The 72,089-nt window shown below is 41.2% G+C and overlaps 1 protein-coding gene and 1 pseudogene across 1 annotated transcript; both read left to right on the forward strand.

The window, feature by feature from the left end:
• Positions 1–5,230: 5,230 nt before the first annotated feature.
• Positions 5,231–28,751, forward strand: SDC4 (syndecan 4). Its single transcript, XM_051976481.1, has 5 exons — positions 5,231–5,382; positions 23,078–23,222; positions 24,954–25,000; positions 25,793–25,985; positions 26,736–28,751. The coding sequence occupies exons 1-5, from the start codon at positions 5,323–5,325 to the stop codon at positions 26,885–26,887; spliced, it is 597 nt and encodes a 198-aa protein (XP_051832441.1). The 5' UTR covers positions 5,231–5,322; the 3' UTR covers positions 26,888–28,751.
• Positions 28,752–48,507: 19,756 nt separating this feature from the next.
• LOC127546552 (matrilin-4-like) lies at positions 48,508–54,784 on the forward strand (annotated as a pseudogene).
• The last annotated feature ends 17,305 nt before the right edge of the window (positions 54,785–72,089 follow it).

Consider the following 72,089-nt stretch of genomic DNA (forward strand, 5'->3'; position numbering starts at 1 on the left):
ACTAGATTTAAAATCAGAAGACTAGACATTGATTTCCAAATCTGCTATTTACTACCTGTGTGAGCTTAGACAAGCTATTTCACTTTTCTGTGTCTAAGTAGCAAATTACCAGACTTGGCTATATGATCAGTTCTAAATCCTGTGATCTTATACTTGGTGGAAGGTTTTTCTATTTATTCCATCTTTTGGGGTCCAGATACTATAAGAATGAATAGCTAAGATAACTAGTTACAGACACTCTCTAGGGGAGAACCAGTTTAATTTGGTTCAGTTCAATAAATACTTACTAAGTCCTACTCTGTTCAGAGTACTGTCTAGTGGAGATAAGACAAAGAATAACATGATCCCTGCCCTCAAGGAGAGTACAGTCTGGAGGGGACGATGATAAGGCATATAAAAAATAACTGTTTAAGGATGTCTGATCTCCCTATTATCACTTTCTGAAGCAATTTCCTCCATGTTTGCCTTAGAGATTCCAAAGTGTTTTGGTGAGGAGATATGAGAGGACGATGCTATAGTAAGTTTAAAATGTTAGTGCTTGAAGAAACTTAAGGATTGTATAGTTTTTAATGAAGTTCTGCTTGGGAGCAATTTAAGCCTATTGGAGTGAATCTCCTGAAGATTTATAGTGTGAGTTAGGGTGTTTAGAGAAACAGGAAAACAGTGACAAATGTTTAACATTGGGAAAGGCTGTGACTGGACACTGTGGCTGTGGTCCACTTCAACTCTGGGCTCATTACTTGGAGGAAGATTTGCATTAGAATAGGTCTAGGAAGGAAGAAGTATGTTTCTCAGCAGTGGGGAATTCCATAGATTGTTACCTCCTCTGAGTCACTTCTACCTCAGTCTCCCTAGTGCTGTCCAAAGCTGGGTACCAGCTAATAATAACCTGAGGCACATATAACTGGAAGAGGCCACCAAGTTCATCTCTTATGTCTCTTTCCTGAAGGAGGAAATTTACCTGCAGCATCCCCAACAGTTGGACATTCAGTCTCTGCTGTAATGCCTTCAGTGATAATAAACTTGTTCTGGAGAGATAACTCATTCCACTTTTATTTAATTGTTTAGGTGTTTCTGGAATCTTGGAAGCTATTCACTGGAGCTCTTTTGACTTCCTCAGATTTTCATAGTGGTTGGAATTTTGAAATGAATCCATGGATACCTGGGTCCTAATTTCAGCTCTATTGCTTAATGGATTGTGTGACTTTAAAACAAGCCATTTGTCCTTTCTAGGTCTCAGTCTCTTCACATCTATGAAAGGGGTGGACACGGTGATCTCTAAGGATTTCTTCTGTATCTGACTTATGGTTCAATAGTCTGCTACCTGGTGTTCCAAATCAGAGCCAGTAAAGGAGAAAGGGGGAGAGAAAGGGTAAGAGTTGAAAGAGGGAAAGGAGCTATAAGGGCTTCTGAGAACAGTAATGAACATTCAGTTTTGTAAGTATTTAAACATCAGGGGAATTCAAAGATTGAAGACCCTGCTCCTGCCCTTGCAAGTTGAGAATCAAGCTGGGAAGACAAAATTAACTCAGAGAGAACAGTTAGAGAACACTGAGTGACTAAGTGCCATTATGAGTGACAGACCCTGTGTCAGAGTTAGGGCTGGAAGGAATCTTCTGGACAGTCTCATCACAACTGCTCAATTTACAAAGGACCAGCAAAGGGAAATGACTGGTCTATGGAGAAGCATTGGACAGGAAATGGGTAATATGGGTTTAATCCTGGTTTCTAGTTTGTTGCTCTTCCCATCTGGGACAGCTGGGTGATGCGATGGATAGAGCATTAGGAAGACTTGTTTTCCTGAGTTCAAAATCAGTCCCAGCCACTTACTAACTGTGTGACCCTGGGCAAATCATCTAACCCTGTTTGCCTCACTTTGCCTCATCTGTAAAATGAGATGGAGAAAGATAATGGCAAACCATTCCAGTACTGTGCCAAACCCCAAATGGAGTAAAAAGAGTTGAATCAATTGAACAATAAGACAAAGCTTTCTCATTACAATATGCTTCTTGCATTTAGGGATCCTCAGTTCTCTCCCAGACTGGGTTTTGTGGAGCAATCAAGGAGGTAATTTAAAGAAAAAGAAGTGACATTAACACACATAAGTGGGCATTTTTTGTGGACCGACAAAAGAGTTACACTAATAGAACATCTATTTGATTCCTTTTGGTATGGTGGAATGGCAGACAAATTACTGAATTGAGAGTCAGGACAACTGAATCCTGCCTTAAAAATAGTTTTTTGATGTTGGCCAGGAAACTTAACCCTTTCAGATATTCAGTTTTCTCAACTGTAAAATGGGGATAATAATAACCACAGCACTGTCCTGAGAAAAGAGCAGACCTTAATATGCTATATAAAAATAAGTTATTTTTATTTTCTAACTGACCAGAAGTCTGTCAATACCCAATAATAAGTTGGGTGGAGCACTGAATCTTTCTTTAGGAATCCTACTATCCATACTCTAGTGATACTCACATGTTAGAGTCTTGCAGAGACTGGGTTGGGACAAATGACACAATGTAATCACTCTTCCCATACCCTCCAATAATTTAAAATATTGTGTGTGTGTCTGTGCAGTTGGTTGTGTGGGTTGTCAATGAGATAAAAAAGAAACAGGATACCAGAAGTAAGGAGAAAGGTAAATAATTTCCCATCTCTGGGCCTCAGTTTCCCATCTTTAAAATGAGGGTCATAATACTTTCACTACAGTCTCACAGGATTATTGTGAGGAAAGAACTTTGTGAACTTTAAAACTCTGGATATGTAAATTTCATAGATTAATATGTTCTCAGAGCTATAAGGATTCTTACAAATTACCTAGTCTAACTTTCCCCATTTTACAGATGAGGCAACATAGTAGCAGGGCTAGAAGTTGATGCCCATATATACACTTCACCATGTTATGAATTATATTAATATAGTTGTAGTGGCCCAATGACCCTACCCCATTTAGTATAGAAACCTTTATCAAGTAGGAATGGGTATCCGTTGAAAAGGCATGGACATCTCCAGGGAATGTATATCAAGTGAAAAGTTGTGGCTATTTTCAGTATTTTAACAAGGCTTGACAAGAAGTACCTTCTGACTGATTGAGAAGAGAGAGGGAATAAACATTTATACAACACCTACTATGTACCAGACACTATATTAAACATACCTTTTGAAGTAGGTGCCATTATCATTCTCATTTTACATTTGAGGTTAAGTGATTCACACAGTTAATGTGTATGAGGGGCTAGCAGTAGTGTCTACAGCAGAAGCCTAGGATTGACTGGATTCCATGAAGAAAAGTAGAATCAAATCTCCATAAGGAGATCAGCAAGAAAGTTATACAATAGCTAAGGGGAACATCTGGAAGACTAGCTAAAAGATTTTATGGACTGTGCTACTTCTTGGCTACATACGAATTTCAAGCATATGAGCATATCTACTTTTCCTTAGACTCTGTATGTACTTGTGGGAGAGTACCACAGACATTTTTTGTGATTTGGTACTCATTATAATAAATATGAAATATATAATACTCAATGGGACTGATTGGATGAAGTATTTCTCAGTACATGACCTGTGGGAGGCAGCCAGCATTGGTTGCGTCCTTTTAGTCTATCCAATGAGAAGGCTCAGGACTTTTGCTTTAAACCCTGGCAAGCTGGAAGGTGGTTAGGTTCCAGGTGCTCATGGTGGGAGTTGGGATGGTTCTCAGGTGTGTCTGGGCCTCTCCCTGCAGGGATTAAATAAATGCTTTCTCTTTGTACCTGATGATGTCTCTGATTAGTTAATTGGGACGGGGATCTTGCACCCAACCTGTCCCACACAATAATGATATACTATAATAAACATTCATTTCTAAAAACTGCTAACTGATATCAACTGATAATCATGAGAGAAAGACAACAGGGGTTCTTACCTTTTTTTTTTTCATCATGGACCTCTTGGACAATCTAGTGAAGCCTATTCCTTTTCCAGAATAGAGTTTCAAAGAATTGATCCTGCTTCAGATTCCTAACAGTTGTGTGAACAGTCTCTTCAACCTCTCCCAGCCTCAGTGTCTTCATCTGTAAACATATTTTATGTAATGATAGCATCTACCTCCAAGGGTTATTGTCAGGAAATGAGATAACATGTGAAGTATTTTGCAAACCTTAGAAGTCAATGTAAATACTAGCTACCATTACTAAATAAAGTACATAGGATTGCCAAGGAGATGATTTATATTGAAACAACTATAAATATTAAACAACAAAACCAAAAACATTCCAGGTTGAGAATTTCTGTGAGACAAAGACCCTGTTGATGATGCAACAGCCTCACAAGTGAATGGAAGTTGGGATAGCCAGTTCTAAAGTTTACAAGTGCTACAAAATAACAATAACAATGATGTATGTGAGAGGCAGACCCGCTAAGTGGAGAATCAGCAGCTCTCAGAGATGGTCCCCAGGGCCTGCATTCAGATTTTACCACAAAAACATACTGATTGCAGGTTGTGACCCCGGCCAAATTGTTTAACTTTTCAGGTGCCTGGGCCTGTCTGTAAGTCTACTTTCATATAAATTACAAAATATTGCCAGACCCGCATTAAGGAGAATTTCCTTCCTGGGAGTTCCCCATATCAGTGAGATCATAATTCTAGCCTAATATTAATATGACATCAATAACAACAACGAAAATCCCCGATAGATTCGAACTTGTTTTGCAACACTTCTATTGACCCTTTATCTCCTCACCTGAGGAGTTGGACTGGTTGACGCCTAAAGTTCCTTCCAAATCTAGATCTATAACCCCATGAAAAATCATCGCTGGGGAGAAAATAGGATGGGGCAGTTCCCCAAGAATTCCAGTATCTTTAGGACTCATCTCTTAGAAAACAGAAGTTGGTATTCGGAGGAAGCCTGCAGGGGTTGCGGAATAAGTGGAGGGGATAGGTGGTGGGGAAAGGTAGTGTGGGCGTGGCCTGGGTGGGGGAAGGGGGATTGGGGACTGGAAGGGGCCACCGAAGTCCCGGGAGTGGAAGTAGACACTTTATGAATTGAATAGGGATTCCGGGAATTCTGCGTAGGTTCGCGAATCCTTCCCGGGGGGAGCGAGCCTCCGCAGCCTGGGGATCTGCCATCCGAGCTCCGGGGCGTAGTGGAGCTGGGGAATTCCGGACGGGGGCGGTGGCTCTAAGCTCTGGCTGGGCGGGGCGGGGCGGGGCTGGTAGCCCCTGCAGCGGCGGCAGCAGCACGCCACCTATAAGAGGAGCGCGCGTAGCCGGCTCAGGACTTCTCCGGATCCGATCTATCCTAATCTTTGCTCACGCCAGCTTGGCTGGCAGACACCATGCCCCCACACGGCTTTTTCGCTCTCCTGCTCCTGGCCGCTAGCGCCGTAGCTGAATCGGTAGGTGATTGGAGATCCAAATGGTTCTGGGTGACCCTTAAAAAGGGGAGTTCGGTAGAAGTGGGGAGAGCTCGGAGCCTGCTTTGTGCCTGGGGTGCATGGCGGGGGGGCGGGGAGGCTTTGCCTCGGATTCCGCGTCTCCCTACCCTAAGGGATGGAGGAAGGCGGCCACTTCTACTAGAGTTAACTCTACTTTCTCCTGAACTTTACTCTGGAATGGCCATGAAGCAGAAGGGGCCCAGAGACGGGGTGTGGGGTTGGGCTTCTCTGCCCTCAATTCACCCTTCCTTAGGGTGACTGACCCAGAATGCCACCAAGCCCGCCTCCACCTCCACCTATATCGGGGTTCCTCCCTTCTCTCCCAAAGTTTTCTTTTTGCCAGAGATGTGACTAACTTGAGACCGACCCCTCCCCCCTCACCCCGTCATTCACTCCCTCCATTGGGCCCCAGCCTGCCTTCACCGGAGTGATTGGGGGTTAGGGAGGAGGGTGCTGCGAGGGGACAGAGTCCGCGTTCATAGGTAGAACTTTAGAGCTGAAATTTTAGATCTTAAAACTCATCTAGTCGCCTCATTTTACATTTAAGGAAACTGAGGCGCGGAGAGGCTAGTGAATGACAGAGTGGACAGAGTCTCTCGTCCGACATTAAACCCATAGATCTTTACAGTGGTTTTTGCGGGTTAGAGTTTGGAATTGGTGATAGGCTCCCTCCTTTTCTTTATTCTTTTGGATTTGGGTTCATCTCTTGTGGCATGCTATGATCCAGATAGAAACCGACTTCCAACTTTTCCCCTGCTTCCTCCCCACGTAAGTGAGGGGAAAGAGGAGGCAGCAAAATTCAGCCCTTTTTGATAGAAAAAAACCCAAGCTTCGAGCCAAGAAGACCTAGGTTTTCAAGTCTTTTCAGCTGAGTGGACCAATTAATTTGAACATTCGTTTATAGGTGTCTGCTGTAAGTAGAGATTTGTTCTTTCTGTGTGAGATACAAAGTTAATATTTAAGGGGTGACAATCTATCTAAGTACTTCCCCCTCACAGCCTCAATTTTCTCAAATGGAAATGGGGGATAATGTGTCCTATACACAAGTTATCTGTCTGAGGTGTTTCCAAGACTGAAGAAATTATGAATGCCAGAGTACTTTGGAATTTTAAAAGTTTACATAAAAATGTGGTGTATTATTGACTTCCCACCTGGCGGAGCCTGAGGTGCGAGTGTGGGAGGAAGAAATTGAACTGCCAGGAATTACTCTCATGAACTATAGTCAAAACTGAGAGAACTGACTATTGGGATGAGGAAGCAATGTTTTCTTTGCTTTTGAGTCTCCCCCCACCCCATCCCAAATATGAAACTTTGTTCTTTACTGTGTCTGTTGTCTGGAATAGAGCTTGTTACCATTTTCTTGCTAACCTTTAGTCCAGGCCAGAAAGCCCTAGCAGCTTAATCATTAAATATTGATTCAACTTAGAACTCTGAGGCCTCTTGAAGGCAGTTTGGGGACAACCTTTGGACCAATGGGCAATAATAACGTTCCATTCAACAAATACTTACCTGCCTACTCTGCAAGGAACTGTATTGAAGATAAGAGTTGAGAAAATGACATTTACGATCCTTGAAGGCAGATACTATGAGCTTGTGAGATTTTTTTATATTTATATATATATATATATAGAGATAGATAGATAGATAAAGATAAAACAAAGCAATGAGGTGCATTCAAGGATCTAGATCAGGGGATTCAAACAAGCTAACAAGTAAACAAGCAAACAAGTAAATAGATTAAAATGTCATTTGGAAATATTTAATAAAAACAATTAAAAATAAAAACATGGACAATATTATAAAACCAATTCACTTGAAGCCCTCATGGATCCTTATGTATTTCAATTCATTGATCAAGATTAGATTCTATAGGGAAGTTGAAGAAAAGGTGAGAATGATTTCTGCTTGGAATCGGGGAAATCTGTTTGGAGGAAGAAATCGTATCTCATCTGAGTCTTGAAAGGATTGAACAGTTTTGTGTTTTGAAAACGGCTCATGAGGCCCATTAGTCCACTTTCTCTGGAGTTATAAGGACCCTGAAAAGGGAAGCAATATGTAATAAAACAGGAGAAAGATAAACTAAGGGAAGCCAATGGAGTTCCCCAGAAGAGGCCTTTTAATCTCTTTGAGATGACTAGGTGGTAAATTTGAGAGAATCCTATACAGATAGGGAATTGGGAAGACCTGAATTCATATCTGGCCTTACATTTACTAATAGTGAATCTAAGCAAGTCACTTAGTCACTGACTGTTTTCTGTTTTCTCAATTGTAAAATAAGGCTAATATACCTACTCACTGGGCAGTTGGTGAGGCTCAAATGATATTATTGGCAAAATGTGTAGCACAATGCCTGTACTTTGTAGGAGCTATTTAGATTCTAGCTTTTATTAGTATTATTATTGAGTTGACATTTGAAGTACTTTGCAACCTTAAATGCTAGTTATTATCATTACTAGTAAAAAAGGGATGTGTGTATAAAAATCTTGGTAGACCCACTGTGTTCATTCTGTGTCTCATTTCTGCAGAAATTTTTTAGGTTTTTTTTTTTTTTTTTTGATGGGGGGAGGGAGATAAAATTCACGAATAAGTTACAGAAAACTGGGAATTAAAACTTTTGCAGTTCACGCTTCCAGCTCTTTAATCAAAAGAGACTAAACCTGGCCTAGAATAGCCCATGCTGCCTAGGGGAGGAGGTAAACCTTGTGGACAGAAAGTACCTCTTTGGATTTGTATCCCCACTCTGGAATGTAGTAGAAGTTTAATAAGTGCTGAATTGCAGATAGAGAAGGTGAAACTTCTATCAAGTACAGGCTATCTTTTGAGGAGAAAAATAAAGAGACATTGAGTCTACTAGGAAGTACACAGGACTTGAAACCAATCAGCAAGCATTTATAAAGAACCTACTGTGCTTCAGGCATAACACAAGAAGAGAGATGGGAAATGGGAGTGCTATGTGTGCCATACAGGACCATAGTTTTGAAGAATAAAGGGTGTAATGTATAAGTCTGGAAAGGTCATTTGGTGCCAGATTGTGAACTCTGAATAGTGAAGTGTAGATGTATTTGGTCCTGAAGGTAATGAGCTATTGGAATTTGCTATTGGTGAGCTGGTGGAATTGGAATTAGATCAGATCTGTAGGAATTTTACTTTGGAAGCTAATTGGAGAGGGGAGACATTTAAGGCAGGGAAACCAATTCAGGAAGTTAGTGTATAGCCCAGGTGAAAAACAATAGGGCCTGAGATAGGAGTAGAAGTTGTGGGTGAAGAGAAAGGGACCAAGAGAGCAGTGTAGTAAAAGGACAAAGAAGATTTGACATTTATTTGACTGGACACATAGGTTGTGAGTGAGAGTGAAGCTGAAGGCAAGGGTTAAGATCTTGGGAAACTGGTAGTGTCCATGATAGAAATCCAGTTCCAAAAGCAGGGCTGGTTTGTAGGGGAAAGATGATCATTTGTGTTTGCTGTGTTTGAATTTGGGGTGGGTCTGCTGAACAGTTTGAATTCCACTTCTGCGGTCTGCTGGCTCTGACCTTAGGCAAAACATTTCTCTGTCCTTTGCCTCAGTTTTCTGTAAAATGAGGGGATTGAATTGGAGGATTTCTGAGCTCTCCACTAATTCCAGATCTTGTGATTGGGTGAACAGGCTTATCTAGAGTCACACGATGAACTAGCAGAAGAGCTGGAAGTAGAAAGAAACCTGGTATCTTACTTAGACGATGCATTCAATACCATGCTTTCAAGGATAGGTAGATTTGAAGAGGAGGAGGAGACAGCACTAGCAAAGGCTTGAAAAGGCCCCTTTCATTGCCTATGCCCCATGTGACTTCCAGAACAAGTCACTTTCCTCTTGCCCTGTTTTTCTTCTGCTAAATGACTAACCTGAACTGGGCAAGAGATTCCTTCTAGAAATAAATTTTATGATCACTAGGGAATTAGCATAATTCAACACCTACTATGTGCAGAGAATACCTATGTATACCACCTTCTATTTATGAGGTTTGGTGCCAAATTTATCGTCCCGAGGACTTGAGTTCACAACCTGGCTCTGTTACCAACTTTTGAAATGGTAAAAATCACTTTGCATTTTTGGGCCTCAAATTTGTTTTTCTAGAGGTTATGTTCTTAGAGACCTCCAAATTTCCTTCCCGATCTAATTCTGATTCTACAATCTCATGTTTATAAGGTATACCTGTGTTGTAAACATTTGTTCTTATTGCCATTTTATAGCTGAGACTGAGACATTCAGAGAAGGGACTTGATTTAGACAGTCACATGATTATTAAATTGGTATAAGCTGAAACTGGAGTTGTTGTCTCTGGACTTGGGGTCTAGGACTTAATTTCACTACGTGGCAGTTTTGTTTCCCAAATACCCTTGAGTAGCTTTATAAATGAATAGCATTTTTTTTTTTTTTTTTTTTTTTTTTTTTTTGTTATCAGGTGCTGTGGATTTAGATGGACACAAATTCCTTCCCCTAATTCTAAACCACTTACAGTTGTGTCCCCTGTGCACACTCCCTAGGCTCTCTTGTTGGGCTAGAAGGCCCTAAAGAGAGATAGAGTGATATCTTTTAGCTTAGACTGGGGGGAGGAATTTTCCCCCTTTTAAGCAGCAATTCCTGGTAGCAGTGACTTAGTTCATTGGAGCACTTTGTTCTGGTTAGAATGGCTTCTGTGGTATTGAAGAAATAATGAGAGTAGGAGCAAGTCTGACCCTCAGTCCTCAGTGGAAGAGTTAGATGTTTGCTTGAGTTATAGGAATTGGGCAGCCGGGTGCAATGTGCCTGACTCCTGATATAGGTCATTGATCTCTGACCTCTGACCTATGGTTCTGGTTCCCTAGTTTTGTTGGCCCCTTGAGCCAAGAAAAAAGGCCAAAATTTTACTTAAAGAAGGAATTGCCTACTTTTTTGGGTCATCTACCTTTTGGGTCTGTAGTCTGAGTTTGGGGTAGAAAAAGTGGAGGAGGAAGGGTTAGATGACGAGAGAAGAAAGGTTATAAGGATAATTCAGGGTTGGTTTTTTGGTTTTGTTTAAGTTTTTCTAACACATTCATACCTATTCTTTTCTTCAGTCTTTTTTTTTTTTTTTCTCTTCAATCCTGGATGCCAGAGATTATATCGATTTTGCAGAGGAGGAAACTGAGGCCCCCCATTGCACAGCAAACTTGTAGCAGAGCTGAGATTTGGAGTTTAGGGCTTATTGATTCCTAATCTGGCAGTCTTGGCTCTGTTGATGGACCATGTCCAATGAGTTCAGTGAAATGATTTGACCAATAGCCCAGAGCTGGCATTAAAACTTGTCTCCTGACTATCCAGTGCTCACAAATCACAGAATGTTAGAGCTGTTCCCTTAGACTCTGGTCCAATATTCATTTTACTGATAAAGAAACTGAATCCCAGAGAAGAAAAGTGATTTGTTGTTTTGGGTCCCACAAATGTAACTTTTCTATTACATTTTAGCCTCTCATTTGAATTCTCCCCAAATTGCATTTTGAGAAAATACATCTTCACTTAAAGTAATTTGGGCAAATCACTTGATCTCTCTCGGCCTCAGTTTCTTTATTCATAAAAATGAGGGAATAGAACTAGGTAAGGCTTTTCTGGCTCTAATTCGATGTGCTTTTCATCCTGCCTCATGTGACAGGCTCCCAGGAGGGGGGCTGAGGAGAAGCAAGGCTCTTAGCTGTTTGTCCTTGCATAGCATGTTTGTGGGTCACCCCTCTGGGCCCAATGCCTGGGCCCATGCTCCAGTGTTGGTTACAATTTCAAACCTGTTCTTCCTGTCCGGTGGGGAGGGCACTCCCTGGGGCCTATTCCTTTGGTGCCCTACTCAGTTTTCCTGCCTCAACCAATTAAAGGCCTCCTTGTCTTCTCTTGGAGTGACTGGCTCAGACAAGCTGGCTGCATGGCCTGGGCCCTGATGACATTGGAGGGAGATGTAGAAGAAGTCATCTAATCCAACCCCTTCATTTTTCAGAATAGGAAACTGAGACCCTGGGGTCTCTGGTTGTCCAGATGAGTCTACTGGTTGGACATAGTATACTGGGAAAGACAGGAGTTGAACCTTTAGAATCTTAATTTAGTATTCTTTCTTTTAATCTTTCTGTGTCTTTTATAAAACAGGAGTAACAATCTCTAGTTATCTATTTTATTCTACAAGGTAGCCAAGGATCCCATCAAAGGAGGTTAAAGTCAGAAAAATAGTTCAACATATTCCAAAATATTCCTATCAGCATTTATTGTCAAAACAAAGTATAATAACTAATAACTGAGGAGAGACTGAAAAAAAATTATTGCCTGTGAATCTAATGGAATATTATAGAGCAATAAGAAATGACTAATATGCAAAATTCAAAGCCACATGGGAAGATTTCTGTGAACTGATAGTGAATAAGTAGAACCAAAAGAGCAATATACACAATGACTGTCACTGGAAATGAAAAGATCATTAGAAAGGAAGCCAGACTCTGAGTAATTGAAAAACCAATAAATGGTCCCTGGGGATAGATTAGGAAATCTTTTTCAGAGAAGCAAAGGACCACTAGAGCAGAATGTTATATCCACTATCCTATGAGGTCACTATCTGTATTTGAGTGGTTTTGCTGGTTTTTAAGAATTCATTTAAGAAGTGGGGAGAGGGGATATCTCCAGAAATGATTGAGGCAAAAACAAGGCAGTAACAAAATAACAATGGATAGGCTCTCATCTAGGTCTCTGTAGGGGATGTGGTGGAGCCACAGCAATTAGGAAGACAGCAGGTGATAGAGCTGGTCATTGTTTACCAAAACATTTGGGCTCTGAGAAGGCTTCTAACCTGGTCAGATAGGCTGCCTCTTGGATCCATAACTGTCTGGGCGAGAAAATAGAAACCAGTGGGGGAAGCCTTCGGGGAAAGTCCCTCTGTGAGAAGCCTGTTTGGGGTTACTGGAATCCAAATGCTTGCTACCTTTCTGCATTATTCAAAAAAGCTGATCTCTTTATAGCTGCACCTGAGAAGGTCGACTAGCTGGAAGGAAGGTGGAATCATAGAATAATGATTAAATTATTAGTGCTTTACTTTTAACTTGCTTAAACCTCTCTACAATCCTGTGGGATAGGAGCTGTTATCTGACTTTAGGCTAGAGACTAGTTAACTTTTAAGTGTCTGAGATTGTATTCAAAATTTTTAACTTCAAGTCTAGCATTGGATTTATTTTGCCTTCTGTCTGTTTCTATTGCTTTTGGCTTTTATTGCTTGTGCCTTCCATATGGAAGAGTAGCTCAATTCTGAGCCAGTATGAGATGTCCCAGCTGTTCTGACCAGGGAGGATGTTGATGTTTCTCACCTTTCTTGTCCCTACATTTGGACAACTCCCATCAATCAATTGGGTATTTATCATCAACTGTCTGTTACCTAGAGGACACTGTTGTTGGCCCTGGAGGGCTGAGAATGTAAATCATGATCCCACTTCTTTGAGAGCTCCTATTCTGGCTTCTGAGGACCAGACACATTTTAGAAACTATCAAAGGAGGAGAGAGTGTGGCAACATCTGAGTTCAAATCCTAATCCCTACTGCCTGTTGTGTTTTTTTGTTTGTTTGTTTGTTGAATTGATGTGATTGTTTAACCCCTGAGATCTCTAAGATCCCCACTTCCTCTAAATTTTTTTGAGATTTGTACTTCTTTAGTGAAATGAAAGATTACTGGACTGAGGGGTGGGGAATAGAAATCAGCTACAGGGTCACTGAGAACCTACTCGGTCTTAAAGGAAAACTGGGAATCAGCTAGATGTTATAATACTGTATGCTTTGGGGGATGGTGTTGGCTTTTAGCTTCATGGAGAGGTGGGGTGGGGTCCTGGAGAGGACCAGTTTTAAATCTAGTAGAGTTCCTTAGATTCTCTATACCTTTATTTCTTAGAGCTATGTATAAGTAGCTCTCTAGGATTGGAGAACTGTTTCACCTTGTCCCTCATGGTGTCACCTCATGGCTATTTTCCTGGAATGTGGCCCTCAAACCCAGCAGATAAACAGAATCTCAAGACCCCCTATCTATTATAACTTGGGGAGGGGGCAGCCTGATCCTAACAAGGTGGATGGATTGTCTGAAGATAGTTTTGTTTTTGGGAGTGGGTGGGAAGGAGAGCAGGGACTAGAACTTAGAGTGACCTCTACCTTATCTGGGGAAGGAAGGAAGCAGGCACTTATTAAGTGGCTACTATGTGCCTGGTGCTTTTCAACTGTTAGCTCTTTTGATTTTCACAACAGCTCTGTGGGTTAGATTGAAGTAGAAGAAATTGAGATTTGAACTCCATTTTTCCTGACAACAGACCTATTTTTTGTGCCACCTAACTGTGCCTTAAATGCTTGAAAGTTTAGGTTTAACTCTTAATCATAAGGTGGTTGGATTTAGATGATGATGATTATTATTTTTTGACATTTGGTATGATAGAGAAGTTGTGGCCTAGTGGTTAGAAAGCCTGGCTCTTCTTAATTAGCATGTGTCCTGGGTCAAGCCACCTCTTCTTTTTAAGTCTTTGTTTTTTGCTTTATAAAAGAAGAGGGTTTGGTCCATGTAAATGATTCCTAAAGTCCCTTCCAAGGTCTCTGCCAGCTCTGACTTGTTGATGTGCCCATGCATGAGCACATGAGCTTGCTGTAGGCTTGGGGGGCCACCAGGTAGAAGTAACAGGGCTCTGCTTTAGTGACTGAGCCAACCAGGCCCTGGCCTATGGGGAGGAGAAGTAAGCTGGTGCCTCTTAACTCAGCTGGATGTCAGACAAACCAGCGATTCAGGATTCAGTCCTCACTGCTCCCGCCTCCCTGGCAACAGAAGTTCCGTTCAGGGCTTTTCCGAGGACTCTGAATGCTAGACTGGGGGGGTGTCAAGGCCCCCCCACTTTGTGAATTTGAAAAGTCAGGCTCCCAGCTGGCAGCCTCACATCAGTGGAGGAGGGAGCTGGAAACCCATCTTGTCCCCATACTGCCAGACAACCCTCCATACCGGGGTAGGATGGGGAGAAGGCTTTGGAAATGACCATTTGGAGAAGAGGACCTTAGCTCTGGGTCCCTGACTCACAGTCAGTCTAACTAATCCTGAGTCATTCAGTCTTCCAAACTGTTCCAGGATTGGTGGGGCCCACACTGACAGGTCTTGGGGCCGGGGAAAGCTGTTTAGTCTTTTCCTTGGAAAGTCGGCTAAATATTGACTTACTTGCCGCCCTTTCTAAAGAAGGGAGTGGGGGACAGGATGAAGCCTGCCCCAGACCTCCCTTCAAACACAGCATCTGGCCTTTAGTCCTTCTGGAGAGTTAATATACTGTGGAAAAGAAACTAGCTGGGAGGCCCAGATACTGGATTCAATTCCAAATTATGAGGCTTACTGTGACTCTGAGCATATTGGTTAACTTGGGTCTCATTTTGCTACAAAATACTAGTTTTATAAGTGTTTAATGCTACTGTGTATCATTTTTTTTTTTTTTTGGTTCATTTATGTCTGACTCTTTTTGACCTCATGGACTATACTTTCCATGGAGTTTTCTTGGCAAAGTTACCAGGGCAGTTTGCCATTTCCTTCTCCAGTGGATTGAGATAAATAGAAGGTGCTCAGAGTCGATGTGTGAAGTTGGATTTGAACTCTGGTCTTCCTAACTCCAGGTGCAGTATTCTATCCACTAAGCCACATGGCTATCTTCAGGTTTACCTGAAAATGATTAATATTATAGAGGGCATAAATAAAACTTATTTAAACAACAACAAAAAAAAATGCTCCCTTAAGGCACAGCACCTGGCCTTTAGTTGTTCTGTAATATATAGTAGAAAAGAAACTGGGAGGCCCAGATACTGGGTACAATTCCAAATTATGAGGTTTACTGTGACCCTAAACATATCAATTAATTTGAGTCTCTTTTGCTGATGAGTTCCTTGGTTCACCTCATAAGTTGGGTCTGAAGGCAATGGAGTCTTCTCTCTTGGAGGAACTTTCTCCATATCTGATAGTTTAGGAAGCAGGGCCTCCATAATCCTTGTAGAAGAAGGAACTCTTTGGATTAGGAACAGGCCAGTATGAATTTCCTTGTATTTGTACCCAGAATCGCCCAGAATGGCAGAACTAGAATGGGCCCTCGAAAACTTGTCTAAACCTCTGGGTTTGGAGATGGGGAAACTGAAGGCCAAAAAAGGAAATGACATTCCAGATCACACAATTAACTTCAGTTCTAAGCCTGGGACTCCAACACATGGCTTCGTACTCGGATCCATTTTCCTTTTTATCCACTGGGACTTTTAGTTTTGTCCTTGTCAATTAATAATTAACTTCGGTTTTAAACCTGGGACTTTAATACATGGCTTCAGGCTCAGATCCATTTTCTTTTTACCCACTGGGACCTTTAATTTTGTCCTTGTAGTCCATTTCTAAATCTGCCCAGTGTTCAAGAAACCCTAAGCCTGGGCTGCAGATGTTGGGGGGGGGAGGCTTTATCTTTTTGAGGGGTCCTGGGGGTGGAGCCTTCAGAAGCAGCTGCTTTTCTACCCTCTGCCCTATCCCTCTGTTGTTGGGGAAAGGGGTGTGGTGGGGCTAGGATCCAGAAATCTCTATTTATTTACCTAAGAACTAAGCTGTTTGCTAATTATCAGATGAGTTTATATTTAAACTAGGCCTAGTTCCTAAGTGTCCCTTCCTGCTTGTTTGCTAGCCCAGAGTTGAAGGAACTTTGTGGGGAGGGAAAAAGAATGGATCTTTGTCTTAAGAGTTTCCATTAGATTTCATTGAATTAGAATCTAGAAATATGGAATCTATGGAGTACAGAGAAGCTCAGGCTATTTTATGTAATAGAGACTGCTGGAGTGAAAGTCGGGCTCTGGCAAGGGGTGTCATTTCCCCTCTGGATCTCAGTTTCATCATCTGTTGAATGGGCTCTTATGGGAAGTGCAGGATAACAGAGAAGTAGAAGTGATGTTCTTCTTCCAAATGTACATATTCCTCCTCGCTCCCTGTGTCTCCTTCAGGCAGCAACCTTAAGTGTGAGTGTGCCAGTCAGCCAGAGACCTTTGTTTAACTTCAGTGGTCTGGGATAGGGGAAGAAGGGCTGTCCCTGTATAGGGTTGGCAGCCCAGCTGTTCCCAGTTCCTTCTGCCCTGAAGCCAAAGGAGCTGGAAGTCAGGTGACCAGGGTAGTGGAAAGGGGTGAGGGGGCGGGGTGGCAAGAATGTGTGTGGAAAGAATGACCCAAGCTGAGAAACAGCTTGTGGCCAATTGCCGGGACCCCGTGTACTGGGACCTTATGAAAAATCTCCCATTCAGAGCCTGGGGGCTGGGGGTGGGGCTGGCTGGTGCCCCATCACCCAGGGAGATCAGGAGGCCTCTTCTGTCCCTAGTCTAGGGAAGCCTGACCTGCTTTGCCCAACTTCTCTGGGCAGACTGACCCTTTCCAGAGGAGGCTTCCCCCAAGGGTACATGGCCACCCTCCTGCCCACCCCCAGGGACTGAAGGGAGAGAGTCTGGGGAATCAGGCCTTCTGGATTGGTTACAGGGGTGATATAATTAAGGACGACAGGCCTGGAAAGAGGCTATTGACTGAGGTTGAGAGAACAGGAGATTTGTGTTCAGAGCCGGGAGAGCTCCTCAGGACACTTATCCGGCAGGGATTTCAGATCTGGTTCTCAGATTAAAAGCCCAAGCTCAATGCATCTCTGTCTGTGAGCCCCTGGAGGATGGGGGTGGGGTGCTGGGGCTCTTTCTCTTCTCTCCTCTCCTCTCCTTTGGCCCGCTTAGCTATGTCAAAAAGAGATCTGAGCACTTTCTAGCTGACCCAGCAGAACTGAGCCCTTCTTAAGCAAGGGGGTCCAAAGTGTAGAACTGGGACCCAAGTGAAGAGCCTTTCTGCCTGGGTTTCCTAGCCAGCAGCTGCCCTCGGCATGGGGCTGTCCCACGGGGTTCTTGTAAAAACTCCTGCCTAGAGCCTGGCAGCCTGGGCCTGGGCTCCCTCCAGAGTGATTGTGTTGAAAGTAACCTGACCTTGGAGCCGAGTGAGCTCCCTGCCTAGCCTGTCATCTGAGCCCCCATGGAGACCTGGTTTAACTCTTTGAGTGTCACTAACTGAATGTTTGACTCTGGACAAGTCATTTCCCTCTTAGGTGTCCTATAAAGTGAGGGAGATGTATCAGACGGTTGCTAAAGTCCCCTTCTGTTCACTGAGTCTGAGAAAAGTGCTTAGCCCTCTGGATCAACCATCCCTTGTGACCTTGGATATGATGATCCCAGGATTTAGAACTAGAAGTACACGTGTGGGCATGCGCATATGTGTAGGGGGAGGAAATATGAGTCTCATTCTTCCTTTCTCACCCTACCTCCTAGAAAAAAAAGGTAGGCTGGGCAAATTCCAGTGGTCACTGGGCTGATTTTCCAGGTCTCAAGCTCCTGCTAACGATTCAGTTTTCCAAACCGCCTCCCTCCTCAACACACAGATTTCCCTCTAATTTTGAACTATCTTGAATTTATCTGGTTCAGTTCTTTTCTACTTAGTTTTTCTTTGAAGAGCTGCAGAATTGTATTTAGGTGCCAAAAGACCCTTTGCCAAGTAGTAACCAGATTAATTTTGAGGTTTCCCCCAGATTATTCCAAGATCTACCAATCTCTCTGACTATTCCCTCACTACTCTAGCTTTTTGATATTTTTTTCTTCCTTTTAAACCTCAGCTCACAAGCTATCTCTTCCATGAAGCCTTCACTGATTTCTCTTCTGTATCTCTTCCCTAAATGGTTCATCTTTTGCCGTGTTTCTGCTTTTATCATGCCTTGTGCCTTGTTTTCTTCTATACACTTGTGCATGTACACACAGGCACTACAATTAAGACTGTAAATAGAGGGTGGAGACCATGTCTTGTTCCATCATGTCCAGCATGGTTCTCTACATATATTAGACATTTATATGCTGGAATTGATAATAGTTCAGTCTCTTTAAATCAGAAGGAGAAGGGAAAAGAAGGTTTTTGGAACATAGTAAAGTTTTCCTAAATAGATGAATAAGTGAATCTGAGATGTATGAGATAAAATGGAATGTGAAATCCAAAAGTAGGGAAAAAGTAGATTGTCACAGGGAACCTGAAGATTCTAGATGAACTAGAACTACAGTATTTTGGACAGAACAGTCCATCTCGGTGGGGAGTCTTGGGTCCTTATTTCCTGGGGAGTTTTTACCCAGAGGTGAAAAAAGAGGGCCGTACCTTTCTTTCTTGGATCTCTGCTTTCACCTAAGATGCTGATAATGACAGCAGTGATTCCCAGAATCCAGAGTGGGGGAATGAACGCTTAGCAGCACCTGCTCTATTAACCAAAAAACATTCTGCCCCTCAGAAGGAATGGAGGAAGCAAAAAAATCTCCAGCTTCTAGTCCCTTTCTCCCATCCCAGGGGCCAAGTCTCAGAAATTTTCCTTGAATGTGCCCTTCTCTTTCTCCTCATCTCACAAACAGTTAACTAGGCCTTGTCTAGAGCCCTCTGGAGAAGGGGCCAAGTTTCCGTTTAAACAGTACTTTAAACAACCTAGACATTCACTGTGTTTGTTCTGTGGGCAAAGGGAGGAGAGTTGGAGTGGAGAGCCTGATGGATGATAGAGAGATATGGAGGCCTTCCCATGGGGGTTCCTTCTAGGAGATCTGTGCTCTTGCCCTCCCGTCCTATTTTTTCTTAGGATCTGAGGATCCTGGGCAGCCTAGACCTGTTGTCTGTAGCTAGAATAATTGGCATCTGACGCCTAGTGGAAGGTTGAGGCAAAGGTGAGAGAACTTCTGAGTCCTCATGATTGACTGAAATTAATGTTAGATCTTTACCTCAACCCTCAGGGTCTTCTCCCCATATTTAAGTAAGCCTGGTACTGATCCATAGGGGTCCTTAAGGGATCATCTTCTTTTCCCTTTCTTCTCCATCCTGTCATAATTTAGGATAGGTTAGTTTAGAACAGTGACTGCTTAGAATAAAATGACCATAGCTCTCTCCCTCATATAAAACAAGGGGGTTGGACAGCCTCTGAATGGGCCTTTTATTGGCATTCCTAGTTTCTAGATAAGAGACAGCATGATCCGATGGAAGGAACCCCTCTGGCTCTGGAGTTGAAGACTTGAATTCAAATTATGCCTCCCATAGTTATTATCTGTGTGATTGCGGAAAATACCTGGAACTTCCATTTCCTAACCAGTACCAAAAAAAAAAAAAAAAAAAGGTTAGACTAATTGATCCGAGCACCCTCCAGGCTTTTTATAGCATTGAGTTTAGGAACTTGAAGAGGCTTAGGATAATACTAGTTCCGTTTCTTCCTTACAAATTTAAGAGACAATAGTATTAATATTCCCCCCGCCCCCTTTTTGTTTTTAAGAATCAGGTGATCTACCTAATGTAGCTGTAATAAATGTTCAAGCTAAGTTTCAATCTTGGGTTTCCTGACTTCTAGTGCAGTCTACCAGACTCAGCAATGTTTTGTTCTTGCAGCCTAATAAAGCCCAAGAGATGTCCCTTTTGAGGAGGATACCTTGCTTGGGTGGCAAGAATAGGAAGGCAGAGAAACTGCAGACTGGCTGGGAAAACTTATGGAGATGAGGATACACACACACACACACACACACACACACACACACACACACACACACTGCTTTATGGGATACAGACCTTTTCCCCCCTTCCTCCCCTGCTCATAAGGGTGCGGTCCCTGGTCTCTAATTGGGCTGGGCTCTGGGAACTGCTGGTATATGCCTCTTCAAACGTAGCCTGCTGGGTATCCTGGGTTCTGAAACAGGGCCACCCTCTGCTGGGTGGGCCCTCTGTAAAAAGGGGCCACTAGGAGAGAGTTGAAGGCCAGCAAGGAGTCTCCAAGGGCTGGAGGCTGGAGACACCATCCTGGCCCCGGCTTAGACCTATCCCTGATGCTGGTAGTACCCAGAGCTGATACACCACCTTCTGAGGGTCCCATAATTGCCTAGCATTCTAGGCAGTACTGTGCTGTCCAGGGGAAAAAAAACACAGACACATTCAAGTTTAATCTGTATTATTAACACTTTCTTAGTGTCAAGTGTGTGTAAATGCTCATACTGACATGTTGCCAATTGGTAGCTTGCTGTAGCCCATCACTGGTTCCATGCCAATCTCTGGCCTCATATAACTTCTAACTTTACTCCTGGGCCTCCATTTTCTTTGTTAAAGAAAGAAATTGGGTGATAACATTTATATAGACCCTGCCAGCTCCCATGTTCAAAGTTGGGGGGGGCTCAATTAAAAAAAAAAACAACACATGCTTTGAGTACCTTGTGTACTCATTCTGTACAAATCTCCTTACCCTCAAAGAGTTTATGGTCTTCTGGGAGAGTTTAAATATGGCCACAGATAAATAGAATGTGAGGTTGAGGGTGCTGAAAACCAGGGAAAGATCATTTCTGAGATAGTAGGATCAGAGAAAGCTGAGAGATTTCTGCCTGTAGATAGGAGGGAACCCTATATTCCAGGTATGGGGAAATAGCCCTTTGAGCATTCTCTTTTAAATTCTGGGATTTTAAGATCGGTAGCTGATTGATCCTGACTCAGATGGGAGAGTGTGGTTGCTTCCTTTCTCCCCACCTTTCCACCTTACTTCCTCTCTTCTCCCTCTCCTTCCCAGTCCCCTTCCCCTCCCCTCCCTTTCCCCAGCTAAGCTTGACCAGGCCTTCTCAGAAGCTATCAGAGGGCCCGAGCAGGCCAGGCTTGCTCCGTAGGAAGGATGGCTGAGCCTTGGGACTCAGAGCCTTGGGTCTGGGTGGTGCTAGGAGCCCGGCTGACTCAGAGGTGGTATGTGTATGAGCACACGAGTGTGGCCCACTCACCCAGTCTGGATTCTCTGGATCTAGCTGTGTCATACCCATGTGTTTAGATAGCCCTTTGTCATTTTCAAATTACTTTCACACTCATTTTCTTGGTAACTGCTGGACAGGTTTTAAAAAAACAGACAGATAAAATAGAGGCAGAAAAGAGGTGGTCGGTTGAATCACATAGTGAGTTCTGCTCTCTCCTCCCCACTTCACTCCCCCACTTCAGGAATTTAGCAGGAGTCCTCAACTGGGGTCAGGTTAAAGAGTAATTTGTACTCTTTCAATTGGGGAAGGAAATTCCATTTTTTGAACTATCATTGACTTTCCTTACTTGTTGATTCATTTTTTTCTCTCTCTCTCTCTCTCACTCACACACACACTCACTCACACACTCACTCACTCACTCACACACTCACTCACTCACTCACACACACACTCACTCACACACACACATACACAATCTGCTGGGAAGCCCCAACTCTGAATTGTAGAACTTTAGAGCAAGGAGGAACCAGAGAGGCAATTTCTTCCTACCCTGTGATTTATCTAAAAAGGAAGCAAGTGCTGTCCCAGAAAGGCCAAGTGTCAGTGGATCAGAGTTTAGAGATAGGAGTACAATCCAGGCCCCCACATTCCTGGGCCAGGACTGTTCCGAGCAGCTCCCCCTGACAGGAAGAGGGGAATAGAAGGGGTTAAGGCTCTTGCTGTGAGATGACTTCACGGTTTGGGAATCAGGAGCTATTGCCGATGGAATTCCTAGCCCCCGCGTACAGCCTGTGGGTTTGGCTGTATTGGCAGGCACCAAGGGCTTCTCTATCACAGAACATGTGGGTTCCTGTGTCCTGGTAGACAGGAAGTGGGGGTCTTCTCTCTCTGTAGCCACCTACGAGAACAGATTCTCTGAGATCTAGAGCCTGGGGCAGCTGGAAATATAGCTGGAACTCCTCTTCTCCCTCCCACTCCCCCTTCCTCCTGTGGTAAGCACCTGACCAACCTCTTCTTCCTGGCAGAAGATGACTTTGGTCAGGCCTTTGCCTGAGGGATACACATTTCCTCATAGCTTTTCTGGAAAAAAATCCAAGTCTCAAGGCCTCACATTCTTAAGAGAGAAGCTTAGGTTTAAAAAAAAAAAAAAAAAAAGTCAGGATTCCATGGCTGGTAAGCAACAGGCTGAGGAGATCCCTCTGTGTCTGTCTCTCCTGCCATCCCATTTGGAGGATATTTATTTTTTCAGAGTAGAAAGCTGAGGATCTGAGAATCTATCAGTTCACAAGTACTTGTTAATTGCTTACAATATGTCAAGTGCCATACTAAGCATAAGGAATATGATTTCTACTCTCAAGAAACTCTCATCTGAATAGAGGACGCATCATACCTGGGTCATGTAACATCGGCCAGAAAATTGGCAGCCAGGGTAGGATGTCTGCATCCCAGGGTCCACCGTGTCCCACCTTTGCTTTTCAACTCTTAGAGAAGTTCTCTTCCCTTCCCTTCCTCTCTCCCCTCTCCCCCACCCCCCCTTAGTTGTGATGGCTCCCAATGTCTAGAAGAGATATGACCAGAATGAGTCCTGCCATCCTGATCTTCCACCTTCTTGCATTTTGACTGACTGCTTTCCCAAGGTTAAGGGTTGTGTCTTCTGCCTTTCCTACGGCAGATTCAGAATGGTTTGAACTTGGCCCTGATCTTCCCTTTCTGAACCCCTGTCCAGGTTATGTTCCTTAAGCCCCCTTTGCCTGCCCAGCCTGTGTCCTATGCTGTAGGGGATTGATTCCTTGTCCCATCAGTCAGCTTACTGATTGGACCGAGGACACTGTTGACTGACAAGCCTTCACTTCTTCTTGGCTAGATCCGTGAGACTGAAGTGATGGACCCCCGAGACCTCTATGATGCCCACTACTTCTCTGGGGCCCTGCCGGATGATGAGGATGTGGGAGGGGCCCTTCTGGAAAAAGAACCAGATGACTTTGAGCTGTCAGGCTCAGGAGATACAGGTAAGACTAATTCTTAGGAAAGAAGAGAGGAACAGGTGGTCCCGAGGGTCCTAAAGGGAATCTGGGCAGGAGAGTTCTAAGATAGGCCCCACAATGAGAGGGAGGGAAGGGTAATTCTGGGAAGCAGTTGGCCATATTCTGAGCCCACAAGTTCATAGGCAAATCTGGCCTTGAGGGTTGTGGGGTGTGGACTTCCCTATTTGACTGTTATCAGAGCACTCCTCAAAGATACTGGGAGGAACCCTCCCTTCCCCCTTTTTTCTCCCCCACCTCATCCCGGATTAACATTTCTCCTTCTGCTGCTGGTCTTTGGCTAGAGGGTCCTCTCTAGTATGAACTCCACTGCCTTCATATGAATGTTAACAAAGGCAACCTCCTCATTCTGAATCCCTTTGTTAGGTTTTATCTGCTGTTGGCTCCTGAAGAAAGTTTATTTTAACCTGGAAATACCTGGACCAAAAGTCAGGAAACTTAGACCCTTAGCTCTTCATTGACTTTGTGGCCTTCAGCTAGTATCTTCCCTTCTGCAGGACTCAGCTTCTCCCTTTTTCCTGAGAAATGAGGGGGTTGAACTCTGGTTCTTTCCACCTCTGACAGACCATGAAATTGCCAATGAGACTTTTGCTCATCAGAGCTTTGGCCTCAACCTGTCCTAAGAGGCCCCTCCCTTTAGCTTGGGGCACCCTGGGGTGGGGAGGAAAGGAGAAGTACCAGCCCTGAAACCAGTAGGGCATGTGCAGACAGAGTTGCCGAGGGGGTGAAGAACTGGATAAAGAACTGGCAGAGGAGGACGAGAGCAAGCTTGGGCTTTGGGGTGAGGTAGGGTAGACTGGGCAAGTGACAGGCATGGTGGCTGATCTTCAGGGAACTGGAACAAGGCCCTGGGTCCACCCAAGAGAGGGTGGAGGAAGGGAGGACTTCAGATATCAATCTCCCAATTTCTTATTTATATTCCGCCCTTCCTCTAGAGCCTTGAAGCTTAAAATGTGTTTAATGTATTTTCATCATATCTATGCTAGCAAGTATAAGCCCCCTTTTATGGAAGGGGAAGAGACTAAATGGCCTCATGGGTTCCTCCCAGTTGTAGAGTCAAGTCTGTTAGACTAAAATAATCCAATCTAAACTCTAAACTTGGAAGAATCCAAGATCTAGAAATTGAAAAGTGATTTGTTTGTAATCATACAGCACATGAAATGGGTGGAAAAACTGGAACATAGTTCAGTCTTCCCTATTTCCAGGGTCCCACAGAAGGGCCCATTTTGGGGCCTTCAGTTATCTATATGATCTTACCACATGCTGTCTTCTGATTCTTTGGGGAGGCCAGACAAACGGACAAGATTGTTCTGGTATGGGATGCCCAGGTCCTAGCTATGTAAGCCTCTCTCTGGGTGGGAACTGACTGCTACTGGGCTAATTTAGCATCATCTAAACCTAGGTTGGACAGCTAGATGGCATAGTAGATAGAGTGCCAAGCCTAGAATCGGGAAAACTCATCTTTATCAGTTCAAATCTGGTCTCAGATGCTTCCTAGCTGTATAACTCTTGGCAAGCCACTTCACCTTGTTTTCCTCAGTTTCCTCACCTGTCAAATAAATTAGGGAAAGAAATGGCAACCCATCTTTGCAAGAAAATCCCAATTGGGGTCATAAAGAGTTGGACATGACTAAAAACAACAAAATAGACTGAGCTCTCCCTCCCTATCCTTGTCTTATCATTCCTTTGTCCTTACAGATGATACAGAGATAACCGAGACATTCTTTAATACAGTTCAGCCCTCGGTGAGTAGCACTAATCTTGATTCTTTCCTCCTCCTCTCTTGGCCTGAAGGTGAAACCTCAAATGTTGGTTGGAGGACAGGGAGTAGCAGAGGCCTCTCATGGAGCCCACAAATGTGTCTATATATGAATATATATGTACATATCTAAAGGCGATTCTTTAGTTCCTGGGCAGGGATATTTGATTTGATTCTAAAGAGTCATGAGCCCAGGTCAGTTCTGCATTTATTAAATACTTACTGGGTGCAGAGGAGTTCCATGTTTAAAAAAACAAGGTTTGAATAAAATATAAGTTCTGATGTCATGGAGCTGCAGGAAGGGGGTTACTAGCAAACAGATGATTCAAATTCAACATTGAATTCTGATCAATTAGAAGTATAAACAAAGCCAGGGAAGAATTGGAAAAACCTTCTTGTTAAGGGAGGGCTTTAGTTTAGCTTTGAAAAAATAGGAACCCAAGGTGGGGTGGGGAAGCTCTGGACATAGGAAGCAAAATCCTGGAGGTGAGAGAACAAATAAGTATGTTCAAGAGATAGTTGATTCAATTCTGCAGGAGAAGAGAGTGCTTTGAGCTGGGTGGGTTGGGTGGAGGGGAATAAGAGGGGAACAACTGAAAAAGCAAAGTGGGCCTTAATTAGCTGTCGTTAATAGTGAGAAGATCTGTCCTGGACAGCTGGAACTGTCATGTCCCCAGCTCCTCTGGTGAGGGGGGGTGTGTGTGTGGGGGTGTGTGTGTACTTTTCACTGAGCTGGGCTTTCTTTCTGAAACCTGTTGGATACTTTGTCCCGTTCTAGGTGTCCCTGGATAACCATATCCCTGTGGAAGTGGAGCCTTCAAACCAGCATCCTGAGGACTCTGAAGAGCTGGAAGGGAACGAGATCATGTCCAAGAAGAGATTTCCCTTTGAGGAAGAAACTTTAAGTAACAAAGTGTCGATGTCTAGCACTGCCCAGGGCAGCATCTTTGAGAAGACAGAAGTCTTGGCAGGTAATTTGGATTAAGTTCTTGAGGGTGAAGGGGTGTGTGTGTGTGTTGTGGGGGGGGGGGGGTGCCCATGGAGGCACAGACTGTAACTGAAGGAAATCCAATTACTGTAACCTTGTAAAGTTTTGTGACTTAATTTTTTTTTAATGTGGTTACATTTTATATTGATCTAAACAATTTCTAGCCAACAGACGGACCTCACTTTCCCCAAAGAAACCATTTCTCTCAAACACAATAATCAACATCATTTAACAGCATGATCTGAATTGATAGTAATTTTTCTTTAAGATTTTCAGTGTTTTCTTAAATTTTCCTTCAAGAAGCTAGTGAAAGTATTACTTCCATACTCTAGATAAGTAGTTCATTTAAGATTCAAAGAAGGCAAGTAACTGCCTCTTGTTTATCCAGGTAGGAAATTGGACAACACCTGGGGAAATAGTTACTTTCATCTTCATTTTATGGATGAGGAAACTGAGACAGGGTTAGGGGTTATAGAGCTAATAAATGTCTAAGGCTGGACTTGAACTAGATCTTCTTGATTCCCAGACCAGGGGCTCCATCCCCACTGTACCGAAGAGCTGCTTGTCTAAAAGAGGTTATGCTGATTTGGGCCAGGTCACCTTTCCACTCCGGCTGTTACCCATAAAAGGAGTGGGTTGGACCATAATGACCTTGAAGGTCCTGTCTGGATCTGATAACTCTGTTTTCTGTCCCTCCAAGCTCTAACAACTTTCTATTCTTTGTCCTCTGCAGCTCTGATTGCTGGTGGTGCTGTAGGGCTCCTGTTTGCCATCTTCCTGGTCCTGTTGCTGATCTACCGAATGAAAAAGAAGGATGAAGGCAGCTATGATCTGGGCAAGAAGCCCATCTACAAGAAAGCCCCGACCCAGGAGTTCTACGCATGAGGCCCCTCCACTGGGCAGCAGAGCATAGACTTAGGGATGGGGAGGGGAGGGTTGCCACCTCTCGGTGGGAGGGGGAGGCACTGACCAGCCATCGTGTCTCTACTTTTTTTCTGCTTATTTCCCCCTCTTCCCACAAAGTGGGTGCTTTTACATTGGGGGTGGGGGGTGGGGTAGGCTATATAAGAGAAAATTCTCCTCTTCCTCATCCCCTTCTATTCATTTACTAGTTCCTCACAGCCCATGAGCCTCAGTTGTTCCATATGAAAAATGGCAGTAATTCTCCAGTCTAAAAGTCAGAGATGGATAAAGAAATCTCTTGAAATCCCTTCTTGCTCTGATCTTAGAATTTTATGATACCTGGTCTAATATTGAGCATTTTAGAGTCTAATTTGAAAGAGGCATTTGGAAGAAGGAGAGGGGAATTAGATAGACCCCCAAACATTTCTTGGGGCAATGTAGGTAAGGCCCTACAGATCTCTCATTTCTGTCCAGGGCAAGCTATACTTTACATAGGGGTGGCCAGAGCCACCCTGCATCTTCACAGCATCACAATTGGTGGAAGAGAGGCAGATGGAACTATTAACACATAGACTTATGACCACCCTATAGCAATGTACTACCCTAGGGTGGCGTCAGGGAGAAAAGATAGTGGGAAACAGCAGCTCTTCTGTAAAAGCCAGAGAAAAGCAATCTGGAACAAGTTGTGCTGGTCTGTTGAGGGCTCCTTTTATAACTTCTTTTGAGGGATAGAATGAGTAGATAAAGAGAACAAACAAACCACAGGTGAATGCTTATATAGATTGTGATTTGTAGAGTTTCCTCTTAAGAAGAAAAAAGTTAACTTAAAAAAAAAAACTTTCCAATTTTTGAAGAGTTCATTCCTGGGAGAGAATGCTTCTGCCCTGGTGCATGGTATGAAATACCAGCTTGGGTGGGCCTTCCCTCCAGCATCTTCCTGACACCTGCTGTGGCCTGTCTATTTATGTGTCTTTTTTTTTTTTTTGTTTCATTTTGTTTTTATTTTAAATGAGGGGAGAGCCTGAGGTGTGATTTTTATGAATTTTTTTTTTTTTTATTATTTATGGACACTCCTTACCTCTCTGATCCCTTTTTTGATACTTTAGACACTGTCCTTGAGCTCAACCCCTTCCAAGGTTATCCTCCCACATCCAGAAAATAGGTTCTTGCCGATTCCAAAATATGTTGGTCTTGTAGGCAATGGTGGGCCTTTGTTTATCTTAGTATGTAATATATTGTTCTTTTTCCTTGGTTTTAGATAGAAAGATATATTTTTCGAGTAAAATGATTTAAAGAATATAAAATAGGCTGGGTGGGAGAATGGGAGTTGGTGAGTGGTTGACCAGCTCTCAGTTCTTTTCTGGCCTCTTCCTCTGGTGCCTTCTCCCAGTTTGGATGGCAGCAGTAGCCATGGTTTTGAGAGTTGGTTGACCCTAGTCCAAGATCCTGGAGTGAAAATACCTTCATGGGACTATTGATGGAGGCACAGTCCTGAACTGTCTCTTTATATGAGTGGAAAAATCCCAGAATTCCCTGGTGAAGAGAGAAGGGCCTTCTGGGAGCTCTTTCCCACCACCACCCTGCTGGCTGGGGTGGGCATCTCTTCCCTACCTGCTCTTGTTCTCTTGGGGCAGCTGCTCCCTGTTCTGACTTGATTTCCCTGCCCCAGGAGTCCAGCTGGCTGGATCTCTGTCCCCTTCCTCCCTTGATATCCCCATCCAACTCCCTGTTGTTGCTCACTGCTTTGACTGAGTAGTGGGAGTGGGCACCTCCCGTCTTTTTTGTAGTTGCCTTTCACTGTGTCTGTTACTGATATTTTGGATAAAAATAAAAAAGCTTTCTCAAACCTTCTGCTTCTATTTCATTGTATTATGGTGGGAGGATAGATAAAAATGATCTCGGTGATCCTGGTGCAGGCTCTACTTTCCCATCTCCATAGTAAGGAAGGGAGAATCCCTTAACATGATCACTAGGAATGGCTGACAGCCCTTTGCCATAAAGGGCATATGTCAGTCCTTCTGTTATCTCCCAGAGGTTTAGCAAACTTGCCAATAGTTGGAAAGCTGGCAAATGATGGAGCCAGAATGTGTGAGAAACATTGCCAAAACAAATGGCACAGCCGCCTACTCCATGGCAGCGCCATCAACATTTCCCTTTTTGATATGGGTGTTCTAACTTAGAAGTTGTTTCTCTGAAAACGGTTCTACTGCCTGGAGCATTTTGAATGCCTTTCTGTGGAAGCTTATCACTCTTTAGGAGCTTAAGGTCTAGTAGGAAGCACACCCAAAGCAGTGGAAAGAATACTATACTTGGAAAAAACTTCTTTCCAGGTACCAATAATGAGCAGGGGAGTGTCAGGGTGGCTCCAATCTCAATCAATCAATAAACATTTATTACGTGCCTACTATGTGCTAAATGCTGAGGATCCAAAAGACCTCTTTTTTTCCTCTAGGTGGTTCTCAAAAGTAGGGTCTAGAGAATCCTGGGGATCTCTGAAACCCTTTTAGAGGGTCTACAAATTCAAAAATAGTTTTTATTTCCAATATGGTAAATGTCTATAAACATAATCCAGATAAACAAAAACTCTTTAGAGAGATCCTCAATTTTTAATAGGATAAAGATACTGAAAACAAGTTTGAGAACCACTGCGAGCTTATGATCTTAATGGGGGATATTCAAACAAATATTTACAAAAGAAGCAAACAAGATAAATAGGAAATAACAAGGCTTTCTGTAAGTGGGACTTAATTGAGACCAGGAAGATCAGGAGTTAGAGCAGAAAAGGGAGGTAGGAAGAGAACCAGGAGAAAGTATTGTCCCAAAGATCTAGAGAGGAGAGAGTACCAGTGAGGAGAGTGATCAATAGTGACAAGCTACAGAGAAATCGATGGGAATTGAGAAAAGGCTACTGGATTTGGTTTTTAAGGGATCATCAAAACCTTTGGAGAGAACAGTTTTTAGGTGGATTGATAAGATTGGGAGTTAAGAGTGAGAGGAGAGGGTTAGCTACAAAAGGCAGAAGAGCAATAGGATAGATGGGAGAAACATATGAATGGTTTATGGGTTTTGGTTTTTGGTTTGTTTTGTTATTTAGGATAGGGGAGACAAGGGCTTGTTTGTAGGCTGTAGGAAGTGAACTAGGAGAGAGACAGACTGAAAATAAGAGAGTGGGGATGACAGGGCAATCTGCTAGAAGAACTGCTATGGAATGTGCAATAAAGAGTGGATGAGATGTATACAAGGGTTGCCCAGTAGCACTGAGAGACCTATTATAATATAAATTTGTGTTAGATCCCATCAGAACAGTTAAGTAGTTTTCTCCGTTTTCATTCAAGGAGTGCAGGAAATAAATGGTGGAAATGATCCAAGGTTGACAATCTCTTCATCATTGGAATATTCAGGATCTGCCCTGAAGTCAGGAGAACCTGAGTTCAAATGTGGCCTCAAGACACTTAACACTTCCTAGCTGAGTGACCCTGGGCAAGTCACTTAACCCCAATTACCTCAGCCAAAAAAAAAAAAATACTTGGGGTCTGTCCTAATAACTTTAGAATTGATTGTATGAAGGAGACACTGGCACAGGACCGCTCAGCATGATATGCTCTATGAGCAAAGCAGAATTGAATTAGATGCACAAAGTTAAGAGTCCACCCTAAATGTTCATAGGGATTATTCATGTCTGACCGGTGGCAGAGCATTCTGAGCTAGAATTGGTCTGATCAACCACAGTCAGACACATTCTAACTGAACTCTAATATAGTGATGGAATTTTGGTCCTCTTTGAAAATGGAAGGACAGCAACCATCATTGAAATGGGGCTATAGCACATAACCTCACAGAGCTTTTTCGAAGAAAGTGCTTTGTACGTCCCAAAATGCTATTAGAAATATAAACCCTCCTTGGAGCAAAACTGAAAATTCAGTAACATCACAGAGCTAATTCAAAATCATCCTATTAAGAGCTTTGCTCCACATCTGTCTCAAAGAAGACTTTTTCTAGGATAATTCCATTTCCCAGAAATACTCTTTCCTTTCTTGTAGTCCCTCCTGTTAGCACTTTGAACCTGAACTTATGTACTTATCAACGTGGCCCTAGTTGTTTTTAAAAAGAGTCTTATCTCTGCATCTAGATTATGAAAGGGAAGGACCTAATTCTTATTCTTTTCAGGTCTTCCTGAACATATAGTAGGTGTTTAATTTTGGAGGTTTTGAATGGGAAGGGAGGTGGCTCCCCAAAGAGGCAACTATATCTTGGGTGAGAAAATACTTATTGATTTTTTTATAGAACTTTATGGTTTGCATAGTGTTTTCTTTCTTTTTTGCATAGTGCTTTCTAATCTAGATTAAATAATTTGATGGTCATGACTGAAGAGACTATTGACTAGCTTGCTATGTGAGCTAGATTAGGTTACTTCCCCTTTTGGGGCCTCAGTTTTCCCTGTTAAGTGAAAAATTTATACTGGGGAGTCTTTAAAAACCCTTCTTGGTTCAAACAATTTGCTGTTACTTTTTAAAAAAAATGTCTTTTGTTAAATATTTCCTAATTGTATGTAAAAAAAGTAACGTTTTTAAATTTTGAGTTCCTGCTTTTACTTGTGTTATTATTTTTTATTTTCAATTAAAGGTCCAGGAACTCCAAGTTTTAAAAAGTGAATGTTAAATATTTCTTACATGTAATATACATGTAATATGCTTTTAGGCCCGGGGGGGGCATATGTAGGTATGCTGTGAAGGTGCCCATTAATTCTTAAAAGTATGGAATTTGGAATTCTTTGTTTTGTGACGAAAATGCAAGGGACCTTGGGGATAAAGGGCACCACTTGCACTTTGGGCTTGGATTCAGAAGACCTGAGTTTGAATTCTCATTCTGAGATCACAAGTTGTACGATCTTAAGCAGATTCCTCCCCTATAGAATGAAGAAAGCCTGAGATTTCCTTCCGTTTTTAATCTAAGCTTGTACAATGCTGAGCCCAAGTCTCCCCAGTCTATTTTCTTCAGTGTTAATGGTGATAATCCTCATATGCTATTCTAACAGCCTTGTTTATGAGGAGAGTGATTTGTTAGAAATGTGAGCTGTGATTGTTAATGTAGCCCAAGTGTCAGAGGAAGACTGAATTTTCTTGGCAGTTGGATCAGATTGTGTCTTAGGGTTTCTCAGTAAGAACAACTCATCTTTTTGGCTTGGGCCCTTATCCAGAATCTTTCTCTGGGGAAAAAAAGTATCACAATCTGTTTTGACTTTTCCTGATGATGATTAGACTATTCCTGTAAATAACAGAGCTTTTACTACTAAGATTTGTATTAGGAAAGCAATGTAGTATAGCCAAGTCATTTCAAAATATATACAGGACTTGGAAGGGGCATGCATCCCTGGGCCTGCTTAGTGGATATGAAGCTCAGAACTCTCAATTAATGCGTTTTTCAACTCCATAACTTTTTCCCTTCCAGAATACTTTAATCTCAGGCTTCCCAAATTCTCATCAGCCATAGAGAATGTCTAAGAGAAGCCTTAATAACCTAAAAATCCCTGGATTTTGGGTCTTTAAGGGAAGACCTTAGCTTACAAAGTCCAAGGTCTCCTGTTGCACAGAAGGCCGTCTCCAGTCTTCCTAATCTATAGGCCCAGATGACTCTAGAGGGGAAAGGGAGGCAGATGACCTTGGGAAGCCTTAAATCCAATTCACTTGTATATCATGAGATCATCTTCCTGATATCATGGTCCTCTTCAAGAATGAAGGACAAACAATAACAACAACTTAGATTGCTACTTCCCAAGTTATCATTGGCCTGTTGCTGCTGCTAAGATGTGGCTCCCAGTTCTCTGCAGTCCATTTCTCCTGGTCAGTGCAGCTAGGTGGCTAGAACACTGACCTTGATTGAAGTCAGAAACACGAGGTCAAATCCAGCCTGAATCACCCTAACTTTAACCTTTATCTGCCTTAGTTTCTTCAATTGTAAAATGGCAATAAAAGTAGCATTCACTTTCCAGAATTGTGAGGATCAAATGTAAAGATGGCACTTAGTATATACACACACATATGCATGGAATGTGTGAATGTGTATGTATATATTTGTATATATACACACATGCATGTATATATTTGTGTGTAGTATATGTGGGTATATATGTATGTGGTATGTATCTGTATATATATTTCTACATACACACATAAAAATACATATAAATACCATACATATATATCCACATTATACTGTGCTCACATACAGATTTTTGCCAACTTTACTATATATACAAATATATACACCCCTCCACATGTATCCCCCATATGTGTGTGTGTGTATATAAATATAATGGAAAAAACCTTGGATTTCAAGTCAGAGGACTTGGGATTCAAATTCTTCCATTTAGTGCTGTATGGCTATGGGCAGATCAATTATCCCCACCCTCTTTTTTTTTTTTTTTTTTTTTTTTTTTTTGCTGAGGCAATTGGGGTTAAGTTACTTGCTCAGGGTCACATAGCTCAATTCACCTTTCTTGAACTTGGCTTTTTCATCTTTAGAATGAGGGGATTGGTCTAGATGACTTTTAAAGTCCTTTTCTGCTCTAATTCTGTGATCTGATAATCTTTTCACACCTAAGGTGATCATCTTCACAAATTTTTCTGGTGACACCATTTTTATCATTTATTATCATTACATTCCTGGGGAATTGAAATAGTCCTCATAACACTCCCCATGAGATTGGTGGTTTGAGTAGTATCTCCCTATAACAGATGGGAAAACTGAGTTCAAAGAGGTCATTATTTTTACCCATGATTATTCAGCTAGGAGTATGGCGCTCTTTCCACTATCCCAGACCAGCAGGAATGATCCCAGGGATTCTTGGGGATCAGTTTTGTCATCTGTAAAATGGTGGGAGAAGGGAAATGTTGCATTAGCTGGTTTGTCCAGCACTAGTCTATGGAAAGCTCCCTGGAAAGAATTCTTTTAATGAGGGTTAGTTCATAGTTATTGTCTGGATTGGGCTGAGTAGTTTCTCTGTCTTCTCAGGAATTTTGACTTGCTCAGGCCCTTCCCCTCAACTTAAAAAAAAAAAATCACTCAAAAACCTGATTATCTTCTATCTGTCTTACTGGTTCAAACAACCAACCTTGATAAAGAAAACTGGGAGAGGTCCATACCACTCAGTATAAGGAAGTTCCCCTGTGTTCTGATAGATTAGATAAGTCTTTGTGATCCCATTTGGGATTTGCTTGGCAAGGATACTGGAATGATTTGCTGTTTTCTTCTCCAGCTCATTTTATAGATAAAGAAACTGAAGCAAACAGGGTTAAGTGACTTGACCAAGGTCACACTGCTAATAAGTGTCTGAGGCCTGATTTTACTTTAGAAAGATGAGTCTTTCTGACTCCAGACCTAGCACTCTGTCAAATTGTGCCTCTTAGCTTCTCTGTGTACTTACATTCGCCTTCTAAATGATAACAGCTAGCATTTTTTTCCTCTTATACTTTTAAAAAGAGTATTTTATTTTTCCAAATACACATATAATTTTCAACATTCATCTTTGCAAAACCTTGTGTTCCAAATCTTTCTCATTCTTTTCCCCTTCCCTTCCTTTCCCCAATGTAGAGTAAACATGTGCAATTCTTCTGAACATTTCCATATTCCTCATACTGCACAACAAAAATCAAATCAAAAGGGGAAAAAAAGCTTGAGAAAGAAAGAAAGAAAAACAAGCAAACAACAAAAAAGGATGAAAATACTATGTGGTGATCCACATTCAGTTTCCACAATTCTCTCTCTGGATGCAGATGGCTCTTTCCAAGTTTATTGGAATTCTCTAGAATCACCTCAATGTTGAGAAGAGCTAAATCCATCACATAATCACATAATTTTGTCGGTGCTGTGTATGATGTTCTCTTAGTTCTGCTCACTTCCCTTAGCATCAGTTTATGTAAGTCTTTCCAAACTTTTCTGAAATCAGCCTGCTCATCATTTCTTATAGAACAATAATATATTCCATAACAATATATATACCATAACTTATTCAGCCATTCCCCAACTGGGCCAATACCCCATGGGCATCCACTTAATTTCCAGTTTTTTGCTACTACAAAAAGGGTTAAATTGATTTTAAAGTTTCCAAGACATTGTAAAGACTATCTCATTTGATGCTAGCAACAGTATGCAAAGGAGGTATCACTCCTATTTTACAGATGAAAAACAGATCCAGAGAAGTTAAATGGCTTGTCCCAAATCACCTAGCTCATAAATAAGTAACTAAGGATTCAAACTTTGCATTATATGGGTAGATAGATGATTTGCATCTTGAGGGAAGGGCCACAAGAGGGCAATACTTCAGCCAAAGAAACAAAGACCTGGTCAAGGGATTTCAGGCACTCTTTTTTTTTTTTGGGGGGGGGGAGGGAAGGTGCAAAGGGGGAGGGAAAGAAAGAGGGGAAGAAGAGGGAGGAAGACTCCTGACTCCTTCAAATCATTTCAGGAGGCTAAAACCTATTCTCTCATCTCATAAGAATAGTCTCGATCAAAGAAGCCTCTAGTTCATCATGGATTATTACAACAGCTAAAACCCCAAGTTTATAATCTGAAGTTCTGGATTTGAATTCTGAATTTATCAATTAGTAACTATTTGGGCAGGTCTCTTTTTTCAGTCCCTCTAGTGCCCATCTGTCAAATGTTCTAGCCCCTCCCAGAACTATTATGATGATCAAAAAGCAAGAAAGTGATTTCTGTCCTTGAGGGACTGACATTTTCTACTCAGATGAAATAATGGATGGAAAAGGGCTCAGTTAGGAGCAATGTGCTGACATTGGAGCTATGAGAGGATGGAGAGAAGATGAGTGTAAGGGAAGTGAGAAGACCTGGCTGAGAGGTGGGAGACTGGGCTTCTTTCCCGGGGTTGTCCCTCAGTTACAGCTAGAACGTACGGTGTTTTTCCTTTTATCGGAAGCTTAGTTTCATTGCCCACAAAATGAGAATCTTGGGCTGGTCGAAGACTATGGGATCTTTCAACTCTATTAAATAATCTTAGGTTCTAAAATTCCTTCCAGTTCTGACAGTGTGTCTGGTATCTAGGAGATTTTGTGGCTTATGCAGCTCTGCCACCTTCTGGCCATACCCTCTAAGGGCATCTCCCAACACTTGTGAGTTAGTCCCTCTGGCCACTAAAGGTGATTTCTTTAGGAGGCAAACTGGGTCATAGATTTAGAACTTAAAAGGACCTTAGAATAGATTCATGATTTAGGCCTAAAAGGTGATATTGTAAGCAAATTAGGAGATCAAGGGATAATTTACCTCTCATATTTTTGGGGAAAGGAGGAATTTATGACCAAACAAGAAATAAAGGACATTATGAAATGCAAAATGGATAATTTTTATTACATTAAATTTAAAAAAAAGTTTTGCACAAAAAAACCAATGTAGACAAGATAAGAAGGGAAACAGAAAACTAGGAAAGAATTTATATAGCTGGTGCATCTGATTAAATCTCATTTCTAGAATATATGGAGAATTGAATCAAATTTATAAGAATGTAGGTCATTGATCCAACCATTCTGGGAGAGCAGTTTGGAACTAGGCTCAAAGGGCTAGCAAATTGTGCATACCCTTTGATCCAGCAGTGTTTCTATTGGGCTTATGTCCCAAAGAGATCTTAAAGGAGGGAAAGGGACCTGTATGTGCAAGAATGTTTGTAGCAGCCCTTTTTGTAGTCACCAGGAACTGGAAACTGGGTGGGTGCTAATCAGTTGGAGAATGGCTGGATAAGTTATAGTATGTGAATGTTATGGAATATTATTGTTCTATAAGAAACGATCAGTAGGATGATTTCAGAGAAGTCTGGAGAGACTTACATGAACTGATGCTATGTGAAATGAGATTATTGTCCATGGCAACAACAAGATTATAACAGCATCAATTCTGATGGACGTGGCTCTTCTCAACAATGGGATGATTCAGGACAGTTCCAATGATCTTGTGATGATCCCAGAGAGAGGACTGTGGGAACTGAGTGTAGATCAGAACATAGCATTTTCGCTTCTTTTAGTATTGTTTGCTTGAATTTTATTTTCTTTTTCATTTTTTCCTTTTTGATCATATTTTTCTTGTGCGGCAAGATAATTGTATAAATATGTATGCCTATAAAAATATAAGTCATTTCCAAATTGATAGATTGTCAAAGGACAGGAACAGACAATTCTCAGATGAAAGAATCAAAGCTATCAGTAGTCATATAAAATATTAAAAATATAAAAAAATCACTATTGTTTAAAGAAATGCAAATTGAAATAATTCTGGGGTACCACTTCACATCTGTCAGATTGGCTAACATGACAAGAAAAGATTGATAAATATTGGAGGGGATGTGGAAAAATTGGGACACTAATGCATTGTTGGTAGAGTTGTGAACTGATTCAACCACTCAGGAGAACAATTTGGAACTATGACCCAAAGGCTATAAAACTGTGCATACCCCTTTTTCCCACAATACCACTACTGGGTCTGTATCACAGAAAGATCATAAAAGAGGAAAAAGGACACATGTGTGCAAAAATGTTTTTAACAGTTCTTTTTGTGATGGCAAGAACTTGGAAATTGAAGGGTTGCCCATCAATAGGGGAATGACTGAATAAGTTATAATATATGAATGTAATTATATTGTTCTATAAGAAAGGATGATGATCAACAGGACGATTTCAGAAAGGCCTGGAGAGATTTACATGAATTGATGCTAAGTAAAATGAGTAGAATCAAGATAATATTGTACACAGCAACAATTCCTGTGTGATGATCAACTGTGATGGACTTGGCTCTTTTCAACAATGAGGTGATTCAGGCCAATTCCAATAGACTTGTGATGGAGAGAGCCATTTGCATCCAGAGAAAAGACTATGAAGACTGAATATAGTATTTTCATCTTTTGTTGTTGTTGTTGTTTGCTTGCTTTTTTTTTTTTTCATTTTTTTCCATTTTTGATTTGATTTTTCTTGTGCAGCATGATAGATGTAAAAATACGCATAGAAGAATTGCATGTCTTTAACATATATTGGATCACTTGCTATCTAGGGGAAGGGAGGGAGAAAATTTAGAACACAAGGATTTTTAAAAAATAACTTTTTATTGATAGAACTCATGCCGGGGTAATTTTTTTTACAACATTACCCCTTGCATTCACTTCTGTTCTGATTTTTCCCCTCCCTCCCTCCACTCCCTCCCCCAGATGGCAAGCAGTCCTTTACATGTTGAATAGGTTACAGTATATCCTGGATACAATATTGTATTGTATTGTATATTGTATATTGTATATACGTGTGCAGAACTGAACAGTTTTCTTATTGCACAGGGAGAATTGAATTCAGAAGGTATAAATAATCTGGGAAGAAAAACAAAAAATGCAAGCAGTTTATATTCATTTCCCAGTGTTCTTTCTTTGGGTGTATCTGCTTCTGTCCATCTTTGATCAATTGAAACTGAATTAGCTCTCTTTATCGAAGAGATCCACTTCCATCAAAATACATCCTCAAACAGTATCATTGTTGAGGTATATAATGATCTCCTGGTTCTGCTCATTTCACTTAGCATCAGTTCATGTAAGTCTCGCCAGTCCTCTCTGTATTCATCCTGCTGGTCATTCCTTACAGAACAATAATATTCCATAACGTTCATATAGCACAATTTACTCAACCATTCTGCAATTGATGGGCATCCATTCATTTTCCAGTTTCTAGCCACTACAAACAGGGCCGCCACAAACATTTTGGCACATACAGGTCCCTTTCCTTTCTTTAGTATCTCTTTAGGGTATAAGCCCAGTAGAAACACTGATGGATCAAAGGGTATGCACAGTTTGATAACTTTTTGAGCATAGCTCCAAATTGCTCTCCAGAATGGCTGGATGTGTTCACAATTCCACCAACAATGTATCAGTGTCCCTGTTTTCCCACATCCCCTCCAACATTCCACATTGTCTTTCCCTATCACTCTAGCCAATCTGACAGGTGGAACACAAGGATTTTCAAGGATGAATGTTGAAAACCATCTTTGCATATATTTTGAAAATAAAAAGCCATTATTAAAAAAGAAATGATGAGCAGACTGATTTCAGAAGATTTCAGATTCCTGAATCCAAAGTCAGGAGAACTGGATTCAAATTCTGACTCCAAAATTTAGCTCCATGGCTGATGTGTAAAACACCCAATCTTTCTAAGCCTCCTTTGTAAAATGGGGTAGTGAAAGACTTACATGAACTACTACTGAATGACTTGAGCAGAACCAGGAGAACATTGTACATAGTAACAGCAAGATTATGTAATAATCAGTCATATTAGGCTTAATTCTTTTTAGCAATTCAGTGATCCAAGACAATTCCAATAGACTTGAGATGGAAAATGTCATATGCATCCAGAGAAAAAACTATGGGGACTGAATGTAGATCAAAACATCCTATTTTCACTTTTAACTTTAGTTGTATTTTTCTTTTTTGTAGTTTATCCTGCTTGTCCTGATTTTTCTTTCCCAACATAACTCAGATGGAAATATATATAAAATTATTGTACATATATAATCTATATCAGATTGCTTGCTATCTTGGGGAGGGAGGAGTTTAAGGGGAGGGAGAAAAAAGATTTGGAATTCAAAATCTTTGAATGAATATTGAAAATTATCTTCATATGTAATTGGAAAAATAAAGTACTATTAAAATAAAAAACATTTGGGAAAAAACAAACAAACAAACAAAATAAACTTAGAGGTCATTCAGCCCAACCCCGCTTATTTTTCAAATGAGGGAGAATTGAGTCCCAGTAGGTAAATGGCTTGCCCAAGGTTATACATGAGGTAAATGGAAGGCCTCGATTTGAACCAGGTATCTCTGTAAAATGTGGGGCTTAGATTTGATGATCTTTAATTTTCCTTTCACCTCTAAATCTATGATCCCATAGCTATATCCTATTACTCCAAATGCTTTCTCCACTACCCCATATCCTGTGTCCAGAATACTCTGCCATCTATTGGCTTTTCCAAATTTCCCAGCAGAGTACTAGACCCTTTCTCCTTCCCTGACACCCCAAAGTTTTTCATGAGCCAAAACAAAACCAAAACACCTCCCCCAGTTTCTGCCAATGTAAATGAGTGCCTAGGAGAGTTGCCTGGGTCAGTGAGAGGTTGAATAGTTTACCCACTGTCACCGGGTCAATAAAAAGAGCTGGACTTAAACTCACATCTTCAGTCCAAGACCAGCTCACTATTTACTCTGCCATGCTATCTCTTATGTTAAAAATACAGTACTTTACAATGCACATTAATCATACCACTGTTTTGATGTGGATTAGTACAAATATTTTACAGATGAGGAAATTGAGAATCAGAAAAAGACAGTCACTTCCTCCAAATCACACAACTAGGTGGTATGAAACACTCTTTTATTGGTTCCAAGGTAAGAGTTCTTTGTCCACAACATATTATTGCTTCCCAGGACTTAGGTCCTGCTTCTCCCAACTTCAAAAAGGTACCTTAATCCATTATAAATTATGCAAACAAAAACATGCTTCCTAGTTGAAAGTACTTTTCTTATATCTCTAATGACCTGCAGCATATACTCCTGCTGAGTATAGACTATAGTAGAGTGTTTTGGAAAGATTCCTGAATCCAAAGTCAGGAGAACTGGATTCAAATTCTGACTCCAAAATTTAGCTCCATGGCTGATGTGTAAAACACCCAATCTTTCTAAGCCTCCTCTGTAAAATGGGGTAGTGATTTTTTTTTTTTCATTCACCACCTCACAAAATTGTGTGCAAAATGCTTTGTAAAGTTAAAATCACTATGGAAATGTTAGTTATTATGATTACAAGTATCAGCATCTCCCTTGCTCCAAGGAATAGTCAATTGGAAGACCTCATTCTAGTCTAAATTTCCCCCTTCCAATTAAAAATGGATTGAGAGGCATTGGAGGTGCTGAAGAAAAAGGCATCGGTCAGGATTCAGGATACCCTTAGTTCTGCTGCTAATTATCTATGCTGCCTTAGGATAACTCACTTCTCTGATTTTTCTGTGTAAAATGAACTTGTCTTTCAGATTCTTTCTGGCTCTGAGTTTATGACTAATTCAGTGTTGAAGGAAAGGATTCGGTTATGACTTTTTCAGCTTGGTGTTGGAACATCTGCTCATTATCCAGAAGGGCCAACCACCTCCTTTCAGACGTAAGTTCAAATTTGAGGGCTATGCTTGTTAAGCTTACAGATCCCTCACTTTGTCACCAGAGGGAGAAGGTAGGAATACAGATTGCTCAACTTGGTCTCAACTTCGATACCCTGGAGGATGCTTAGTATAATAGCAAACACAGGAAAGCTGACTGAGAGCAAAAATACTCCTCTTTTGGGGGGCTATTTAAACATGGGTGGTAGATAGAGACATGGGTAGAGTTGAATCTAGGTGCAGCACTTAGATGCAGGGTGAAGACTGTCCAGTTGTCTAGCATTGATGATGAACGTATCATTTTCTACAGATAGGTATCAGGTAGACAGTCTGTGATTGAAGATGGTTGAAGAAGGACACCTTGGATCCGGGGAAGAAGCATACTGTGAGGGAAGGGCCTGGTCAGTGCTACCTACTCAGGTTTGGCTTCTGTCCCTTTCCTTTATCCCTCATCATGGAAAGAGGCCCTAGAGCTGTTTATTTATAAGACCCTTCATTATCTCCTAGTTCGTTCTTTACCAAAATCCCCTTAATGCTCAGGTCATAGGAGCAGGGCCTAAACTGTGATTTCATTGGCATAGGGAACTAGTAGGCAAGAAAACCCCCTCTATTAAAGCAGATCAGGACTTTCACTAAGAATGACTAGTTTTAACTAGTTGTCTAGAGCAAAGCTTCTTAAGTTGTTTATATGCGGTGCCACAGCTGAATGTGAAGGTCATGAAATTATGATTTATTATCAGCAAATGTTTGATTTTCATAACTATTTTATGTTTACCCAGGAATGCATAAAAATTTCTTGAGTTGAATGTGGTCTAGAGTGGACAAAATTCAAGAACCCTTGGCCTAGAGCCTTGAGAGGTTAAGTGGCTTGCCCAGAACAATGCAGGCGGTACATATCTATCTGGGAAAGGACTTGACTGGCCTCTTGGGTCTTTTCTTTGTGAACTTTGCTTGCTACCTTTCTTTAGAGCTCAGCTGAATATGCTCCAGCTCAGAGACAATGTGAGATACCCCCAAATTTAAAGTCATCCTCACATTGAAATCCTGATTCTGCTCCTCACTGTGGGGTCACTTCCAGCAAATCATGTAACCTCTCTAGGTCTCAATTTTATCTCAGAATCTTTTCTTAATTCTGAATCCTATAATTTTTTTATTTTATTTTATTTTTCAACATTAACTTTTCACAGATTTTGAGTTCCTTTTTTTAAAACCTCTCTTTCTCTCTCCTCTTCAAGAAGGCAATTAATCTGAATATAGGTTATACATGTATAATCATCTTAAACATATTTCTACAGTAGTCATGTTATGAAAAAAAGAATCAGAAAAAGGGGAAAAAGCATGAGAAAGAAAAAAACAAACAAAAAAAATTTTTAAAAGTAGAAATAGCATTCTTTGATCTACATTTGGATTCTATAGTTCTTTCTCTGGATGTGGACAGCATTTTCCACGATGAGTCTTTTGGAAATGTCTTAGATTGTTGTGCTGCTAGGAAGAGCTAAGTCTATTACAATTGATCATTGCACAATGTTGTTGTTAGTATATACAATGTTCTCCTGATTCTGCTCCTTCACTCAGCATCAGTTCCTCTAAGTCTTTCCAGATTTTTCTGAAATCTTACTGCTTACCATGTCTTAGAGCATAATAGTTGAATCCTATGGTCTTCCTTCTTTAAGAAAATATTATTAATCATCCTTCAGGCTTCCAGACTTTATTATTCTTTCCAGACTTAGAGCCCAAAGAGCATGTAAAACTTGGTTCTTTCATTGTCTAATTGTGAGTCTTGTCTTTGCAGCCTGGGAAGCAGTAATTTGAAATCTCTGGTCATGCTCACATGTAGGTGGACTCAATGGACTCTTCCAACTCTTTGAGTTGGATCTTTGAGGATCCCTTCCATCTTTAAAATTTTATGACTCCTTGTTTCTCTAGGTTCCACTCCCTTGTTTTAGATCAAACCTTTTCCTTCACCCACAACTCTGGGCAATAAAGTCAAGCACAATAAAATGAAGTATACCTGTAACAGAATTGTGTTGCAACCAAAATTTTAGCCCACCAAGAAAATTTGGGCAGCTTTGCCTTTTTCCTGGGGTCAGCAGGCTCAGTGAAGCTTTTGCTACCCATTTGAAGATGTCTTAAACCAACAAAAGCTTTCCTAGTCACTCTGCTCCCTTTGGACTTCCCAGGTAATTCCCTTTCTTCCTTAAATTCACACCAGTCTCTGTCATTCAGCTTTGGATGTGCCCTGCCCAAGATCATAGTCTAGACAGAGGATGAGGAAATGCAGCACCTTTCCCCCAACAGTGGAAAGGTGAGAATTTGTCCACTCAGTTTTCTTCTTCTCAATCTACAATCTAGTTGCTCCTCAAAGCTGTTTTTGCATATTACATATTTTTGCATATTGTGCAAATTTGCATATTGAAACCCCTGTAATTGCAGATGGTGCATATAGGCTCCCCCTTCTTCTTTGATAGAATACACTGTAGATGCCAAATGTTGTTGTTTGTCTTTCATTCTCAAAGAGGGCTATGACTTCAGGAAGATGATATTAGGGCTTGCAAGTGAAATGGATTTAAGTGAGGCACTTACATCAAATTATTAGAAATAATTTAGCCAGTGCCAAAGTGGAAAGAGATCAAGATTAGGGAATCAAAAGAAATGAATTTAGATCCTAAATCTGAAATTTACTAACTCTGTTACTTATTTTACCAAGTCACTTCCTTCTGGATTAAAAATCCAGAGTAAATTTCCTATACTTAATCCAGAGAGATTTGTAAATAAGCAACTATATAAATGGGAACATTTCTTTCTTTCTTTCTTTCTTTCTTTCTTTCTTTCTTTCTTTCTTTCTTTCTTTCTTTCTTTCTTTCTTTCTTTCTTTCTTTCTTTTTTCTTTCTTTCTTTTTTTCTCTCTCTCTTTCTCTCTCTCTCTCTCTCTCTCTCTCCCTCCCTCCCTCCCTTTCTTTCTACCTCAATAAAGTTCATATTACCCATGACAACTTTGTCATAAGAAATGTTGATCAAATATTTGATTAGAAAAGGAGTTGGTACCCATTGTGTTTGGAAAGGGAAGAATAACCAATACACGCCTGGAGCACTGCCCAAGTACTCCTGGAATATCTGAAAGACTGAGAGGGAAACCTTAAAGTTAGGTTCTCTTATAAAAGATTTATGGAAGAACAGGGACAAGAATCCCAGAATGAGAAATGGTATATAGATTTCCACTTTTGTGTATCAATTGAAATGTCAATGGATCTACATTAAAACTCTTTCATCTAATATGTCTATTCTTCATGCATTGTAGATGCTAACCAAAATGGAACTCTTTGCTTCCCTAGGATATCCAATCTTCTTTCTCCTCTATACCTGCTTCTTTTCCCGCTTCATTTGTTATTTATTTATTTATTTATTATTTTTTGCTGAGGCAGTTGGGATTAAGTGACTTGCCCAGAGTCACGCATCTAGGAAGTGTTAAGTATCTGAGGTCAAATTTGAACTCAGGTCCTCCTAACTTCAGGGCTGGTGCTCTATCCACTGAATCAAACAGCTGTCCCCCATTTGTTAGTTTTGTGAATAATACATCCTTTAAAGCCCAGATCAAATATCAGTTCTCTCTACCTCATGGGGAAGTACTTTCATTTTTTGTGTTGGTATTTCCATCACTGAGGGCAGGACCTGGAATAGAGTATGATCTTAAAAAACATATATGAGAGAAGATCTTTTTGCAGTGGCAAAGAATGGAAAACTAAGGATAGGTTCACCAATTGGGAAATGGCTGAATAATTTGTGGTATATGAATGTAATGGAATACTGATGGGCTGTAAGAAATGATTAGCAAGTAGATTTCAGAAAAACTTGGAAATTGATTGTATGAACTGATGCTGAATGAAGTGAGCAGAACCAGGAAAACATTGTATACAGTATTAGCAACATATGATGATTAGCTATGAATGAATTAGCTTTTCTCAGCAATATAATGATTAAAGACAATTTAAAAAACTCATGATGGCAAATACTATCTACATGCAGAGAAATAACTGTGAAGTCTGAATACAGATCTAACCATATTTTTTTCACTTTTTGTTTGTTGTGGTTCCCCCTTTCCCTTTTATTCTATTTCTTCTTTCACAAAATGACTAATGTGGAAATATGTTTTATACTATTGCATATGTATAACCTGTATCAGATTGCTTGCTGTCTTGGGTGGGGAAGTGAACAGAGGGAGAAAGAAAAATTTGAAACTCAGAATCTTCCAAAAATGAATGTTGAAAATTGTCTTTATGTGCAATTAGAAAAAATAAAATACTATTAAATAAGAAAAAAAAGAAATATATGGATTTGAATTGAATCAAAGCTTTCCTTGATCTCATAAGTACCTTCCCATGCATAACTTACTTTGTCCTTATTTTGTACTGCTTCATTGCACTCATGTAACCCAGTGAATTAATTTTTGTATTTGTCTTATTACTAGCACTAAAAGGGGGAAGTGCTATCATCAAAAGAGGGCATCTGCTCTGAGACTTGTGCTTATAAAGAATAGGGGCTTAATTGTTGAATGAATTCATGAACTCATTTAATTGAAAGTTGAGAAATTACTTGTCCAGGTCATAGGGAGTTGATTGATGAGCCAAGTACAGCCTGAAGGTGCTAAAGGTAAAATTAGAATGCAAGGGGAGAGAGGGAAGAAGGGGCTTCCCAGCTTTCTAACTACCCTTTCCTACCTCTTTTTACTCTTGTAGGTTTTCTTGGCCACTTGAGTGTATAGAATTCCACACATTCTATTCAGATTGTATCTGCAGTCATTTTTGAACCCAATCTTTTGGATCCAATGGTTCTGGGGGTGATCTGAGACCAGGAGGAGAAGAAAACAGAATTGAAGTCAAGGACCCATAAGAAACATGACCAATGTCTTGAAGTTTCATGCCCACCCTGGAATCCAGAGTTACCAAAGGTGGACACTAATGGGGAGCTGGGGCTTTACCACATTATTAGAGCTGTGGTCTAAATATTTGGGCTGCTGTGTGTTCAATGAAGCTTTCACAGAGTCTCAGTACTGGTTGCTCTGTGGCGTGACCACCCAGGCTTCCCCCAGCTCCCGTGGCTTAGTATCTGGCCAGGTCAGCTCAGAAAAAGCAAGGCCTGCCCAATAAATGCTCTTGAGCACACAAGACAGCTGCCCTCCGCCCTAGCCCTATCCATTGTTATTCTCTAGGTTGGAAGGAGCGATCTACAGGAGAAGGGGGGTGAACAAGGGTGTTGAGTAGTCAGTAAATGGTTGTGGAAAAGTTTAAGTTATCCCTGCTCGCTTTTGCCTCTGTCTTCTCCTTCTCCCTGCAATTCCCAATGGAGAATGGCCCCATTTCAGGACTTTGCCCTTTGGGACCATTCCCAAATTGGGGCAACATTTTCACATCCCTGCCATGTTAGATTGCTAGTAACCAATAACCTCCTATGGTGGTCAAACCTAATGCCCACCTCTAATCCTCCATACATTTTCCTACTTCTTTACTCCTCTATGGGGGCATGGCAAGAGAGATCAAGTGATTGATTGGTTCCCAGGCTGCAGAGACAAGACTCACCACTAGACAATGAAAGAACCAAATCGTACCTGCTCTGAGACCAAAAAGAATAATAATAATAAGAATAAGCTGATTGCTCTTACTTTCTAGAAGTAAGAATAAGAAGACCATAGGAATGTGAGAGGGGGGCTGTTTCAGGGACTGATAACACCTAGGGAACCCACATATGCAAAAATGTTTGTGGCAGCCCTTTGTGTAGTGACAAGAAACTGGAAGCTAAGTGGATGCCTATCAATTGGAGAATGGCTGAATAATTTATGGCATACGAATGTTATGGAATATTATATTTTATAAGAAACGATCAGCAGGATGATTTCAGAGAGGCCTGGAGAAACTGACATGAACTGATACTAAGTAAATGAGAAGAACTAGGAGATCATTATATGTGGCAACAGCAAGATTATGCAATGATCAATTCTGATGGAAATGGTTCTCTTCAATAATGAGATGATTCAGGCCAGTTCCAATAGTCTTGTAATGAAGAGAGCTATCTGCATCCACAGAGAGGACTGTAAGAACTGACTATGGATCATAATATAGTTTTTTCACTCTTTTTGTTGTTTGCTTGCATTTTGTTTTCTTTCTCGTTTTTCCCCTTTTTAACCTGATTTTTCTTGTGCAGCATGATATTTGTGGAAATATGTATAGAAGAATTGCACATGTTTAGCATTTATTGGATTACTTGCCGTCTAGAGGAAGGAGTGCAGGAAAGGGAGGAAAAAATTTAGAACGCAAAATTTTGTAAGGGTGAATGTTGAAAATTATCCATGTATATGTTTTGAAAATAAAAAGCTTTAATTAAAAAATAAAAGGGATCTTAGGACATAGAATAAGCTGGAAGCTATCTTAAAATATGGAATTCTGGAGCTGGGTGACTCCTTCAAAATTCAACTCCTTAATTTCACAAAAGGAGAGACAGAGACTCAAAAAGGGAAAGGCACTTGTTCTAAGTCACAGAAAGAATTAGTAGTAAAGTCAGGAGTAGACTGACCTCTGAAGTCAAGGAGTCAAGGACCAAGGGGTCCTTCCAGTATACTAAACTTACTTTCAAAGAAAAGTCAAGAGACATGAGAAGAGAAGAGGAAAGCATGGTTCTCAAAGCTCCAGCTCAACACCTCTCAGGAATAGTATTGACTTTTCCTGGCCCAAGCCTGAGGACCTCACTTCCTCTGGCACTACTCCTCCTGGAGCTGGCTCAATCTGACTATGGCTGACTTCCCGAAGCCTGACTATAAAGAAGCCCAACCAGCTACTTTTTGGAGGATTTTTAAAAACAGTTGAACTAAGGATCTAGGACTCTTAGTGAGATGACCCTGAAAGTCTAACTAAAAATAGCTGCATTCACCAACCGAAAACTTCGGCTGGCGAAGCTTTGAGTTATGAAAGGAGATGGACAGGATCTGAATCAAGCCTTTCCTCTCAGAAAACAAAAAGATCAAACCCAAAGAAACTGGGAATGTGGGGCCACTAGGTCCTCTAAAGCGGACCTGGAACCTTCACCTCAGCCCTGAGTGGAGGCTGCTGAGCTGGTCAATGGTTTCCTGTAATCACAGGTTGAACAAAGCTTCCCAACTCTAAAATATGAGTAGGCTTAAGTGCAGAAAGGCCTGAAGTCTGGAAACCTAAATCCTTGTCCTGTCTCTCCTAGTAATTGATTTCAGGACCTTGGGCAAATAACTTTTCTTTTTTGGCCCTCAGTTTCCTCTCCTGTAAAGCAAGTGATTTCTTTCCAGCTCTGACAACAGCCAGTTAGCAGATAAAGTTTAGTTGGAGGAAGCCCTCTCTGGGTACTTGGACTTTTAATTGCATGTATGTAAGCTGGGGACAAGTTTTCTCATTAGCTCCTCCCAGGGATCCATGGCTGAACTCCTGGATACTGAGGCTTATAAACCCCAGTTCCTCGAAATACTGAGTCCTCATAGGCCTTCTCTCACTGTCTACACCCTGATCCTCCATCATTGCGCTACACCCTCTCCCTCTTTCTGCCTTCCTGTGCCCATCCATGGCCTTATCTCCAAAGGTCTGGGGCTTTTCCTAGCCCAGGCCTGCCTCCTACTCTCTCTCTTTCCCTCCCCCTGTCTCCATCTTCCTTATTTGCTCTAGGCTTTGGCACCTGCTCCACAGCTGATGGCTTTTAGAAGTTGGTTGAGACTGTTGCTGTTTGACTAGAATACAGTCCCTTGGACAGTAGTAGAAGTTGAGGATGAGAAGAAAGGAATAGCCTGTGAAGAAGCAAAGAAGATGGTCTGCATTTGCCTCTACCTGGAGTTTCCCTAGCTCTCCAGGAGCGAGACCACTAGCAAAAACTCTTAAGCAGAGTTTGTCTTGGCTGCTCCATTCCCTCATCCCACCCTTCCAAGAGCTAGACCCTGCCTGTCACCTGAGGTTCTCGGACTGGGGCCCAGTGGGATGGGAGTGAGGAGCTGGCAAGAGGAGGGAAGCAATACAAAGAGGTGCCTTTTCAGGCTCAGACTCAGTGGATACTAGGGAGAAGGAGGAGGTGACCTGGGCAGCAGCAGAAATTGCTTTCAGCTACTAGAGAGAGAAAGGAAAGCAAAGGGAAGCAGGGCCAGGTGCTTCAGGCACTTGGGATTACTATCCATTTTTCCAGGTTACATTTCAGTTCCTTTGGGTGATCATACCCTTCATAAGCACCTTGAGAATAGTGCCTCAGTTGTTTATCCTCTTTCTGGAGTTTCTGAACACTGAACCACAAATCCACAAGTTCAATTCCAGGTTAGGGCTTCTTCTTGACCATCGTCAGCAGAGCTAGTGATGGGAAAACGGGTATGGGACAGAAATGGAAAATCATTGTTCATTCATACTTTCAATTATTTATCTCCAGTTGTCCTGATCCATATCTTGCCTATTGGACCTAGGTGGCTTAGAAGAAGAAAGAGTGGTGATTTTGTATAATCCAATTCACTTTCATGTAATATCATCACCTCCCAGATGTCATGGTTCTTTTTGAAAATAAAAGACAAACAACAACAATTATTTATTAAAACCCTACTGAGTTTAGAGCCCTGGGTTAGATGTGGTAATCTATGAAGTTAGGATAAGACCCAGGACTCCCCTTTTGTCTCAGGTTTTGTCTCAGGATTCTCCCTTTGTCAAATTCCTGTGATCCCTATTTTAGTAGACTTCTACTCTAGTAGAAATCTAGCTTCTTGGAGTCATCTTCTCTGGGAAAGCCACTAATCATCTGATTTGATTTCTTAAACTACAGCAGACCCAAAGTGCAGGACTGGAGCTTTGGACCTGATATTCTTGATCGACAGCTCCCGTAGTCTATGTGCCCCTTGAAGCAACTTATGATTTCTTGGTTAATGTTATTTGGAATCTAGACATTGGATCCAGTGCCACCTGGCGTATTCCAGTACTTGAGGCAAGTGCAAAAGGTCTTTCCACTGGGAGCCTTCTTCTAAAGAGGACATAGAATGTGCCATCATCTCCCTGGCAAAGGGTACCATGAGGAACCTGACCATCCACCATCCATGAATGTAGCTGTCAGTGTCCCTGAAAGTACCTACTCTTTGAAGGTCCAAGCACCTCATGTTGCAGTTACAGTGATTGATTGGCAGCCTGATGGTGAGCGGCTACAGTGACTGCCCAGGCAAGAAATCAGGGTGCCAAGATCTACTCAGTGGGAGTGTAGCACTGTGATGGCTGCTCCCCGCATACGATGGCATTGTCTGTTCTCCGAGCATGTTAGTCCTTCCACCTTATGCAACAGTATGGCTTTCCTTTTCAGGGCCTATTGTGCAGTGAGTAAAGGCTAGACCTTATGAAGGTGAAGGCCTCTTTCTAGGAACTCATCCACTGTCTTGTCAGGCAGTCTCTATGCACCTCCCATAGCTTCTCCACTTTTTGCCTTTTTGGTTACTACTTAGGCCCCCTTCTCATTTGTTCAGCTTTCACTGGCTCTGTCCTGCCTGAGCTGGTCTCACCCACTCTTCATTTTTCCTGCTTCCTCCTTTCCCCACTTAAGTCCCTTTTCCCACGCCTACAGAAATTTAGACTCATTCAGACCAGGTCTGAATCCCTTTATTCCCAGGTCAGATTTGACAGCTCAGGCCTACACATCAGGTTTTCCTTCTGGCCCTTTCCATCTCAGCCCAAACTCAACTCAAACCTCCCTTCTGCTAGATGGTCCTAGGCTTGCTTCAAACTCTGGACCTTTTCTGCATATGGATTCTGCTTCTGTTGAGTCTACCTGCTCTGTCTCATCCTGTTCAATTTTCTCTCTAGCATCCTCTTTCTCCTTACCAAACATGAGAGTAGATTGGGCTGGGAAAGCTGCGAGAGTGATAAAAAGTCACATAAATGACACTCCTGTCTGACCCCCACCTCTCATTCTTAGTTCTCTGATTTCCACTGATGCCAACGGCTAGATGTCAGCCCTTGTGAATAAGAGCAATTGGATTCCTCTGCTGTCTCTGCAACCAAAACTACTGCATCAAACAGCAAGAGTAGCTCTGATGAGACACTTGCTCCAAGAAGCTGAGATTTATTAATAGCCTTCGATGTATTGGTCATACTAAGCTGAAAAACACCAGTCATTGTCCTTAAAAAGTTGCTCCTTAATAAGTGTGTGTATTCTTGTTCCAAGATTCTCCATAACTCTATTTGGGATTTTCTTGGCAAAGATATTGGGATAGTTTGCCATTTCTTTTTCAAGCTCATTATATAGAAGAGAAAACTAAGGCAAACAAGTTGAAGTGATTTGCCCAAGATCATGAAGCTGATACATGTCTGATACTGCATTTGAACTCAGAAAGATGAATCTTTTTCACTTTAGGCTGGCATTCTATGTACTAGCTGTCATATATATATACACATATAATCATTCATTATTTTTCTTTTGGAGTATGTGTATTTGTCTCTGCATTAGGCTATGCACTCTCAGAAGGCAGGGTGCATGTTTTAAACTACTGAATTCTGATTAGTTCCTCCCCCACGAACACAATAAATCCCACTTTGTGGAAGATCCCACTAGATATGGAATGTAAGCGCAGACCCCCAAAATAAGGAAATATGGGAGTATCTTAGCTACCAGTGGAGATCAACACCCTGCAAAAGATGAGGAAGGCTTCAAGTCCTATAGGAAGAATGAGATATATGCAAATATACAAGGTAATAATAACTCAATGTTCTGCATCACTACATTTTCCTGATATGGTTGAGAGGTTGTGTAAATATATAAATATTTTACAAGTGAAGAAAGTTCACAGTTAAGCTAAAGTCAGGACTAAGATTTAAGCCCAGATGTTTTAATTGTCAACCTAACACTTTAGCTCATCATCAAAATGTAAATCTTAAGTGCTTTAAGAAACTGGTCATGAGGGCAGCTAGGTGGTGAAGTAGATAGAGCACCAGCCCTGAAGTCAGGAGGACCTGAGTTCAAATGTGACTTCAGACACTTAACACTTCCTAGCTGTGTGACTCTGGGCAAGTCACTTAACTCCAGTTGCCTTAGGGGAATAAAAGTGATTGAAACTGGTCAGGGGAGAGAGAGCTCACTTTCTTTCTTTCTTTTTTTTTTTTAATTTTATTTTATTTAATAATAACTTTAGGGGCAGCTAGGTGGTGCAGTGGATAGAACATCAACCCTGAAGTCAAGAGTACTGAGTTCAAATTTGACCTCAGGCACTTAACACTTCCTAGCTGTATGACCTTGGGCAAGTCACTTAACCCCAATTGCCTCAGCAAATAAATAAATAAAAAATAATAATAACTTTATATTGACAGAATCCATGCCAGGGTAATTTTTTTTTTTTTACAACATTATCCCTTGCACTCGCTTCTGTTCCTATTTTTCCCTTCCCTCCCTCCACCCCCTCCCCTAGATGGCAAGCAGTCCTATATATGTTAGATATGTTGCAGTATATCCTAGATACAATATATGTTTGCAGAACCGAACAGTTCTCTTGTTGCACAGGGAGAATTGGATTCAGAAGGTAAAAATAACCCCGGAAGAAAAACAAAAATGCAAATAGTTCACATTCGTTTCCCAGTGTTCTTTCTTTGGGTGTAGCTGCTTTTGTCCATCATTTATCAATTGAAACTCAGGTCTCTTTGTCAAAGAAATCCATTTCCATCAGAATACATCCTCATACAATATCGTTGCCGAAGTGTATAATGATCTCCTGGTTCTGGAGAGCTCACTTTCAAGTCAACCTCTCCTTTGGATAACAGTTCAGGGAAAATTGTGGATTTTATTAGTCAGAACCTTTCTTCTCTCCTAGCCACTGATCACTGTGCAGAAGGGATCCAGGACGGTTTGTACACCTATGGCTGCAGAAAGGGGTATCCTCTCCACCAGGATCAGAGGCTGATGGCTCCAGCAACTCTGTTCTGCTGAGTGTTCCAGTCAGCAGGAGGGTGTCAGCTTGCCAGAAAGACCTCGCTGCTGTTGCTGCCAAGGCTTTGAACAACGGTGGGTAAGGGAGGCATGAGTGCATTCAGGTGAGTTTTTAAGAATGGGGATGGTAGTGGTAGCAGAGAAAAAGGTGGCTCGGAGGAGAGAAGAAGGAGGAGAGAAAAGAAAGTGTCTGAAGAGATTTGAGATGAGGAAAGGAGAAATGACAGGGGTGGAAGTGAAGATGAAGAAAGAACTTGTTTGGAGGAAAAGGGGAGGCCTTTTCCTTTGCACTAGGGAAAACTGTGACCTCCCGGAGTAGAGGCCTGAGAGCAGGGAGTCTAGGCCTAAGGGCAGGAGCGGAGGTTGCTCCTCTCTGATGGGGGTGGGTTTCTGTTTCAGCCCCAGATCACTTGCAATGGCATGTACCATGATTGTGAGGGTCAGTGCATGAGTTCGGTCAACTCTTACAGTTGCATTTGTCCCGAGGACCGGCAGCTCCAGGCTGATGGGAAGAGCTGTGAGAGCCAGTTAATTGGGGGGGGGGGGGTGGAGGAAGTGGGGGGTGGGCCGGAGGAAAAAGGGGGAAGAAAGGAAAGAAGAAGGAGAGTGCACGAAGGGAAGTTCTCCCTAGAAAAACTATTTGGCCCTCTGCGTTCTCTAGGAGGTTCCAACTGGCATCTTCCTGACCTGTCCCACAACTGCCTTTTTCTGCACAGGATGCCGGGCGGGCCATGTTGATCTGGTTCTGGTAATCGACGGCTCCAAGAGCGTCCGATCCCAGAACTTCGAGCTGGTGAAGCGTTTTGTGAACCAGATCGTGGACTTTCTGGACGTGTCCCCCGAAGGGACACGTGTGGGACTGGTGCAATACTCCAGCTGCGTGCGCACAGAGTTTCCTCTGGGCCGCTACGGAACCGCGGACGAGGTGAAGCAGGCAGTGCTGGCCATCGAATACATGGAGAAAGGCACCATGACTGGGCTGGCGCTGCGCCACCTGGTGGAGCACAGCTTCTCCGAGGCGCAGGGAGCTCGGCCCCGGGCCCAGAACGTGCCACGTGTCGGCCTGGTCTTCACGGATGGCCGCTCCCAGGATGACATCTCGGTGTGGGCGGCCCGGGCCAAGGAGGAGGGTAGGACCAAGGGGGCGGGGCGGGCGATTCAGGGCTGCGTGGTAGGGTTATCCCGAAAAAGGGGGAATCGAGTCGTAATGAAAAGAGTCCTGGTATCTGACGATATGGAATATCGAGCTAATTTACCCAGGTGAACTTAGACAAGTCACCTCCCCTCTCCAGCAGCCAGTTTCACCACGCATGAAATGAGGGAGTTGTATTAGACCTTCCAGCTCTAAATTCTGTGATCCTCTGGATACCCTCGCAGGGAAAGGGTGTGTATAGACAGGGAATGTCGCCTGTCCCCAGGTCAGGGACGGGAGCTTACTTCTTTGAAGTCCTGGTTGCGAAGGTTGCCGCTTGGTTCTGACCTCAAGTATCCCGGGTCCTCAGGCATCCTCATGTACGCGTGGGAGTAGGCAAGGCGGTAGAGGGAGAGCTGAGGGAGATCACGTCAGACGTCCTCCCCAACAGCACGTCTCCTATTCGCCTGACTTCAGCACTATGACACATGCTGGAGAACTCGAAAATCAGCATCTGTCCGGGTGAGAACAGCCTTCGGAAGGAAGAAGGGCAGCCAGTGTCAGTCCTAATTATCGCTGCCCAGTGTTCTTCTCTTCTCTCGGGTGTAGTGAAAAACGCATTAGACCAAAAAGTCTAGGTCTGTCTCTAACTGGCTCTGACAACTTAAGCAAATCAGTTTACTCTTTTCTAAAAACGAAGGCACTTGGGGTTGTGCTTGATGTTGGCATAGGGTGGCAAGGGCTCTGAATTTGGAGGCAGAAGATGTGAATAAGAATCCCCACTCCCCTATTTATTATTTGTGTGAGCCCAGAAAAGTCACTTCAGTTAATCAATCAACATATATTTAGTAAATGCTTGCTATGTGCCAGGCACCGTAGTCCACTTTCCCTAGGTTCAGTTTTCTCCTCTGTAAAATGAAAAAGTTCGATTTAGATGATCTCGAAGATCCTATGTGTTATTCTAAAGCTTCCCAGTCCTAGGTTCAATGGACTAGGATTTGGGGAGGGGATTTTAGGGGAGCCATTTTTGCGTGGCCCAGGATCTGTCATTTCTTTGCTGCCTCCTCCTAACCCCCACTGCCCCACGCAGAAAATAGAATCTAAGGGATTTCCAAAGGCTTTCCAAGGAAATGCTCTAGCACCGGAGTGAGCCTAGGAGGAGGAAAAAGGACCAGAAAATTTCCACTACCATTGACCTAGGTGTCGGCTCGATTGGAGGACCTGGAGAATCAGTTGGCCAACCAGAAGTGGCTCAACTACAATTCGGATCCAGGCCTGTTTGTAGCCTTTTCAGTCCCTTCCAGTCTCTCCTGGGGACAGACCCATTTGTGAAGGCAGCCTATACAAATGGGCGAGCGTACTAATAAAACACTGGAGATCCTTCTTCCCCCGCATTTAAGCGCTTCCCTGACAGCTCCACTCGCAACAAGCCTTCACTCTCACTTTCGGGGAGCTGACTCCAACTGGCTCAGATCCAGGGCCTTACATTCACCGTATATTTATGTGTTACTGCTCTCTCTCTCTCTCTCTCTCTCTCTCTCTCTCTCTCTCTCTCTCTCTCTCTCTCTCTCTCTCTTTCTCCTCTCCCCCCTCCTTTTTTTTTTTTTTTCAAAGACCTGATCTTATTCCAGTTGCCAAACCCAGCGTCCGGCCTTACTATTCGACCACTCTAAAACAAGCGGCTGGACTTTTCTGCTCATTCCGCACTTCACAAATGTAGAAAAGGGGAGTCTAGTCCCCGCCTCTAACCAGACTGAGCTGCTCGGCGCCGGGGCGTCTCCCGGAGAGAAAGGCTCATTGTGCTGGGGGCAAGCTGTCGGGGCCCCGTTTCCCAGCGTTTTGTTTATTCAACAGAGAACAGATGACTCCTTATGAGTTGGACTGGGGTTCGGGGGAGAAACCTGTGGCTTGGGAGAGGCAAACGGGAAAGGGAAAATTCCCTCTCAGTGACCCCTAAGGGAGCCTGTAACTGTTAAGATATCCGTCTGAAACCCATTAAGTTTTCTCCACTGCAGGTTACCACTCAGAAAGAACTGAAGTCTGATTGTACGAAAGGCTACTGAATAGTAGACAAAGAACACTGGGACTGAAATCTCGGCTCGAATTTAGGGTGCACCACTTGCTAGTTGCGGGTCGTTAGACAGCCCACTTTCCTTCTTCAGCTTCGATGTATGCAAAACGAGTTGATGGAATGTCAGATGATCTTTAAGGTGCTTTCTGGTTCCAGATGCTATGCTTTCTCGCCTGTAAGCAGTTCTAGCTTTTTTCGCTACAACTCACCCTGCTTTGCGCATCTTAATTGCCCCAGGGTCTGTTTGCTTCTCAAAGTCCTGCACAATGCTCTGGAGATTAGTCCATGACCAGGTGAAAGCAGCTGAACTGTGCAGTTTTTGGCTCAAGAACTTTTAGCAAACATTCACACTCGCCCCCCACATTCCGTTCCTCTTAGAGAAGGACTGAAGTTTACTTACTTTTTACCTTCCCCTGGGCTGTGTAATCATGGGTCAAATTCTAGCCAAAGGAACTGGTTTTAGGACTGGATTTCAACTGTCTTATTCCAAGGCCCCAAAGACCTATTGGGAGCTCTCCTGTTATCGAGGCTTAACGTCCGGCTGAAGGTCCGAGGTAGTTTAGGGTCCCCAAACCCAGATTCCCGCATTGGTCCTTTTCCTGGAGGACAACGTCAAAACCTAATGAGGAACTGGTGATTTTTTTTTTTTTTTTTGCCTTTGTCTGAACTGAAGTTTAGGAATTCTTTCACTGTCATTAGGTGACGAAATGAACTATTGTTTGGTCCAGCCGAGCCGGAGCTTTCAAAATCAGAACTTCCAGATCAGGAGGAGAAAAAGGAGTGTTGAGTATCTTGGCAAAGGGAAAAAGAGAACAAGTTTGTTCTGGACTCTGATATTTACAGTCGAGTATCCCTCCCCCATTTTCCCATGGCCAGTTGACAAATTTAGAAGCTTCAATCTTCTGTTCTCTTTCTGCAAAACTTTGATTTCTTTGGTGTTGGGAACACCCAGTGAGACAAATCCTCTAATGCAGCTTGGTACCTATTTATGCAATTCATAGTTTTAGAGAGATGCCTGAGTTATTGCGAAGTTGTCCAAAGATCATCTAGTCAGTATGAGTCAGAAGCTGCTTTTGAATCCAGCTCTCTCAGACTTCACCCATTTGCTATTTCAGTCCTGCTGTTTCTTGAAAAGAAAGTAAACAGCACAAAGAAGAGTGGATTTGGTGTCAGAAAACTGAGTTTGATGGAAAGATGTGCCGCTAGCTTTAGGAAGGCGCTAAGGCATAAACTTTCTATTTCTGGGCCTTATTTTTCACCTCTGTAACTGAGGGAGTTGGACTAATTCTTTTCCAGTTCAGACACTTTGTCTTTTCCAGCCCCAGCAATTTACTCTCTATATTCCAAGGTTCTTTCCAACTCTAGAGGAAGTCAATCTTTGAGTATCCCTCAAATATGATTAGAAGTTTTCTGCACCATTGGCTGCTGGTGAGCCAGGTTTGTCTACCAAAGAATTGGTTAATTGTTATCTGCTTGAAGTTTTCTATTAGTCCTATCCTTAAACCATTTCTGGCTGGACTCTATTTGGAACTTGATTAGGGTAGGACTGAAGTAGTAACTTTTTATTTTTCCAAATACATGCAAAGATATCAACATTCACTTTTTTAAAAAATTTAATAACTTTATATTGACAGAATCCATGCCAGGGTAATTTTTTTTTTACAACATTATCCCTTGCACTCGCTTCTGTTCCGATTTTTCCCCTCCCTCCCTTCACCTCCTCCCCTAGATGGCAAGCAGTCCTATATATGTTAGATATGTTGCAGTATATCCTAGATACAATATATGTTTGCAGAACCGAACAGTTCTCTTGTTGCACAGGGAGAATTGGATTCAGAAGGTAAAAATAACCCCGGAAGAAAAACAAAAATGCAAATAGATTACATTCGCTTCCCAGAGTTCTTTCTTTGGGTGTAGCTGCTTCTGTCCATCATTTATCAATTGAAGTTCAGTTAGGTCTCTTTGTCAAAGAAATCCACTTCCATCAGAATACATCCTCATACAATATTGTTGTCAAAGTGTATAATGATCATTGTTCTGCTCATTTCACTTAGCATCAGTTCATGTAAGTCTCATCAGTCCTCTCTGTATTCATCCTGCTGGTCATTTCTTACAGAACAATAATATTCCATAACATTCATATACCACAATTTACCCAGCCATTCTCCAATTGATGGGCATCCATTCAATTTCCAGTTTCTAGCCACTACAAACAGGGCTGCTACAAACATTTTGGCACATACAGGTCCCTTTCCCTTCTTTAGTATCTCTTTGGGGTATAAGCCCAGTAGTAGCACTGCTGGATCAAAGGGTATGCACAGTTTGATAACTTTTTGGGCATAATTCCAGATTGCTCTCCAGAATGGTTGGATTCGTTCACAACTCCACCAACAATGTATCAGTGTCCCAATTTTCCCGCACCCCCTCTAACATTCATCATTATTTTTTCCTGTCATCTTAGCCAATCTGATAGGTGTGTAGTGGTATCTCAGAGTTGTCTTAATTTGCATTTCTCTGATCAATAGTGATTTGGAACACTCTTTCATATGAGTGGTAATAGTTTCAATTTCATCATCTGAAAATTGTCTGTTCATATCCTTTGACCATTTATCAATTGGAGAACAACATTCACTTTTGCAAAACCTCATGTTTCAAGATTTTCTTTCTCTCCTCCCTCTAGACAGCAAGCAATCCAATATAGGCTAAATATGTGCATGAGTAGGGCTGAAGTAGTGGGGACAGAGGCAGATCCATTTGGCATTTGGCCTGAGCATTTTGGAGTAAGAAAAGTTTTGGAGTAAGGAAGGAAGGAGTAAGCTACATGCATGGCATAGCAGGAATCCTAGTGACCATCTCCAGATATTTAGTGGGGAAATAATATATCTCTGTTTCCATCCAGAAGTTTTTCATTTTTTCAGGTAGCTGCCATTAAGAAAGGCAGTGACTTCATGTTAGGGAGAAGGGAGAATGAGCTCAGCATAATACTTCAAATAGGGACTGGGCAGATGATCTTTAAAAATCTTTTCTTATTCTAAGATTTTAAGAATTTATGAGTTTTAGATTCTAAGTTCTAACTTCATATCAAGTTCCATTCAGGACTATTAATCTAAAATTCTGTGAGTATGATTCTGATCCTAATATTGTGTGATTCCAACTTCATCTGATCCAAAGATTCTCTTTCTCAAGTTTATCATTCTATGGAAGGATTGTTGACACCCAGAGGGAGCAGGGAAAAGAGAGACCTATTGGGAGGTCTCATCTTCTCTATCCCTTTCAGTCTCTTTGTCATCAGTTCTCTCCCTATGAGCCTTCAGATTTCTCAAATGGTTAGGTTTAGAACAGAGGCTGTCCCTATGCCTAGAGGTCCTGTTTTGGTACTGGCTTCCCCCATAGTGAGCAAGAATGGGAACCTTATCTCCATATTTCATGAACAGAAGAGTAGTTGGGTCAGGAAAAATAGGAGACTGGAAATCATGCTATGTGCATAGATTAGATGAAAGCACTAGGGATATTTTATATGAAAGGTATTTGGGAGAGTGGGGTGGGATAGACATGGCAGTTTCTTCAAGTACCCAGAGAACTGTCTTGGGGAAAAGGGAATTGATTGGTGCCAGAAGGAAGAACCAGGACAAGTGAGTAGAAGTTAGAGAAAGGCTAGGATTTCCTCTCTTCCCCCTTTTTGTTTTCTTTTTTTTCCCTGGTTACACGTGTACATTAACTTTGTAATATACACAGTTCTTTATGAATCATGTTGGGAAAGAAAAATCAGAACAAAAGGGAAAAACCATGAGAGAAATAAAAAACAAGAAATAGGAAAAAAAGTGAACATAACATGTATTGATTTGCATTCAGTCTGTGAAAAATGAAAGTCTTTTACAGAGTCTGGATTACTGCCTGCTTCCCAGGAGTCTTGTAGAAATGTTCCTGTTTCAGATAAAGGAGTTAGACTAGACCACCTTGCTGTTGTTTATTCATTTCAATTGTGACAGACACTTTGTGATCCCCTTTTGGGATTTAATTGATAAAGTTATTAGAGTGGTTTGCCAATTTATTCTGCAGCTCATTTTCTAGATGAGGAAACTGAGGCAAACAGGGCGAAGAGACTTGTCCAGAGTCATACAGATATTCTGATGCTAAATTTGAACTCTGGTCTTCCTGACTCCAGTCCCAGTGCTGTATCCACTGCACCACGTGGCTGCCTAGATGGTTTTAGGGATTATTATCTATGAGATTCTAAGGTTTTAAGATCCCAGACTCTAAGGTTCTAGAAGTCTCTAAGTCCAAGATCTTAGCATTTGACAATTCTTTGGTCTGCTACCACCTTGATAATCCAGACCATAAGTCCCCAGCACCCAGGCAACCTAGGTGAACCTAAAAGGCAAGCCCTTAGAGAAAGTCTCTTCTATCTGTCTTCTTGCCTCCAGTCCCATCCTTTCATTATAGCTGGGCCCCTCTTAAAAGTGGGACAACATCTGATATCCACATCCCTCTGAAGTAGGGACTTAATTAAAGCTTTTTATTTTCAAAACATATGCATGGATAATTTTTCAACATTAACCCCTGCAAAGCCTTATGTTCTAAATTTTTCCTTCCTTCCCCTCTCCCCTAAATGACAAGTAATCTAATATATGTTTAACATGTTAAAACATATATTAAATCAGAATTGGTCTTTTTAAAAAATTGATTTAAAATTTGATAACTATTTGAATATATTTGGTTTTCCTTGAATTCTTATGTTTTTTATGCTATGCATTTAAGAACATTCTTCTGAGAAGTCCCTAGACTTCCCAAAAATAAAATGTTAAGATTCCCTACTTACAGAGGTATCAGAGGAGAAAAAAGTGATTCTCCCAGGGTGGTTCTATTTTAACATAGGAGCCTTAGGAGACTTGAAGGCAATGGGGATGTACCTGGGGAAGGCTATCATAGAAACCCTCAGGGTATATATGATTTATAGTTCTATTTCTCCTTAGTCTAAAATTCCCCATAAATCATATAGCTAACATGTAGCATGGGGTAATATGAAGGGTCCTGAGAGCTCATCAGCAATGCAAGAAAGATAGTAGAATGGAATTAATATAAGAAAACTTAGCAGAGGTAAGTTTTGAGTACAAAATTTAGGGATAGACATAAATTGGTGAAGTAGGGGGAGGGTGCCTTCTGACTAGTCTAAAACAGAGAGTATGAGAAGAAAAAGTGACATTGATCAGGGACTTTAAAGGTCTAGAGAATATCCCAGTTCTCACCTATCATCACTTTGGCCTTCACTAGGACTTCAGACTTATTCCTTTCCATGATCCATACCTTTGCCTTAATTCTTCTCCAGGGAACAATCTAGACAGATTGAACTGACTTAGGTATGTATAACTCTAGTTCAAAATAAGGAAGGCAATACCAGCTGGAGTGTTAAGAGTCAGAATTATTTTTTTCTTCTCTCTTAGATCCTTTATTCATATCTAAGGAATTAATGAGTGCTAATAATTTACAGTAGGACTTTTCCTCAGATGATTTAAATTATAATTTAGGGCTACTTAAGGAATGAAATTCTAAGTTGAAATTTTTGCTCACCAGTGTGGAAACTATTTTAGGGAAGGACACTGGGATCCTCCTTGGCTTGAAATATCATCATTTATGCAATTACATGTCATATTTAAAGCTGTGGACTTAGAATCAAAGACTGGAATTCAAATTCTGCCTTACACTCCTTATGTACTGGGTATACCTTGAGTAAATCATTTAATCTGTCTTTTTTAAAGAATAGTATTTTATTTTTTCCCAATTATATGTAAAGACAATTTTTAGCATTTATTTTTTACAAGATTTTGAGTTTCATATTTTCTCTCTCTCTCTTTGTCCTTTTCCTTCTCTTTTTCTAAAATGGTAAGCAATTTGATATAGGTTATATATTTGTAATTATATAAAACATTTGATATTAGTCATAGTTGTGACTAATATGAAAGAAGAAACATAATAAAAGGAAAAAACATGAAAAAATTATTTATTTATCTTAATTTCAGTTACTTCATCTATAAAATGAGGATAATAATAGTAGGAGTTCACAGTGAGATTCAAATGAAATGACATGTAAAGTTCTTTGCAAACTTTAAAGTATTAGAGAAATGTTATTTGTTGTTTTTCTGCCAATGGAAACTGCTAGCCTTGATCTCATAGACAGAGATAAGGTAATGGTAGGAATTTGTCAGTAAATATTTAACAATCAGGTCTCTGAAAAAAGAATGTAACCATGACACATTTAAAGTTTAATCTATGTCATTCACATTTTTTCCACTTTCTTAAGTCTAGACAATGAATAACCACTAAATTGAACCCTGATTCCTTACCTTTGCTGATTTCTGAGATGTAAGTGTTCACATTGAAAATTTAACAATTGAAAAGTCAAAGCTAGAAGGAAACTTAAAGTCATGTAGTCTCACCTCCTTTTATAAATGAGGAAACAGAACCAAAGAGAAGGGAATTTCAGTTATCAACTAGCAAGTGGAGGAATTGGAGGATGAAGAACAATTTTCATTTTAAGGTTTGTAAGGTATATAAAACACTTTTCTCCTTACTACCTGGTGAAAATAGATAGGTAGTGAAAGTTTTATCCCCATCTGCAGGAGATAGACATATCAGACACCATCAGACACTGGTACCTGTGACAGAGAATGTTGGGGCTTGCTCAAGTGCTCTCCAGGAACCTGAGGAAAGAAATGCCTCAAACCTCACTCAGATAAAGTGTTCACTCTGGCACTGGGTCAACTCAGAAACTTATGGATGCACATCCTTGGGGTGCCTGGGGAGAAAGGAAGGGATACATAAAGGAAAGAGAAAGAGGATACAATTCTACTTGATCCCAGAGACAGAATCAGCTGGAGGCAGAGAGGCATTACAGGAAAATACATTTTCACTATAGAAAGGAAATCTTTCATAAATGAAGCTACTCAACAATGGGATGAGCTGCAATGAGAGGTAGTGAGTTCTCTATCACCACTGGTGCTTTGTCTAGACTCTCAGGGATCCTCAAACTTTTAAAATAGAGGGCCAGTTCACTGTCTCTCCGACTGTTGGAGGGCCAGACTATAGTAAAAACAAAAACTTTGTTTTATAGGCCTCTAAATAATGAAACTTCATAACCCTGGGTGAGGGGGATAATCATCCCTCTGCTGCCACATCTAGCCCGCAGGCCGTAGTTTGAGAACCCCTGGTAGAAGATAAAAAGGATTTGAGGATCTATTTGGCTTTAAATCCTAAAATGGTCTATCAGAGTCATGTTAGGGGTAGAATCATAGAATCTTAGACCTAGATTGTTCAGGGATCTCACATGTCCATCAATGCAACTCTCTCACTTTACTGATGAGGAAACTAAGACTGAGTAATTAAATGACTTGCCCAGGGTCACACAACTAGTAAATGTCTGAGACAGGATTTTAACTCATGTCTTCCTGATTTAAGTCCTAGGATCAATCCACTCTATTATGTTGTTTTTCAAATTCACTTTGTGTGTGTTTGTATAACATATACATGTAGACAGATAGATAAACATAAATTAAATAAACACAGGGAGAGTCATTGGGGGTGGAGTGGTTGGGAGAGTAGGAGGGTTGTTGTCGATTTTGAATTGATTTCATGTAAAGGAGCAGAGATGCAACGAGGACTCTTTTTGCTTGGGAACAAAACAAATTAAAAAATTTTTTTTTCCTCAATAGTATTTTATTTTTCTAAATACATGTAAACATGGTTTTCAATATTCATTTTTGTAAGATCTTGTAATGACCGCACTAGCACTCCAGACACCCCAGAATCAGCCAGAGTCAGGATAAGCAAAAGTCCTTAGTCTTTATTCTTGGTCTTTAGACATAGGATTGAACAGGATGGAAGCAGAATCTCCGCGTCTGCCTTCTTCCTCGTCTACTGCAAAGAGTGACCCTGGCTAGTCTTTCTCCACCCCCTAGTCCCTCCTACAATCCTCTGTATACACACCAATCATTGAGCCAGCACAGGATAGTGGGAAGGACCATTTTCCAAGCATATGCCCATAGAGTATTGTCCAATCAGTAATTAGCCCTAAGTGCTTGTACTGACCTCAGTGCAATGACTCAAGAGTTTCAGCCCTCTATAAGATCTTGTGTTTCAAAATTTTTATCCCTTCCTTTCCCACCTCAAGCTTCCCTAAGACAGCAAACAATCTAATATAGATTATATATGTACAAGTCTTTGAAACATATTTCCATATTGGGACAAAATCTTCCACCTTAGCTCTACACCTTATGATGCCAGAATCTTTTCTCTCTCCTGGGCCAGTCTGGACCTGTGCTGTCTATAGGCACCAGAAGAGTTCTAGGTCAGTGCAGGATAGAGGGCAGGTCTATGGGATATCAGCCTAGAACAAGGAAGGGTCTAGATCTCTAATCTCAGGAGTACCCAGAAAAAACTAGTGTCTGTGGGTAAGGCCTGGATACTCCCACTTAGTTATTGCTTTGTATAGAAACTTCAGGTATTTGTTGACACCAACATGGTCTGTAGCCAAGGAATTAGGTAAGTGGCAAATGCTTAAAAGTGGACTATTCTAAGTGGATTGTACAGTCTAGGGTCATCACTTTGGGGACTTTAGCTTGGGTATAACATATTCTTCCCTTTTTGAAAATTCTCTGTCAGCACACACACAAAACACGATTATTGTATGGGTAAAATTAGGATGAAAGTCAGCCTTTGGAGAGTAGTAGGGGAAAAGGAAGAGAAGGAAAGGCAAAGGACAAGTCTCTTATGGTTGGTTTTGGTGATGGCTGGGGGATTATAAGTGTATATAATAGAAAGGGGGAGGGAGCCTCCACTATAACAAGAATAATCATCATTATAGCTCACACTTCTATCGTGTTTCCCCGATAATAAGACACTGCCTTATTATTTTTTGGACAGAAAAACACCAGAGGGCTTATTTTCAGGGGAGGGCTTATTTTAATGAACATTGACAGCAATTTTAATAAACAGGTAAATGTGAACAAAAAAAAGGACCTTTATTCAATAATGATCATGTCATCTTCTTCAACAACATCGTCATAAATGTTCATATCCTGAATTCCATCCTGGATGTCTTATGCCTCTATTTCCTTCAGAAGAAGTGGACCCAATCTGTCATGTCCAGCAATATAGTTCTCTTTAAATGAACATGTCTTGTCCAGGTAACCTGCTCGTAATGCCTTGGCGACACAGATATCAGTAATTTTATACCATGACTTCTTCACCCAAGTCACGACTTCTTGCAGACAGGGCTTCACAAAGTTTCCACACTGATTTCTTTCCATTCTATTTTCAATGTAGTCATTGACTTCTGTGTGCAAATGGTCCTTAAATGGCTTGTTTATTGCAATATCAAGGATCTGGAGATAGGCAGTCATTCCTGCAGGAATCATTACTTGATCTATTCTTCTCTCTGCAAGGAAGTTCTTCATTTCTTTAGCGCGGTGAGTGCTGGCTGAGTTCTTCTTTTATCCTCCATCTGCCCCCTGAGTTCTTCTTTTATCCTCCATCATGCTCCTTTTATCTTCTACCAAGACCCCTCACTCCCGCTTACATACTGGGTTTTTATGTTGTCCTGCCTCAGCTCTCCTCCATGGCACTGCTCTCAATGGAGCCAGCAAGCAAATCACTGGGGAAGAACAGGATGACGCTCTCACTGCTGCAGCTCTGATTGGATGCAGCTCGGAGCGCGGCATGCGTTTCACCCGGGGGCAGGGGGGAGAGGGGAATGGTGCATACAGAGGGCACCGTAATGTAGCGTGTAGCGTAGGGGATCACCTTCATTACTGTAGCAATTTCAATAGGGCTTATTTTCGGGGGAGGGCTTATTTTAGAGGAATCTTACACAGTAAGGGGAGGGCTTATTTTTGGGATAGGTCTTATTATCGGGGAAACACGGTATAACACTTTTTAAATAAAGCTTTTTTATTTTCAAAACATATGCATAGATAATTTTGCTCATTCACCTTTGCAAAATCTTGTGTTTCAAAATTTTTTTTCTCTCTCCCTTCCTCCCACTCCCTTCTCTAAATGGCAAGTAATCCAATATTTGTTTTATAATACTTTTAATAACTTGTAAAGCATGTTCTTCATAATGAGCTTGTAAGATAAGGATTGATAAGACAAGGATTATTATTTTCCTCACGTGGAATTAAAGTCACCAAAGATGTTACCTTGACTAATGTCACAAGACCCATAAATCTTAGAGTTGGAATTTGAATCCAGGTTTGCCAACTCCCAAACCAAATGTTTCCCATGCAGCTGAGACACAAAAGCAGAGAGTGGTGATATACTAATATGCAAGGGATAATATATACAAATCCAGTCAAAGTAAGGCCAGAATTGTCACAATCACTGCTCTACTAGGCAAGGGAAGAAGCCAGGCAGAATCATCAGCCCTGGATTATCTTTGCTGCCAGTTACAAGGTGAGACAAGTATGATTTTTGTACTGCCTTTCCTTACCCCTCCCCCTTCCCCCCCCCCCCCCCGGAATTCAGGATATTGTTAGTTGTGAAATCTATGTTCTAAGTTCCCTTCCACCTTAGCTCTACACCTTATGATGCCAGAATCTTTTCTCTCTCCTGGGCCAGTCTGGATCTGTGCTGTCTATAGGGAAGCTGGGAACATGTCCAGAGCGAATATATATCAATGTACCAAAGTAAATCGCCCAACCAATGTGAGGGGGCAGAAATAGCCTTGGGGCTCTCAGGTGTTGCCTAAACATTTGTGACAAAAGTTATATTGAAGCTACAAACCTGACTCCCCAAAATTCATTTGACAAAGAAACAGGTAGCAGATACTTTTTACTCTTGCCTATTTTGGGAGGGAGGTCTTTTTCTTCTCTAATCTTTACAGATTGAAGGCTAGTTAGGGCATCTAGGACAACGCCATACAGTAGGGGAGTGAGATTCGGAGAAAATGGGATTCTTTTGAAATCACATAGCTTATGAGGATAGAATAGGGGACGTCTCTTGCCTCTTGGTCCAGAGCTTCTTCCATCCGATCATTGTAGTTGGCAATTTCCAGTCCTGCTGATATATAGCTTACCATTGGACCCAGATGACTCCAGAGAAGAGAGTAAGGCTGGTAACTTTGCACAACCATTTCTCCCTTAAATCCAATTTATTTGCAAGTCATGACATCATCTTTTATGTTGTCATGATAATCTTTGAGAATGGAAGAACAAACAATGAACAAATGATTGAATAATGTCTTCATGCTCTAGCTCTTTTCCTCCTGTTCTCCTCAGACCTTGTCAGGGAATCTTTTTCTTTTTCACCTTTTAGTGTTCAGACTCACCTAGCTCAAATCTGCCAAAACCAAACCAAACCAAAACAAAAAACAAAGGTAGGGATTGAATTGTGATCTAGGACTCAGGCTCCAGGAGACAACAGAATATGTTTACTGGGAGGTGTCTCTGTCATTTTGGCTATTTCACTTGTGTTGGGAGCATTAGGGAACAATGAATTTCCTGAAAATTGTCAACACTTGTCCTCCTTAGTGACCCAAGAGATACTGGTAAATTCATTCCCAGACAGAACAAGGTCAGATCCCTAGTAGAAGAACTGTTTCAAAAGATAAGATTCACTTGGTGGTCCTAGTTCTTGGTGAATATATAGCTACATAACCTTAGGGAAATGCTTTTTTTCTCATTAGCCTCATTTACCTCATCTGTAAAACAAAGGAACTCATATCTTTGAAGTTCTATCCAGTTCTAAGATTCATCATAAACATTTATCTCTGAAGAGACTCCAGAGGATGGAACCTTTTCCTCTCCTTCCTTGGGGTAAAGGTGGGAAAGGGAAATGAGAAGTCAACTTATTCAGTTACTTTTTCTTGTGAGCTGTGGAATCAATTTTCTCCATTTACCCTTTCCTAGGTGAAGAAGAAAATGGATCCTAAAGATCTTGTAGTTGCCAAAATCTTGAAGGGACCTGGTTTGAAAAGCTACAACATTGATGACCCTCTTTCTGTCCAACAAAGAATTGCTTTCCTTTTCATATCCTTCTATGTCTGACTGGTTGTGGACAGTGAACACTTGTGCCTGACTGGTTGGCATATCAGATATTTTTTATCTGATTGGCTTATAAATTGGGTATCTGTGTCTAACAGATTAAAGTCATGAGACAGTTCTGTCTGATTGGTTGTAGATCTCAGTGAGGTTTTGGCTAAACCAATATGTTCAGAGCCTGAGGCCCTGAACTGAAGAAATATTAAGTTCTAATAAAGTTGAGATGATGAATGGAGTCACTCTTTCTGAATTTTCTGTCTTTTTTGAAAGTGAGAAGGGTTGGAATCAGGAGATAGCTTTTTCCTTGGGTTGTTTTTTTTTTTTTTTTGTAAGGTACTTGGTGTAGGACAAAATCTTTTAAACCTAGAATCGGCTAGTCCTTTCCAACTGCAAGGGACTTCATATAGAACTCTTTTTTTTTAAATTTTAATTTAATTTTATTTAATAATAACTTTGTATTGACAGAATCCATGCCAGGGTAATTTTTTACAACATTATCCCTCGCACTTGCTTATGTTTCGTTTTTTCCCCTCCCGCCCTCCACCCCCCCCCCCAAGATGGCAAGCAGTCCTATATATGTTAAATATGTTGCAGTATATCCTAGATACAATACATATTTGCAGAACCGAACAGTTCTCCTGTTGCACAGGGAGAATTGGATTCAGAAGGTAAGAATAACTCGGGAAGAAAATCAAAAATGCAGATAGTTCACATTCGTTTCCCAGTGTTCCTTCTTTGAGTGTAGCTGTTTCTGTCCATCATTTATCCATTGAAACTCAGTTAGGTCTCTTTGTCATAGAAATCCACTTCCATCAGAATACATCCTCATACAATATCGTTGTCGAAGTGTATAATGATCTCCTGGTTCTGCTCATCTCACTTAGCATCAGTCCATGTAGGTCTCTCCAAGCCTCTCTGTATTCATCCTGCTGGTCTCATATAGAACTCTTGATCATTTCTGTTGGTTTTCCAATTTACTTAATGAGGTTATAATGTATGGTCCTTCGTAGGAAAGTGGCATTATCTTATGTAGCTTGATATAGGTCCTTGGCTCTTGCTGGAAGGACACAGTGTACTCCTCTAACTGGTCTACAACTTTTGAACTGCCTTAGTATGAATTATTAAATGATTCAGGATAATAGTCCTACGTCCCTCTGTGGACTCTTGGATAAAGTAGAAATAACCTACACACTTGGGAGAAAGGATTTCTTTTTTTTTTCATACTTTCTCCCTTTTGGATTTCTAGATTAAAATAAAGGCATATAGGAGAGAGAAATTGTTGTTCTTCCTAAAGGGACTTAAGGTAAAAGCAGGTGAGGAGAGAGCTGTATTTCCTTGATAAGACTGAGATAAGTTTTCTGGACCTTTCAATTCTTGGAGGGCTTGTTTTACCTTTGTTTCCTTTTGTGAGCACAGGCTAGTGATGAGCAATGCTGACAAGTGGATGTTTTAAGCCTTCAGGGTTCAACTCATTGTTAATCTTGAATTGAAACATTTTTGATTTTGATAATCAGGCATCAGGTGCCTGGAGGGAAAAAATATCTTAAACATCCGCCCTTTTCAGAGGACAAGAACACTGTCAGAAATGTTCTGAAGCTGAAGGACTAAAGCCATATCAGGGCAGGATAGGAGGTGTCAACCTTGCCAATACCCCAGGATATTTCTCTGAATTGCTACCATTAGTCACAAATAGATATATATGTAAAATTATTCTATACATACTTCTATTTTTCAGTTCTTTCTCTGGGTACAGATAGTATCTTTCTTTACATGTCTTTATAATTAATTTAGATATTTATATTAGTCAAAATGACTTTTTCACTCAAAATCATTCTTTTTTTATTTTTTTATTATTTTTATTTTTAATTTAATTTTATTTAATAATAACTTTGTATTGACAGAATCCATGCCAGGGTAATTTTTTACAACATTATCCCTTGCACTCGCTTATGTTTCGTTTTTTCCCCTCCCTCCCTCCACCCCCCCCCCAAGATGGCAAGCAGTCCTATATATGTTAAATATGTTGCAGTATATCCTAGATACAATACATATTTGCAGAACCGAACAGTTCTCCTGTTGCACAGGGAGAATCGGATTCAGAAGGTAAAAATAACTCGGGAAGAAAATCAAAAATGCAAATAGTTCACATTTGTTTCCCAGTGTTCCTTCTTTGGGTGTAGCTCTTTCTGTCCATCATTTATCCATTGAAACTCAGTTAGGTCTCTTTGTCATAGAAATCCACTTCCATCAGAATACATCCTCATACAATATCGTTGTCGAAGTGTATAATGATCTCCTGGTTCTGCTCATCTCACTTAGCATCAGTCCATGTAGTTCTCCCCAAGCCTCTCTGTATTCATCCTGTTGGTCATTTCTTACAGAACAATAATATTCCATAACATTCATATACCACTATTTACCCAGCCATTCTTCAATTGATGGGCATCCATTCATTTTCCAGTTTCTAGCCACTACAAACAGGGTGCTACAACATTTTGGCACATACAGGTCCCTTTCCTTTTTTTAGTATCTCTTTGGGGTATGAGCCCAGTAGTAGCACTGCTGGATCAAAGGGTATGCACAGTTTGATAACTTTTTGGGCATAATTCCAGATTGCTCTCCAGAATGGTTGGATTCGTTCACAACTCCACCAACAATGCATCAGTGTCCCTGTTTTCCCGCATCCCCTCCAACATTCATCATTATCTTTTCCTGTCATCTTAGCCAATCTGACAGGTGTGTAGTGATATCTCAGAGTTGTCTTAATTTGCATTTCTCTGATCAATAGTGATTTGGAATACTCTTTCATGTGAATGGTAATAGTTTCAATTTCATCATCTGAAAATTGTCTGTTCATATCCTTTGACCATTTATCAATTGGAGAATGGCTTGATTTTTTATAAATTTGAGTCAGTTCTCTATATATTTTGGAAATGAGGCCTTTATCAGAACCTTTAATTGTAAAGATGTTTTCCCAGTTTGTTGCTTCCCTACTAAACTTGTTTGCATTCGTTCTGTTTGTACAAAGGCTTTTTAATTTGATATAATCAAAATTTTCTATTTTGTGATCAGTAATGGTCTCTAGTTCATCTTTGGTCACAAATTTCTTTCTCCTCCACAAGTCTGAGAGATAAACTATCCTATGTTCCTCTAATTTATTTATAATCTCGTTCTTTATGCCTAGATCATGGACCCATTTTGATCTTATCTTGGTATATGGTCAAAATCATTCTTAAACCAATATTGCTATTACCATATATAATATTCTCTTGGTTCAGCTTATTTGACTCTTTGTTATTTTGTACAAGTCTTCCCATATTTTTCTAAAACCTATGAGCTTGTCATTTCTTGTAAAACAGTAGCATTCTATCACAATCGTATATCATAATTTGTTCATCCATTCCCCAGTTGAAGGGCCTCCCCACAGTTTCCAGTTCTTTGCCACTACAAAGAGAATTGCTATAGACATAAAAGTTCTTTCCTTTTCCCCCTAATCATCTTTGGAAATAAACCTAAAAGTGATATTGCCAAGTTAAAGAGTACAAACAGTTTAGCAACTCACTAGACATGCTTTCTTTCTTTCTTTTTTTAAAAGATATTTTAAAATAGTATTTTATTTTTCCAAATACATGCAAAGGCACTTTTCAACATTCACCTTTGCCACGTTCACCTTGGAATACCTTGTGTTCCAAATTCTTCCTCTTCTACTCCATCCCTACATCCATCTTAGATATCAAACAGTCTGATATAGGATACACATGCAATTCTTCTAAACATATTTCCATATTTCCATGCTGTGCAAGAAAAGTCAGGTAAAAATGGAAAAAAAAATATAAAAAAAGA

Source organism: Antechinus flavipes, chromosome 2, assembly GCF_016432865.1.
Source record: "Antechinus flavipes isolate AdamAnt ecotype Samford, QLD, Australia chromosome 2, AdamAnt_v2, whole genome shotgun sequence".
Lineage (NCBI taxonomy): Eukaryota > Metazoa > Chordata > Mammalia > Dasyuromorphia > Dasyuridae > Antechinus > Antechinus flavipes.

What these genes read in the sequence shown, in the direction of transcription:
- SDC4 (XM_051976481.1), top strand. Translation starts at nt 5,323, where the DNA reads ATGCCCCCACACGGCTTTTTCGCTCTCCTGCTCCTGGCCGCTAGCGCC. An exon ending in GTCAGGCTCAGGAGATACAG is followed by an intron (nt 23,223 to 24,953) that starts GTAAGACTAATT and finishes TTGTCCTTACAG; the next exon opens with ATGATACAGAGATAACCGAG. An exon ending in TTAATACAGTTCAGCCCTCG is followed by an intron (nt 25,001 to 25,792) that starts GTGAGTAGCACT and finishes GTCCCGTTCTAG; the next exon opens with GTGTCCCTGGATAACCATAT.